The sequence below is a fragment of the Ovis canadensis genome, chromosome 9 (assembly GCF_042477335.2).
Source record: "Ovis canadensis isolate MfBH-ARS-UI-01 breed Bighorn chromosome 9, ARS-UI_OviCan_v2, whole genome shotgun sequence".
In the NCBI taxonomy this organism is placed as follows: domain Eukaryota; kingdom Metazoa; phylum Chordata; class Mammalia; order Artiodactyla; family Bovidae; genus Ovis; species Ovis canadensis.
Window position 1 is genome coordinate 41,157,423 of NC_091253.1, and position 72,089 is coordinate 41,229,511.

Here is a 72,089-nt window from a genome sequence, read left to right on the forward strand (position 1 = left end):
TAGCCTTCTCCATAGGTTTGGGTTTGAAAGCAAGCAGAATGAAAGAAGGCTGCAATTGTTCACATGTGTTTGAGTTTACATACACTTAACAGTTTTTTAAAGGGCTTTTTAAAAAGCGCTTTTCATATGATAATCATTTTCTGTATAAGCTATATTTTAAAAGAAAATGCTTAATGATTTCTAAAAGAAAGTAGAAGAATGCTCTTCTATTACACTTCTAAAAAGTATTTGTACATTAAAAATATCTCAGTGAACACTGAGGTCGGGATTTTAAATTTTTCTTGAAATGCATAGCAACCTCTTCTTGATTTTTGTCTTTAAAACAAACACTTTTATTCATTCTATGCAAAGTAGTATTTTTAAAGTTACATATCAGTTCTCATGAGGTATATTTTGTATTGGGGAAATTATGAAACATTAAAATCATGCAAATTATTGTAAATGAATTCCTTACACTTTGAAAATGCTGCAGGTTTTGAAGGCAGGGGGATTGCTCAAAGTCTGTGCCCCTGTGTCCTCGGGGGACCTGGACATACTATTAATCTCTCTAAGCTTCCAGTTCTCTGATCCAATCTCAGTTATTCTCTCATAGGTCAGATGTGGGGATTAAAACAGAAAATGTACACGTAATTCTGAGTATAGTGCCTGACATCTATAAATCCACAACAAAAATTTATTTTTATTGTTAAATAAACTCTACTCAGTTTCAGCTACTGTATCAGGCCATGATGACATGAAGATAAGAAAAAGGATCCTGTCTTTAGTCCCACTTCTTTGTTTAGAAGAAACCAAAGAAAGAATTAAAATTAGCTTCTCACAACTGAGAACTGGGAAACCTGGGCACTAGAGCCTTCATATTTGTGTTTCTGAACATAAATCTTTACGTTTCTGAAACTCCAGCTGACCAAAACATTCTCTTGATTTTGATACTTAAAGGGCCATTTCTTCTACCAGGGGAATTTCCTGATCCACAGATTAAACCCGCGTCTCCTGTGTCTCCTATATTGCAGGCAGATTCTTTACTTCTGAGCTACCGGGGAAACCCACTTAAAAGGTTAGAGATTCTAATTGGCCAAAGATATTTGTGGTCTTACAGTAGTTACATAACTTCCAGTTGGAGCTCAGATGGCCTGATGTTTACCAACAAGGAAATCTCCTTTCTTTGATTGTGCTTTCTGAATTGGTAACCTGAACAAACATGTTTCTCAGCCTCAGTGAACCTTCTTTGTCTTCAAAGCAACTCCTCCTTATCCTTCAAGAATCAGTTCAAAAGTTGTCTCCTGTTTTTCTCTTTTCTTTTTTTCCGGTTTTATTATTTTCCCGCACAATCCTGAAAGTGTTAACTCTACTGTCCTCAGTTTTGTATGGACTCTGCCATATACCTCTACTATAGTTGTGCAGTCGCTCAGTCAAGCCCAGCTCTTTGCAACCCCAAGGACTGCAGCACGCCAGGCTTCCCTGTCCTTCACCATCTCCCTGAGTTTGCAAAAACTCATGTCCATTGAGTCAACGATCTATTATAGTACCTAATATCAAAGTGATAAATTAATGTGTTTACTATTAGTTTTCAAACTATGAAATGTGGGCTGTCATGTTCAATCCTTTTAGTATGTGTATCCTCATTAGATGTGTTCAACTTTCAATAAGGATTGGCTCAAAGGACCAAGTTCCAGATCTGTCACAATTGTATGACCCTGAATTGCTTAATTTCTAGAACTTAATTTCTTTAGTTACAGCATGTTAATTTGGCCTATGTAACCATTAAAGCCTTTGTTGAATGCCACATTTGATGAGTTTATAACATCAAGTAAATCAAAATGTGCATTTTTATTCTCCGTTCAAAAATTAGAAAGCCCGATCTCAGAGAGTTGATGGGATGTTAATAAAGTTGTGGAGACAGAGCTGGGTGTTTCAGAGAAATGGCCTTTAGAGGCAGAATGCCTAGTTGAATCTTGCCTCCACTGCTTTCTTACTTGCTCTGTGATTTTAGGCAAGTTGTTTAAACTTTCTGTGCCTTTTCAAGTATCTGTAAAATGACAATGAGGGATTTCCCTGGTAGTCCAGTGGTTAAGACTCTGCCTTCCATTGCAAGGGGCAAGGGTTCAATCTCTGGTGGAGGAACTAAGATCCCACATGACATGTGGCACTGCCAAAGAAAAAAAGGGATGATAATAATCTCTATGTGTAAGGTTGATAAAGAGATTCAATAACTTCACATATTTAAAATGCTGAGCAATTCTCAGGTGGCTCAGCGGTAAAGGATATGATTGCCAAGCAGGAGATACAGGATCAATCCCTAGGCTGAGAAGATCCCTAGAGAAAGAAATGGCAGCCCACTCCAGTGTTCTTGCCTGGGAAATCCCATGGACAGAGGAGCCTGGTGGGCTACAGCCCATGGAGTCACAAAGAGTCAGACACAACTTAGTGACTAAACGACAACAACCACAAAATGCTAAGATCACTGCCTGATTCATAAGAAATAATTACTGTCAGAATCCATCATTATCTGTTATCTTATACCAGTTGACAACACAGAAGGTCCTAGAACCAAGTCTCCTGGCCACACAACAGTGCATTACCTGAGCTAAACTAAACAGCAAAGAACAAAAATGAAAATATTTGTCACCAGTTGGGTTCGCTCTCTCTTTTTAAATCAAAGTGGAAAAAAAAGTGAAAGTGATAGTCATTCAGTGTGACCCCATGGACCATAGCCCACCAGGATCCTCTGTCCATGGAATTCTCCAGGCAAGGATACTGAAGTGAGTTGCCGTGCCCTCCAGGGGATCTTCCCAACCCAGGAATCAAACCTGGATCTCCTGCATTGCAGGCAGACTCTTTAGCATCTGAGCCACCAGGGAAGCCCAGTGAAGGACAAAAATGAAAATACTTATCACCAATTGTGCTCTCTCTCTCTCTCTTTTAAAAATCAAGTTCTTTAACAATTATCTCCCAAAGCCCATCTCCTCCTGGTAGGACTGGGTGGTTTACTATGATGTGAGGTCACAGGCCTAGGTGGTGCTAGTGGTAAAGAACCTGCCTGCTATTGCAGGAGACCTGAGACATGGGTTGGATCTCTGGACCGGGAAGATCTGCTGGAGGAGGACATGGCAACTCACTTCAGAATTCTTGCTTGGAGAATCCCATGGACAGAGGAGACTGGCACGCTACAGTCTACAGGGTCGGACACCACTGAAGCAACTTCTGCACACACGAGGCCACAGGATGAACTGTCAGATTTGAAAAGCAATAAATACAGTGCATTTCAATTTCCTGGGAAAGATCAAATGTTTTGAGTTTGACTTCCTTTCTACCCCTAAAAAATATTTCAGAAGGAAAAGACTGATGAATTCTTCAGTGATCTTTCTCCTTTGTATATTTTGTTAGTTTTTTTTTTTAAACCAGGCTGTGAAAAGTTGTTGTTCATTAACGAAACTCAGAAAGTAGTCAAATCCCTTTGAAGTTTAAGATAGCATCTGTTCCACTGTCCAAAGAGAATAGAGAAATTAACATCTCCATCACATGCGTTTCAATGTAATTCAAGTTACTACCACCCAGAAGTTGCAGGTGCAAGGATATAGCTAGCTTTGTTTTATGAAGCATATTCACGTTTGTATGTGTGTGTATGCGCATGCACAGTAAAGGTGAAATTTTACAAAATGCTTATTTTAAAAGATAAGTTATAAAAGTTTGAGATTAAATTAGAACTGCGCTTCAGATATATTTTTCTGTTACTGTCAAAGCTGTTTAGAGTTCAGTCAATAATAATCTAGGTCTTGTACAAAAAAATAAATCAAAGAACAAAATTAAGCCTTCCAAGAAACAACTTAAAATTTCTAGTCCAGCTAATTGGAAAGAGTATATTTAAAAGTAGGAAATAAAGTTCAAGCAGGATGCTTCTCTCTCTTATCCTTCCCAATCAAGATTTCAAAAGTTAGAGTATTAAAAATAATCATAAATTTTATATTTTAGGTTTGCATATAAATGCTCATTAATTTGTCAGTCTTTTGATGCACAGTTATGGCATTTAAGGGGGAGTGAAGTACATATCAACTAATTTGTGCCATTTAACCTTTATAAGCCATGCCAGTAATGGAATTCCTATTATTTCTGTTTCTGGTTTCCTTAGAATGGAGTGAGAACTCAAGAAACATTTGAAACTCAAATCTCAATGCAGAAACCTTCAACATTTCTTCTCATCCATATCTAGTTGGATAACAATTATTTCAAACAATTTTAGTTTTACAGATCAATTAATCCCCCAAACACATTGCTTTCTTGTATAATTTACTAAACTAAGTAATCATAATAATAACTATCAAAAATGGAGTAAGGTTCTACTTTTGAAAAGATGGAATAAGCTTCTATTTTTAAAAAGATGGAATAGATATGTTTTTCCCTATTCCTTCTACTAAGTATATACCAAGATAAAATTTTGGAAATTATATGCAAGGCAGGGAAAAAAAAAAAGACCTTGAAAGGTCTGTTTTTGAAAAACAGAAAGAATATACATAATGGATAAAAAAAGATTAACAGAGCCCTATGAATTAGTGGGACTGTCACAAATCTAATATTTGTGAAGAGAAAATGTTTAGAACAATTATAAAAATAAAATTTAAGGAAACACAAAGGGAAATAAAGTTTCAAAATTTCGTTCAAGCTAATAAACATCTCAACACCAGTTTTCTGTGATAAATTATATACATATTGTAGTACCAGTGTTGTGCTATTCTTAGTCGCTTAGTCGTGTCCAATTCTTTTCAGCTTCATGGATTGCAGCCTGCCAGGCTCCTCTGTCCACGGAGATTCTCCAGGCACGAACACGAGTGGGTTGCCATGCCCTTCTCCAGGGGATCTTCCCAACTCAGGGACTGAACCCAGGTCTCCTGCATTGCAAGCGGATTCTTTACTGATTGAGCCACCAGGGAAACCCAATGTAGTACCTAGAACAACCCTTTAAAAAATCATATAAAAGGATACAGTGAAAAAAACTGTAGATGAAACAAAATGGAATTATTTTTTAATGTTTTAGCAAGCCATGAGAAAGAGTGGGAAAAAGAAATACACAAAAGAGGCAGAAAACAAAGATTTAAATGGCAGGCTTAAGTGCTAACATACCAATAATAACTTTTTTTTTTTAGATTTGCTATATTGATTTTATTCATATTTCTGATTTTCTTTACATGGTGTTTTGTACTTAGTTACAATCTGATGTTTCTTCATTCTAAAACAACTTCCTTGTTATTGACACATATATTTCTATATATCACAGTATAACAATATATTGTATGTCTTGTCTATCTTTTCTTTAACTAAGTTAAAAACAATGAAGAAATGTATATTTATAGTGTTCAATATTTGCATAATGACCTGTATTTTCTTTACTGCTTTCTGTGTATTTAAATTACTATCTTTGGTACTTATTGTCTGCTTAAACTTCCTCACATTAGGCAGATCTGCTATCCATTCTGTTCAATTAGGGAATGTCTTTGTCATAATTCTGAAAGTTACTTCTATGTCTATAAGATTCTTGCTGCTTCTTTCGCTTCAATCGTATCTGACTCTGTGAGATCCCATGGACTATATTCCTCTAGGCTCCTCTGTCCATGGGGATTCTTCAGGCAAAAATACTAGAGTGGGTTGCCATGTCCTTCTCTGCAATAATAACTTTAAATGTAAATATTCTAAATATACCAATCACAAGATGCAAATAAGCAGAGTAGATAAGAAAAACATGCTGCAAGTATATGCAGTCTATGAGATACTCACTTCAAATATATAAAATGATATAAGCAGGTTGCTGTTGCTGCTGCTAAGTAGCTTCAGTCGTGTCTGACTCTGTGCAGCCCCATAGACGGCAGCCCACCAGGCTCCCCTGTCCCTGGAATTCTCCAGGCAAGAGCACTGGAGTGGATTGCCATTTCCTTCTCCAATGCATGAAAGTGAAAAGTGAAAGTGAAGTCGCTCAGTCGTGTCCAACCCTCAGCGATCCCATGGACTGCAGCCCACCAGGCTCCTCCGCCCATGGGATTTTCCAGGCAAGAGTACAGGAGTGGGGTGCCATCACCTTCTCTGATAAGCAGGTTAGAAGTAAATGAATAAAAAAAGATATATCATGTAAATGGAAAACAATGTGAGAGTGGCTGTATTAATATCAGTTATGGTAGCTTTCAAAGCAACAGAAATATCACATACTAAGAGACAGATAAGAAACCATAGTACTCCTAAATGTACATGTATTAAACAATAGAGCTTTAAATTCTGTGAGGGGAAAATTAATAGAATTGAAAGGAGAATAGAATTATTCACACTTTAAGTTAGAAACTTCAACATCTTTTAAGAATTGTTGAAATACGTACCAGTTAGAAAACCATGAAATTAATAGCACTGATGACATCAACCAACAGAATCCAATCAACATTTATGGAACATTCCACCCACAAAAAGCAGAATATATTCTTTTCAAGTACCCACCGAACACATTCCTAAATGGCCCACATTATGGCCATAAAACAAACCTCAAAACAAAAAATGTAAAAGAAGGTCATACAGAGGGTGTTTTCTGACCACAATGAACTTAAAACTAGAAATTGTTAACACAAAGGTAAGAAAATCACCAAATGTGTGAAAACTAGGCAACACACTTCGAAATAATCCATGAGAGGAACTTTCAAGGTAAATCAAAAGTACACTTAACAGAATGAAAATAAAAATATAGTATAAGGAAACTGTAGGATATAGTTAAAACATTGATGAGAGGGAAGTGTATAGTTCTACACTCTTACATTAGAAAAAAAAGACATATCCAAGTAATCATGAAAGAAAGTTTTAAAAGTATAGCTATTAATTTAGATTAATCCATATTTTCTCTTCTGAAGAAAAAAAATGTATTTATTTATTTGCCTGTACCTGGTCTTAGCTGTGGTATGCAAACTCTGGGTTGTGGTATGTGGGATCTAAGTCCTCGTTTGGTAATCAAACCCAGCCTCCCTGCATTGGGAATGCAGAGTCTTATTCACTGAACTACCAAGGAAATCCCAATCCACATATTCTTACAATCCTACCAGTTGTTACTTTATTCTACTACTACTACTAATTTATAAATTTAGGCATCTAAGAGACAAAAAAGCATATTTCTAGTTGCCAAAATGAATAACAAATAAAAAATGTAAGAAATGTGCCTACAATTTAGGAGTAGCAGAATAAAGAAGCAACTTAAATTATCTTTCATTTTCTGTGTATCATTCATCACTTCCAAATTTCTGCTAGTTCCCTCTAAATTTCTTCTTTTGGCTTGGCTTTCTTTTTTGGTGAAAATTTGTCTATTTAGGGGAAAAACAGTAAAATCTTTTTTGTGTGTGTATATGTGTGTGATAGAATGAAAATCTGTCTTTTCCAGGTAAGCTTAATATGTGTATTTATATTTATTACATTCTTTAGTGGTTCAGATGAAAGAATCTGCCCGCAATGCAGGAGACCTAGGTTCAATCTCTGGGTCAGGAAGATCCCCTGAAGAAGGGAATGGCAATCCATTCCAGTGTTCTTGCCTGGGAAATCCCGTGAGGAGAGGAACCTGGTGAGCTACAGTCCATGGGGTTGCAAAGAGGTGGATGCAACTGAGTGGCTAACACTTTCACTTTTCTTTTGTTATAATTGGACTTATTTTTATCTCTGGTTTTATGTGTTCTAGCTATCATACAATATGCCAATAACTTTCACTATTATCTTATAGAACATACTATTTATGTTAGCTGTAGGGATCAACACCACTTTTTTCTCCCAAACTCAAATTTGCATGAATTCTATGATATATATTAAGTGAATAATTGTTTATAATATTTAAAATTGAAACCTTATGTGACAAGCCAGCTCATTGGAAAGGACCCTAATGATGGGAAAGATTGAAGGCAAGAGGAGAAGGAAGAGGCAGAGAATGAAATGGTTAGATACCATCACTAACTCAATGGACATGAGTTTACACAAGCTCCAGGAGATAGCAAAGGACAGGGAAGTCTGGCATGCTGCAGTTGTTGGGTTCACAAAGAGTCGGACATGACTTAGTGACTAAAATACAACAACAATAAATCTTCACCATGTGGTCATTTCACTGAAAAAAATATGTCTGGATGAGAGGATGAATGGATAATTATTTCAGGTTGACTGCATTTTAAGTGATAGAAAATATTTTTAAGCTTGTCTCTATAAAGGAAACAAATATTTGTAAACGTTAGACTAAGCACAATTTATGTCCATTTGTTTAAATAATTTTTAAAATATAATTATTTTCTCCCACTCATCTTAAATGTTTGCATTTCAAGAAGAAAAAACAAACCTCTTAGCCTTTCAGATTGGGTCCCCTATTTCAAAATATAAATAGGAGCATTTGGAGAAAGGAAGAAGAACATTTGAAAGCTGATTTAACCTTATTGGATCAGTCACTTGTAGAGGCTTGATTAAAATTTTATCTATCAAAATAAAAATAAGCCAATAACAGCCATTGCTAAAGATGAATGCTTTGTAGAAGATATTAGACTCTCTCCCTCCTCTTCCTTTCTGCATATATATACGTGTATATATATGGAAATTTATATGTGTGCATGTGTGCTAATTCGCTTTAGTTATGTCCCACTCTTCAGGACTCTATGGACTGTAGCCTGCCAGGCTCCTCAGTTCACAGGATTCTCCAGGCAAGAATCCTGGAGTGGGTTGCCATGCCCTCCTCCAGGGGGTCTTCAGAATCCAGGACTGAACCCTCATTTCCTGGGGCTTCTGCATTGCATGATTCTTTACCGCTGAGCCACTGGGGAAGTATACATATATATATGTATGTATGTCAGTCTATCATGGTCCAGGCAGTATGCTTGGTGCTAAGGATTAATCAAAAAATGGGGTCGTTCTAAAGTGAACTACATGTGTTTAAGTCAGCAGGGCACATTTCTTCCTCATCTAAACAAGGTATAAAATTTTCAACAAACTTGCAATCTTCACCAGCTGGAAAAAAGGCAAAGCAGGTTTTTTTAGTAAAATGCCTAGTCATGCTCAGGTGTAACTGGTCAGTTAGAGGTCACTGAAGAAACAAAGTTGTTAGTCTTCTCCAGTTTGTATTTCCTGGTAAAAGAGGATCCTCCATACAAACAGCTATTCTAAGAAACCAGTTCCTGACTCAGAGTTCTTTATTAAGATGCAATGGTGGAAAACTGTTATTTAGCTAAAAGTCAGAGTGGCATATTTAAGAAAACACGGCAAGGGGGCTGGAGGTGGCAAGAAAAAGTGTGAGGCTCCTCCTTACTGTAAGTCCTGTGGCCTCAGGTCAATAATTTGTCTTAATGGTAAAATGCTTTCTCTGCAAAATGGATGCAATGATATTAGTTTTAGCTTCTCATAGCATTGCTGGGAAGGAAGAACAAATAAAGGCTTGTAATGTTCACTGCAAATATCTCTCACTCTATTTATTTCACACCTTACTATTTCTTCTTTTTTTGTGTGAAATTTTTTTCTGTGTAAAAAGGTAGCATAGCTCTGGATTGGCTCCTTCCAGAACATCTAATCACAATACTGTATTAGATTAGTTATGTAAATAGATATTAATTAACCAATCATGAATTTACTATTGAATGCATTTAGTCAATATTTATGAAATATCTGTTGCTTTTAAGGCTTTGTACCCAGTGCTTCAAGAGATATAAAAGTGATTGAAACAATTCCTTTGATATTATATAGAAACATTAGTTTTAAGAATTTATCATAAGGGGTCCCTTGTACCTGGTGGCTCAGACAGTAAAGTGTCTGCCTGTAATGCAGGAGACCCAGGTTCGATCCCTGGGTTGGGAAGATCCCCTGGAGAAGGAAATGGCAACCCACTCCAGTATTCTTGCCTGGAGAATTCCATGGACTGGGGAGCCTGGTAGGCTACAGTCCACGGGGTCACAAAGAGTCAGACACGACTGAGCGACTTCACTTTTTTACTTTTTGTACATACCTGAAAAGATCTTAAATGAAGGCCATGTCTTCAGTGCTTTCATAACAGATAAGAAAGAACAGAATAAACTATCAAATAAGAAAGATTGGTTAGATATATTCCAAAAATATTACTAGTATAGAATCATATGCAGTCATTAAAAAGGACTATGTAGCTCTCTAAATCATTAACTGAAAACACATAAAATAGTTAAACGAAGAAAATAGTTGCAAAAAGTAAATGCTCCTCTTTGTGTAACTTCTGTACATTGATTCAGTTTTTTCTACATGAAAAAAACTGGCACCATTTCTGAGTTTTTACTCTTTTTGAACTATTTTATGGTGTAGCTTATTTACAATGAATAAACAAGATTTCTACAAAACCAGTAAAACTATCTTCAAAGAATTGAAAGTAAATAAATGGCATGAGACTAGTCTTCAAAGCTTCCACAACCAAAATTAGGAGAGACTGTATATATAAACATAACTATAAAATTGTTGTTTAATTGCTAAATCATTTCTTCTGTCACTCCGTGGACTGCAGCCTTCCAGGCTCCTCTATCCATGGGATTTCCCAGACAAAAATACTGAAGTGGGTTGCCATTTCCTTTTCCAGGGGATCTTTCCTACCCAGGGATTGAACCTGCTTCTCTTAAGTTTTGCATTGACAGGCGGATTCTTTACCACTGAGCCACCAAGGAAGCCTAACTATAAAATTATAAAGGGAAAAGTATGATATGAAAGATAGGCGTGGATAAGACTCAGCACTCCCAATGCAGGGGGCCCACGTTCAATCCCTGGTCAGGGAGCTAGGTCCCACATACCACAAACTAACACCCTGCATGCCACAACAAAGAACCTGCGTGCTGCAATAAGACCTCGTGCAGGCAAATAAATAAATAAAAACAAGAGGGAGAGATAATAAGAATTTTTACACTTGGACCAAGGTGAGAAAAGAGCAGAAAGGACAAACAGACTAAGGTATTGACATGGAAAAGTGCTGCAAGTTGTTTAAACCAGTGTGGTTTACACGGAAAGGTTTGCTGTCAGGTTGCAATGTTCAAGGCAACATCAGACTGAAGCACTGCACCTATGCTGATTTGACAATGGAAAGTGGTGATATTGTACAATAGAAGAAGGATATGCTCAGATTATACTGTGGAGCAGTTTCTTCTCATGGATGTCCTGGTGCGATGCCTGGAAGTATTACCCTGACACCCAGGCATGAAGGACCCTGGTACTAAGCCTATTTTCAGGGCCAGCATAAGCTTCTACCAAAGAATTGGAAGTCAGAGGTCAAAAGAATGGTGCAATGGGTGCCTGATTTGGGGGAACGATGAATGTGCTTGAATGTGTAAACTGGTACAGTCAACGCATGTCTGCACTGCCCATCACATTATAGGATATAGCCAGGAGTGGGGAAAAAAACAAACATAAATGGTGGTCAGACCAGAGGCAGTTCACTGGCACCAGGTAGATGGTGGCTGGTAGTGAGTTTTCAGACTGTGTTTCTGGCACAAAATGCTGAGGCATTGAGAACTCTAAATTTGAAACAGGCCTTGCAAGTTTGTACAAGGGTACATTTTCAAGGTAGGAAGAGGAATTAATTTATTGAATACTTTGCCCACTTAATTCTTCAATACTAAGCATTTAGACATGTGTCATGTGAGCCTCTGTTAGTACTTGTGCTGAGTCCTACGAAGGTTAGTGGTCAGGGTAGATGAGATCGCAGGTGGCCTCAGCTTGCAGCAGTTTGAAGCAGGGTTTCGGTTCCCAGCCAGACTGAGGTCAGGCAGCCAGAAGTACAGCACTGAATTCTAGCCACTAGACCACTAGGGACAGGGGTCAGTGGCAAGGCCCTGGCCCGTCAGCTGCGAAGAAATGAATTCCCACATAGAAACAAAAAGTGGTTATGTGTTTATTAGGAGGAAAAGAGCACAGTGCATGTGGACAGACACAAAGGTGGGTTCAGAGAGGGACAGTCTCACCCTAATGGTAGTTTGAATTATATTTATGGGGCATTTCTTCTGGTTTCCTTTGGCCAGTCATTTTGACTTTTCTGGTTCACAGTCCGTATTTGATGTGTCTCAGGATCCTCCCATGTGTGCTCATGCATCTCTTAGCCAAGATGAATTCTACTGCAAAGGACTGTGGGTGATGAGCCTCTCTTGGCATAACTTCCATTTGACATCCAAGAAGTTTTTCTGCACATGTGTGGTCAGGGAGGTCTCCTGACCTTGAGAATGAGAAATTTGTGGTCTGGGCAGGGCCTAACCTCTTCCCTTAATTGTCCTGTTATTCTTGTCATGGACTGTCAGTCTGTAGGGAGTGAATGTCCAATCACTTTACCCTGGGCAGGGAGGGAGTCAGCTACTGCCTGCCTCAACATCACTTACTATGAGGTGATGCCCTTTTTCTTTTGACCTCCAAGAAGCCTTTCTGCACATCTGTAGTCAGGGAGGTATCCTTGAGTTTGAGAATGAGGAATATATATTCTTTCATCTCTTATCTGGGCAGGGCCCAGCCTCCTGCATCATCCTGATTTTCTGATGTTTCTGCTATTATGGAGTTTCTGACCACAGGTGATAAACTGTTCAGCCTGGGGCCCATCCATCTCCTGCCTCAGATGGCCCATAGTAGATGCTCAATCAACTTTTGATGAACGAATAGTTGGTAAAAATGAACACAATGATTCCAAGTGAGGAAAGATGACAGACAGATGACAAATTGGCCAGAATTTCTTAGACAGAATTGTTATATTTCCAATTCAATATAGTCAGTAAATAGCCTAAATTCAGTTATTTGGAAGAGAGTTGGGAAGTCATGCTCAAGTTGTTATATTTAGAAATGTCTTTTATTTTATTTAGGAATTTAAATTAAAGATGTGAAAAATAACAAATATATTCCTTCTCTTTGCTCTAAAAACAGAGGTATAAAGATTTATTTTCAGTTAACTATTTATTTTTGGACACTCCTACCAAAGAAACTCCTTGATTCAATCTGGCCTGAATCACTGACTCATTGTGTGTGACGTGGGGCAATTCATTTGACCTCTCTTCACCTCAGAGCTTTTCAGCTGGAAATATAGGTGTAAAGCAAGAATGTGCTGAAAACCAGATGCTCCATCTAAGTAAGCTTCCTTGGGTAAATACATTATGCAAAAAAAAAGAACATTCAACTCTTTCAAAGAAGTATTTTAAATTTGGCTTTTAATTCTTCAACCTAGGGCTTTTTATAATTTAGGTAAACTCAGTGAATGGTCATATACCTTCTGAACTATATACTTACGGCTGGTATTCAATGAGTACTTTAAAAGGATTTTCTTTAAGAATTAAAATCCAAGTCTGTTGGATTTTCAAAAAGATCTGACCAGCTTTTAAAATTTTTGAACTCTGAGCATATTTTAGAAGTACAGTAGCAGACAGTCTTAACCTGAATAAGAGAAATTGAACATCTCTATGACAACGGAGGAACAAGTTCTTAAGCACTTTCTTTCCAACAACACCAGTAATTATGGTTAACTTTTATCACACAATTATCAGAATCTGCCTGCAATGTAGGAGACCTGGATTCGATCCCTGGGTCAGGAAGATTCCCCTGCAGAAGGCAATGGCAACCAACTCCAGTATTCTTGCCTGGAGAATCCCATGGACAGGGGATCCTAGTGGGCTACAGTCCATAGGGTTGCAAAGAGTTGGATGCGACTGAGTGATTAACAGGGTATCAGAGTATTATGGGGATAATTTTATTTACTTACAACATGAGCTTCTAAGGTAAGGTTTTAGTAATCTCCCCATTTTACATAAAGAAAGAAACTGAGACCTTAGAGAGATAAGCAATTTGCCCAAGACCACACAGGTAGTAGTTGCGTGGGTGCCAAAAACACATAGTTCTAGTCCAAGAGGCCTCAGGTCTATACGTGATATTTCCTCACTTGGGGCAGAAATCACTAGGTTAATACACCAATGAAAACTTACTGATTATACAAACCTTATCATGTTCAAGACTATCATTATGTCATTAAATAAAGAAATTCTTTGGTATTCACAATTTGCATTTTGCAAAAGAGTTTTTGCTCTTTTGTTTCCCAAGTACAGTTAAGACCCCAAACTGAATTTTAAAGAGCTATGTGTAAAAAGCCCAAGAAACTCGTAAAGCAGAAGTTCCCAAGCTTCAAAGTACATAAGAATTACCCAAGGAAGCTTTCAAAATAGATTCTCAGGGTGTGCGTGCTCAGTCACTTAGTCATGTCCAAATCTTTGTGACCCCTTGGACTGTAGGAGCCTGGCAGGCTCCTCTATCCATGGGAATTTTCCAGGCAAGAATACTGGAGTGATTTGCCATTTCCTACTTCAGGCAACCTTCCCAACCCAGAGATCGAACCCATGTCTCTTGTGTCCCCTACATTGGCAGGTGAGTTCCTTACCACTGTGCCACCTGGGGAGCCCTGATTCTCAAGATTCACCACTATAAACTCTGGTGAACTGGGTCTGGAGTTTGGACACAGACATGTCTGTATTTTTAAAAGCAGCCAGGTTATCGCAATGGAGGCTGACCTCAGTTCATACTTTGAGAAGTCTAAGTTACTTGTCACCTCTGATTCTTGGAACCACCTGGCTTTTCAAAATAAACAATGAGGCAACTTCCCTAATTGCTTCATTAGAAGCCTGGCAAATTCAGTCTTAACAAAATAACAGGTGCTGTCTACAAGAGACAAGTCAAAATACATTCTAGTTTCTTAGCTTAAGCATAGTTAAATAGATGGCACCCCTCCATACTAAGTTTTCAGATCCACATGGATCTGGGTTGAACTTTGAACTATTAAAATACTGGAAAGCAGTCCTATGGGAGAGATCATTCCTACAAGCCAGGAGAATGTAACTCCTTTGACTAGCATGACAGTGGCCTGCTTTCATCTTCAAGTTATATTTAAGCCTAAGGTAGGGAGGATGTGACTAAGGCAATGCACGATGTCCCATTTCTTAATGGCATTTTGTAGGACAGAGAGTGCAGTGCCAGGCTGCAGTTACCTTTGGAATGATAATTCTGCTAACTGGGATTTGGAGCTTATACGTCGCTTGGACAAAGGTAGGAAGTCTCACTTTACTGAATTGTTTCAGCAATTTCCTCCTAATAATTTCAGGCACTTGAGTTAGAAGGCACTCTTCTTAACTCGAAAGCTTGAATTAGAATTTGGGCTTTTGTTATTGTTGCTGTTGTTCTCTTAAAAGTATAAAAGTATAGAATCAGATTTCAATTCCCAAGGAAAGGCAAATGATGTATTCTTTAAAAATCTTCTATTTCCAGTTTCCTATTACCCTTGGATGACTTTCTCTCAAATGCCTGATTTCCTTAATTTGAGATTTTACCTTCCCTAAATTGATGCATGAAAAAAAAATTACTGTGAATCACTAGAGAAAGTAAAAGGCGTGTTTAGTTTTTTACCCCTTTGTCCTTTTAAAAAACTTTTAAATATATGATATAGTTGCTAAATAATTAAAGGTTTAGGGTATGTATTATAGTGTTTACAAAGACCCAACAACACTCCTGTTGGACAAGGACATTTTAAATTTGCTCTTGAACAGATCTGGGGGAAGGCAATCAGTGAACCCCTTGAAATTGTATGGACATTTTTGAGTATATATTCACTTTTCTGAGAACGGAGTTATTTTTTTTCCCCTTAATTATATATAAAAAGAAATTTCCTCTACCTAGAAGACTTTTAACTACCCCCTTTAATAAGAAATACATTAGTTTCCAGAAATTAAGTATATCTTTAAGATTTTTTTTAAAGCTGGAAATCTTATTAAGCGTTTCAGGAAAAAGTTGAAATGCCACCCAATATTCAAAGAAGATAAGTTAAACAATGTAGCTATATTTTCACAATTACAACTATTAGCAATTGCTTGTGAGCACTTCCATTTCAAAATCTCCTTAGTCATTACAATTAAGACTATTAAAATATCAAAGGACAGTTAGATTTAGACTTCCCCTCAACTAGCTCTTTCTGCTTTTATTGTTTTGTCATGTAAAATATAAACCCTTACTGATGGAGCTGTTGGTATTTAAATTGAGAATAAACAGTTCTGTCCTTTTCTGTAATCTGGGTCAGAAAATGCAAGTAATAAAAATGTCATTTAGGTTACATGAAACAACTCTGTCCCTCTCTAATCTGAATCCCATATGAGCCAGGGGATAATTCTTAAAATTTAAATAGTCCCAATAACATGAAAGCAAAGCTCTCATCTATTTGCTGCTTTAAGATAAAGTTTTAAAATATAAGATTTCCTCTTTTTTTTCTTTTTCAATAATTCATTCAGATGGTTGTATTTGGATATTGTGACGCCAAGCAAATCATAGTCATTCGTCTCAGATACTTTTGAATAATCTTTTAGACTAAGCCACACAATAGTTTAAAGCTAGTTTCCTTATCCATGGAAAGGGATATTGAAAGAAGATTATAAAGACAGTATCTGAGGAGGAAAGGGAGTTTTGTTTCTTTTCTTTCTTTTCGGTAATCTTTAATGCACAGCTTTAATAACACTCAAAATTTAATTTAATAACACTCAAAATTTAATTTAAAATTATCAACAATTGAAAAATTATTATTCTGCCAGATACAGTGAGATCTCCAAAAACTACGATGAGATTTAAAGCATCCTCTTCTATATATTAGTGAATTAATCTGTTCATTCTGATTTCCTGGGTGTCTGATAGATGCTTCAATATCTCCCTGTACCCACAAGTGAAAAACCTGGTCTTACCTTCAAAATTTCATCTGAATTAATCCTGGAGCCTCAAGAGTTCAGCCTTGGAATTAACATTAAAAATATGCAGTCCAATTTCAATGAACTACTGGAAACCTCTTCACATTATCTAAACTGGGAACTATTAATAGAAACGAAATTCCTGATGGGCTTCCCAGGTGGCTCAGATGGTAAAGTTCTATCCCTGGGTTGGAAAGATGCCCTGGAGAAGGGAATGGCTACCCACTCCAGTATTTTTGCCTGGAGAACTCCATGGACAGAGGAGCTCATTGGGCTATAGTACATGGGGTCATAGGATACACTGAGTGACTAACACTTTCACTAAATTCCTGAACAATCTTCTTCTATCTTTGCACAATACAGAATCTTACAAAATACTACCTTTTATGAGGCTGAGACATATTGTTTTAATTCCCTTTGGCTCATAGAGAATATGCTAAGTCTCACATGTATATGCCAGCATTGTGAAAGCTTTCCATGTCTGTTAGGTTCTCTGAATCCTTCCTGTTCTCTGAAATATCATTCTGGGCATTGCTGTTTCCTATAGGCATGCTTCATATGACAGAATCACTATTAATATTTCTCTTCCTGTTGCAGGAAAGAGGACCCTTTCCAGGGCCTGAAAGTGGGCTCTTGTCTAACACTCAGAAATGAATTGTCCAAGGAGACACATGTGCTGACAAACAAGAGATTTTATTGGAAATGGCGCCTGGGTGGTGAGCAGTAGAGTGAGGAAACCCAGGAGAACTGCTCTCCCAGTCTTGGGTTTTATGGTGATAGGACTAGTTTCTAGCCATTCATTCTGACTCAGAGTCCTTCCTGGTGGTGCCAAGATGGATGCCAGTGAGGATTCTGGGAGGCGGTCAGACATGTGGTGTCTCCTTTTGATCTTTTCCCAACTCTTCCCGTTGGTGGTGGTTTATCAGTTCCGTGTTCCTTACCAGGACCTCCTGTCATAAAACAATGTACACAAATGGTTTCTATGGTGCCTGGCCAGGGTGGGCCGGTTCCAGTCAATGTGCTTCCCCTAATATTCCCACTGGTAGATCTCTTCTCAATGTGAAAATTTATTTATATTCTTAAAGTGAAACACACAGATTTATATACTGCTATATTTGCTATGCTTAATGTAAGCTGGCATTTTCCAAAGTGTAATCTGAAGATGCTTGGGTACCCCAAGACCCTTTCAGAGGACCAGCAAGATCAACACTATTTTTAAAATAAGACTAAGAAATTATCTGCATCTTTCACTACATTGACACTTACTCTGATGGTGCAAAAATAATGGTGAATAAAGCTGCTTATACCTTAGCATGAATCAAGGCAGTGGCATTAAACTGCACTCTCAGTCCTACCAGTTTTTGCATTCTTTTCCCCCATACAGGAAAAAAAGAAAAAAAAAATTTTAAGAAAGTTCTTGAGGGACTTTCCTGGTGGTCTAGTGGTTGGTACTTCACATTTCCATACAGGGCATGCTCCCTGGTTGGGGAGCTAAGATCTCTCATGCCTTATAGCCAAAAACCCAAAACATAAAACAGAAGCAAAATTGCAGCAAATTCAATAAAGACTTTAAAAATGGTCCACATCCAAAAAAAAAAAATTTTAAGTAAGAAAGTTCGTGAGAAAACAGTGAAAAAAATTATTCATTTTATTAAATGTCAATCTTTGAGTGTATGTCTTTTTAACATTATTGGTGAAGAAACACCAAGCTACCATGTTTGTCTGGTGAAAAAGCTGTGATTGAGCTGTGAGCTGAGGGGGTCACGTTTATCCTGGCATACCATTTTCACGTGAAAGAATAATTCGCAGGCAAACTATTATTCAGACTTGGGTGTTTTGGAAGATATTTTATTTTTTTGAAAATAAATATCTGTGATGATAATGATTGACATTATTTGATGCTAGCGAAAATATATGAGCTTTCAAAAGAATATTAGAATTTCAGTAAACTTTATTTGCCACCATGACCGTGACAGCTTCCCAATAGTGGAAGACTTTTTGGAGAAGTTTGGTGGTGATTCAATGGTTATGATTTTTAAAATATGGAATAATGAAATATATCAACAGTTGGGAAATTTATATAATTTAGTGAGCTGATATTTTAGAAATGACTGATACATGATATCACAAATTCATTAACAGTTGTAAAAGATGCATTTACAGTGTAAGATAAACCAGCAGATTTTAATTTGACAGGGTACACAAAGTTCATTCCTGTTGTTTCAGATTCAACATTGCCATTTACCTTTATTTAAAACTTTTTTTTTTTTTTGGTTCCTCTAGGTCTTTGCTGAGGCTCAGGCTTTCTAGTTGCAGCCTGGGGGCTTCTTTTGTTATGGAGCATGAGCTCTAAGGCTTGAAGGCTAAACAGTTGCCACTTGCAGGCTCTCAAGTTGAGACATAATTGCCCTGAGGCATGTGGGATCCAGTGTGTCCCTTGCATTGGAAAGTGGTCCAGCTTCCCTGCTGGCTCAGTGGGTAAAGAATCTGCCTGCAATATAGAAGACCTGGGTTTGATCCCTGGGTTCAGAAGATCCCCTGGAGAAGGGAATGGCTACCCACTCCATATTCTTGCCTGGGAAATCCCATGGACAGAGGAGCCTGATGGGCTACAGTCCATAGGGTCGCAAAGAGTCAGACATGACTGAGTGACGGGTACAATTTCTTAACCACAGGACCGCCAGCGCAGTCCTTGCAATTTACCTTTAAAAAATTACTCTTTGAAGTTTTGACTTAGCATCAAAGAACAACAACAACAAAAAAGCTACACACAAAAAAAAGCTTCTGAAAAAAGCTATTAAAATACTCCATTTCCCAATTACACGTCTGTTTGAAGCCAGAGTTTTAAAATGTCAATCGTTAATTCAAGTAACAATTGAATGATGAAAATCCTTTTTTTTTTTTCATTAAACCAGATAGTAGAGAACTGAAAAGATGGACTACAACATCACATTTCATAAAAATATGTTCTTAAGTTGACTAGTCATTGTGTGCAGTACTTTAAATGAGTTAATATTTTTTAAACTCTTTCAGTCAGCTTTTCTTTTTTAAAATTTATTTTATTCAAGTATAGTTGATCTACAATGTTGTGTCAGGTTTTATTCCTAACATGCTAAATATTGATGCCTATAACCCACATAGACACGTTTGTTGAAGGCCTCAATAATTTTAAGAGTATACAGAGATCCTTTACCCCAAAATGTTTGAGGCTCTCTTATGCAGAGAATTATGAAGGTAGTCAATCCTTTTTCTGGGGAATTCCCTGGTGGTCCCCTGGTTAGGACTCTGTGCTTTCACTGCCAAGGGCGTGGGTCCAATCCCTGGTCGAGGAACTAAGATCCTGCAAGCACCTCATGGTCAGTCAGGTCAGTCGCTCAGTCGTGTCCAGGTCTTTGTGACCCCATTTACTGCAGCACACCAGGCTTCCCTGTGGATCACCAACTCCCAGAGCTTACTCAAATTTCATCCTCTGTCATCCCCTGCTCTTCTGGCCTTCAATCTTTCCCAGCAGCAGGGTCTTTTCCAATGAGTCAGTTCTTCACATCAAGTGGCCAAAGTATTGGAGTTTCAGCTTCAGCATCAGTTCTTCCAGTGGATATACAGGAGTGATTTCCTTTAGGTTTCACTGGCTAGATCTCCTTGCAGTCCAAGGGACTCTCAAGAGCCTTCTCCAACACCACAGTTCAAAAGCAGCAATTCTTCGGCGTTCAGCTTTCTTCACAGTCCAACTCTCACATCTATACATGACTACTGGAAAAATCAGAGCCTTGACTAGACGGACCTTTGTTGGCAAAGTAATGTCTCTGCTTTTTAATATGCTGTCTAGGTTGGTCATAGCTTTTCTTCCAAGCAACAAGTGTCTTTTAATTTCATGGCTGCAGTCACCATCTGCAGTGATTTTGGAGCCCAAGAATATAAAGTCTCTCATTGTTTCCACTGTTTCCCCATCTATTTGCCATGAAGTGATGGGACTGGATGCTATGATCTTAGTTTTCTGAATGTCGAGTTTTAAGCCAACTTTTTCACTCTCCTCTTTCACTTTCATCAAAAGGCTCTTTAGTTCTTCTTTGCTTTCTGCCATAAGGGTGGTATCATCTGCATCTGAGGTTATTGATATTTCTCCCAGCAATCTTGATTCCAGCTTGTGCTTCATCCAGCCTGGCATTTCACATGATGTATTCTGCATATTAGTTAAATAAGCAGGGTGACAATATACAGCCTTGACCTACTCCTCTCCTGATTCGGAACCAGTTCTGTTGTTTCATGTCCAGTTCTAACTGTTGCTTCTTGACCTGCACACAGATTTCTCTCCATGGTAGAATTTCACCTCACTTCATGGAAGAATTTAAAAACAAACAAACAAACCCTTGTTATGGAAACTTTGTCTCTCAGACATATAAACACTTACTTTGTGTTGTGAGAGGGAGGAGATCAGTAACAACTCACCGACTCCAGTAAATCTGCTTCTGAAGTTTTTTGCTACATTATCTTGCATAGTTGAAAATGAAATAGATAAAGGTTGTATGAAGTTGGCCTTAGAATATCAAAACCTGAAAACATCTGTCACTTTCTGGTCCAAACAGCTAATGTTTAAAACAGAAAGCTAAACTTTAAATTAACTATCAAATGTTATTCAGTTGGCCAGGATGAGACGGATGGATGGATGGTTTCACCCACTCAGTGGACATAGGCTTGCGCAAACACCGGGAAATACTGAAGGACAGGGAAGCCTGGCGTACTGCAGTCTTTGGGGTGGCAAACAGTTGGATACGTCTGAGTGACTTGACAACAACAACAGCTTGTTTGTGAACTGGACTTCATGTCTTTTAATTTGTTGCTTATGAATCAGTATTAGTTGGCTAGTAGCTGTAATTCAGGCCTAGGACTCAGAGAGGAATTTCAGTTAAATGTGAAGGTTTGGGGTATATCTAGGGGCACCCAGAGGAATTAATCTATGAGTCAGTGATGGGACAGAAGAAAGCTGAAGTAGGTCCAATAAGTGAGCATAGGATAAAGCTTTAGTTAATGCTTATCAAGAATAGAAAGCAAGAAGAAGGGTACTAAAGTTTTTTTTTTTTTTTTGATATCCAGATTGGTTATATTAAGAATCATTGGGTTACATTCGGAAGCTCTATCTAAAGGAGAGGTAACACATTAATCTTCTAACATTGGATTGGCCAAAAAGTTCAAGTTTTTCCCTAACATCGTGCAGAAAAATCTGAACAAACCTTTTGGCCAAGCCAATATAACTTAATACATTCTATCTTCATAACTCTGTAATGTAGGTATTTTCTCCACTGACCAGCTAGGTAATAAAGGTCTAAAGAGGTGAAATATGATTCCAGGATTATACAAATGGATCCTATATCATGCAATCATGCATCAAAAGTGGGATTTGTGAGGTCTTTCTTATTCTGAATTCCCTAAGAAAATCTGTCAGTTAACAATATTCTGCCTTCAAGGAGCTTTCTCCTCTGACTTTAAATTGTGCTATCCTTTTCCCTCTCTTTTTTGGGGGAGTGTTGTTAGGCTCGGGGGAGACTGATAGAAATGCATGGATGTATAATTAGCTTTTATATTCATCTAGTGTTAGGAGACATTTTACTTTTGCTTTATGAATCATGAATTACAAGTAGAAGGGGACAAATAACAAGTGTATTTTTGTTTAAGAAACTCAGTTTTACTAAATGCTCTTATTACTCGAACTCTGAGCACAGAAAAAACTAAATGCTACCAAGGAATAATCAACAACACTGTGTTACATATAATATTCATGGAAATTTAGAGCTGAGGTTGTGTTCCTGTGTGTGGGGTTCCACAGCTAGATACTTGACATCCCACAATTTCCACCCTACCCCTAAGTCCATTTAATTCACGTTATGTGTAAGAATACTTAGGTTAGATAATATATTTTCAATCATAACTCAGCATTTAAAAACAACCATACAACTACAAATCACTAATTCTTATTCAGTGAGATGAAACTGGGCTCTGAAATTTAAGCCAGTTTCTCAAGAGTTGACCACCTAAGACAGAAGGCTGCAAAGTTTGCAGGAGAAAATTAGAAAGTGGGTTTCCCCGGCGCGTTGTAGAGTCATCAGGCCAAGGTAATACTTGCCAGAGGTGTGACCGCTGTGTGTGGGGAGTGGGGGTGAAGGGATAGGCGGAAATGCGTAGTACTTTGCAAGTCGGCCCCTGGGGACTGGGTTGGCTGACACCAGGTACGGCAGTAAAATTCTTGACCTCTATTCACAGCATTCTCCCCCTACCCCCCACCCCACCACCACCACCACCACATCCTGCGGGACGTGTTGAAAAAGCATCGCTCCCAGGTTACTGACTTTTCCGATTTGACTTGTTCGTTATTATACAAGATACGTGATAAGGAGCAAGAACCTAGCTTTCAAGGCCTAGTCGGGTTCGAAGTAAGTCCACATCTCAAATGAACGTTGGAAGAAAAAAGAAATCTCTTTTATCCTATAATAATCGGCGAAATCTCCCCAAACCGAAATAGTTAATTTGTAAGCTCACTTTCATTTTTTCCTAAACAGTGCCACCTACTGTCCATTTGAAGTCATCGGGAGGCTTTTGACGAGGACCAAAGAGAACTAAAGAAAGGGGTAAAAGGAAAGGACAAAATTAAGCCCCCGCCTTGGGCCCTTGGAAGAAAGATGCGAATAGACCATCACGAAGCAAAAATAAGTATTCTGACTTGTTATCTTCTTAAAACTCTCTCAAGAAGCAAAAGCCACTTACGCAGCTTCCTTAGACACGGCCTTTTTTTTTTTTTTTAAAGCGCGCTGTTCTGGAGTTCTCTAGAGGACGATTTTTATTTTGTTATATTTTATTTATAATGCTCGTTGCTGGCGTATTTTAATGTTAGGGGATCAGGTTAAGGAAAAAACAATTATTTTTCTACTCTTTCGCCTACCCAAGGCGAAACTTCTATGTAAAGGAGAGTTTTGACACTTGACATCAGCTCAGAAACTTTTGAGTTGGAGGGAAGAAAGGGTTAACCAGTGGGAGACCAGTCACTGATTTTTTAAAGAGTTTCAGCCGGCTTTCGGAGGCTCCAGGTGTACACATACACACACACACACAACCCAGCTCTCCCTTCCCAGGGCCGTTACTTAGCCTAAGGGCACCATTTGGTCTTAAAGCAAATTACTTAAACAGAACTGGCAATGCATCGAGAAGTGGGAATCCCTGTAAGTCAGAAGAGTCAGGGATGTCTACGCAGCCTGGCCTCCCTGCTCCTCCGCTGGAGGAAAGGAGGGACTCAGGTGGTGGGTCGCCTGTGTGCACAGCATTGCTCTGCACACGTTTGCAATCAAGTTAATTGAATTCATTGGCGTTTAGAACCGGCCTCTAGCTCAGAGAGAGCTTTGAATGGCCAATTTCTCTCGCCCTCTCCCCCTCCCCGCCTCCCGCCCGCCCGCCCGCGCTCCCAGTTCCCTCCCCTCCGGTTTCCCAGTCCGCACCTCCCTTCTCCACTCCCCTCACCCCTATTCCCTCCTCCGCCCTATTAAAACACCCACCAGCTCACTTGTTAAGACCCCCTTAAGTTGGAGGAGGCAGAAAGGCAACAACCGCGAGGAAGGAGAAGTCAAGACGTCTGGAAAGAATTACCCAGTCCTGGCTTCCAGCAGCCCATTGAACCAGGGACTTGAACCAGCCCCAGCCAAAGACATTCTCCTGATTCTACGCTTCCTGGGTTCTGCTGACTTTTCACCAGGCTTTTTTTTTTTTTCCTTTAATACAAAAAGAGAGCAGAGACTTTCTGATATTAGGGGGAAGGAACTAGAGCATAAAATAAAATAAAGTTAATTTATTTTCAAAGCACAGATAACATTTTCTTTTAAGAGTTAGAAGATTGAAGTGCAACGGAAATATTTAAAAATACTAGTGATTTTATTTTAAGTAGGGGATACCTAAACATTTGAGACTCCCCTATCCTTTTTAAATGTTGTTTTTAAATTTTTTATTTTTCTTGGCCGGTCGTCTCAAATTCATCTGATCTCCTATTACCTCAATTTTGGAAACTGCCCGCCACCGACCCTTCAGGACCACACAGACAGGCTGAGGACAACTTTATGACCAAGAGCTGAACAAGGTACGTTACACTGGCGCGATTCGGTGAACGGTGAGGGTCCTCGAATAGGCCAGGGAGGGGGGTCATTACCCCACGTTAAGAGTTAAACGCAATTTTAAGTCCGTGTTCGACAGAAAAGTTTGAGGTCTGAACATTTCCAACAGGCTGCAAATCAGGGGATATTTCGGATCCCTTGCAAGCTTAGTAACCTATCCCGGGGCTTGTCCCATCTCTGCGGCGCTCGCCAGAAATCTGTTGCCTTTATGGGAACACAGGTAACCTCTTTGCCTGGGAAAGGCTGCACTTCCCGGGATGTACTTTTCCATTCCACATCTTCCGGAGCTGCCGAGGGGCTCCCGAGCTAGGAAACAAGCATCTCCACTGTGTAAGGAAAATACATTCCCCACTGCTGCCCCCTTCCCCCTTCCATTCTCATCACCTCTCCCTTTTTTTCCCACACTCTGTGTGGGGAGAAAAGCCCTGAACAGCCTAGCGCGTTTTCCTCCTAAGTGGGAAGGAAGCCTGTTTCTTGGAATGCAAAGGGTTAAAGCGATCGCTGGTCCCAGTTCTGGCCCCAGGGAGGGAGGGTCCTTCGCCACCTCCGCGCGGCTACCGGCCTCGCTCGGCCACTCCCCCTTTATTCCCCTACCCACCCCCCCCACCTCTTTGCACTCTCTACACCCCGTTTAAGTGTCAGAGTGGGTCTATCTGGGCTCAGCCCTGCTCCGGAAGCATCACTACGGCCAGGGGTCCCAGACCCAGGCAGTGGCACTGGGAGACCCGAGCGGGAGGAGCGCGCGCATCCCTGCAGTCGGCCGCCGAGCCCCCGGGGGCAGGGCGTGCATGGGGACCGTGTGTGGCGCGCAGGCAGCTGCATCGTCCCGGGAGCCAATTCCGACGTGGCATCGGGCACGCTGGCGCCTCTCTCCGCAGCTGCAGCGGGGGGCACAGTCGGGTGGGGGCTTTGGGGTGCCGTGCCCAGCGCCCAGCCCCGGGCTGGGGCTTGGGGGTCCACTGGGAGCCGGGGGTGAAGATGGGAGGCGAGCCAGAGGCTAGGTTGGGATGGATAATCAACACCTTGGGCGGAATTCGTCAAGCTGGTTCCCGCCCAGCGTGAGCGAGGGCTACAAAATGGGTCCCTGTGAACAGGAGGGCGGGTCTGAAAGGAGGGTCTGTGTGAGGGCGAGGACTGGGAGGCGAGAGGCTGTTCTTCTGGCCCTGGATACGCAGCCGAGGGGAAATGGCTCTGAAGGGATAATTAAGTCTGGAAAGAGGGGCTGGGAGCTGAGAGGCGGTGCCTGGAGAGGAGGGTTTACAAGACCCGGGTCCTATTACACAGGCTTAGGTGCCAGCTTCCCGCGGCCACTCCCTCCATCCCCCAAACGGGCCGCGCGAAGTACTTGGAAGTCACCAAGCCCGCGCGCCTCCGCCTCCAGCGAGCTGCAGCAGCCCTGCTCCCAGGAGGTGGGTGTAGGAGCTCTGCCGGCTCCTCCCAGCCTCCTCACCCTTGGGGACCACTGCTGCCTGGTGTCTCCCGAACAGCTGCCCAGAAAGCCTGCACTTCTACAACCCACGTGGCTGGCCTGGGATTGCCTTTGACGTCACACCCAGGGGGGAGGTGTGACGCAATAGAGCGGGAAGCTCTGATTGGCTACCGAGGGCTTTCCCAACTGGCGGCCTGAGTATATATAGACTTTCAACTCGGCCTGAGAGCAAAGCCAAGCAAGTTGGTTGTTGAGCTTTGCTGGGAAAGGGAGGCGACAGATAAGAACAACTTCAATGGCCCTTGTAGATTTCAAGGTTCTTTCCGGCAGATTTCTCTTTTCAGTTGAAGACATATGATAATGTACCTTTGAAAGTTTAAGAAGGATTATGATTTTTTAAAGGTCATTTTAACAAAATATTTTGAGGGTCAGCACACATTCAAACATGCCAATGATGAAAGGCTAAAAGTTAAAATGTATATTTGTGTAGAGTTGGGTAGAATAAATAGTTATGCCCATCAAACTGTTCGTAGATACAATTGAAAATGTTATAGAGTAGGTTTGAAAAGAACTCCTAAATTCTAAACTTTTTCCTTTCATTCCAATATGCACAAGTTGAATCATTCGTTAAACTGGTTTTCACTGCATTTTTCCAAAGGCTAAATTAAATAAGATTGTTCTGACAACCGAAATACTGTTTTTAAAATGCTTACTATATTCCAGCGGAGGTTTTTTTAAATTTTCAATAGTTTGACTCTTTAAAAGTATGAATTTTAGTATATATAGTATGTTGTGAATGAAGCAATATTGGGACTATTGATTCAAAATTCTAAGACATTTCTGGATTATAGCACTATAATGAAGATATAATTTCTCCTCTTTTCTTTTTAGCTATATAATAGCTGAGCTGGGTGAATAGAAAAACTTCTTGTAGAAGTGTGTCAAATGTACATTACGGAGTTACTTGTACTGTACCTAGAACTGGATCCTTTGTTTTCAGAGAAAGCTATGGCAACTGTAAGAATTCAAGGTCTTAAATCAATGACTAGTACCAAATCTGAATGCCACTCTCCTCCAAACAAAGATGGTGTTTAGTCACCTACCTTCTTGGAAAACAAGAATTGTGCAACGAATGGGTAACAGACTTACTAGAAAGTAAGTCATATCGAAACTAATCATTGTTGTAAAGTCTGTGGAATAGTCCCAAAATATTGAATTTCAAATTTCTTTTTTCACACATGGATTCCTTACCAACTGAGATTGTTTTAAGAAATATTTCTTGAATTGTTAAATTCATACCTTCCACTGATTCATTTATTTTCTATGAGGAAAGGACTTATTTATGGATCACTGGGAGAGACCGTTTAGCAAAGTTTTATTACACAGTTGTATTTTTAATCTAAGAACAAGTAGCATATTATTAACTTCTTGGCTTTTATATAATGTGGGAGCTATAAGTTAATGTAATTGGAGAATAGAGCATAAGCCCCACAGTCCTTTTACAAGGTTCTGTTTTTACCCATGCTCATCCAGGCTGTGCTCCACTAACAGGCTGTAAGGTCAGAACCTGTGGCAGCTTGTATGACACTGAATGGGGGGACAGCTCCCTGCAGAAAAATCAGTTTCATCGCCCCCAACTTGGTTTTAATCCTTTCCTCTGTAGCAGTAGTCTGCATAGACTTAGTATTATCCCACTGCATATATCTTAAATTCAATAATATTTTGAATGTTATCTATGTGGAGTTCATAATATACTGCTGTGTTCACAACCTAGAAAAATGTCATTGAGTCAAAGTAAATATAACTTCACACTCTTAAATTTTTCTTCAATTTAAATGTAAAATATTTAAATATGAATGTCTCTTAGAAGCATACAACTGTACTGCAATTTATTTTAAAAATGAACAAGATGTAGTACACATCTAAATGGAATGCCTCATAGGAAAAGCATAGTCAAAGAAGTTTTTAAATAACCACAGTGTAAGGTAAAATGCAGTCTGGCCCATAAAAAAGTAAAATAATAGCTACTATTTATCACCTGTTTAATATGTATCAGGCATCGAGATAGATATTTGATATGAATTGTATCTAGTGCCCTGCCATGCCCCCTAACAAGAAAACTTTATGGAAAAAAAACTTTGCCTCAGAAAAGTAAAGTAACCCACTCAAAGTCACAGGGTTACTAAAGAGAGTGAATGGAATTTAATCCAAGATTTCTTGAATGTAACACCCTTGAGCTGGACTATACTACAGTTGGACTAGTAAAGTTTTATGAGGGTTCAAACTGAGGAGAAATCACATCTGATCGAGAGAAATCAGGAAAGATTTCACGTAAGGATTTGACACTGGTATATGTGGCCACATAGGAGTGAGGATTTCATGTCAGGTCTTTGTGTAATTTCCCCCCTTTGCCACAGTGAATTTTAGGATGAAGCTTGCTGCTGCTGCTGCTGCTGCTGCTCAGTCACTTCAGTCGTGTCCCACTCTGTGTGACCCCATAGACGGCAGATGACCAGGCTCCCCCGTCCCTGGGATTCTCCAGGCAAGAACACTGGAGTGGGTTGCCATTTCCTTCTCCAATGCATGAAAGTGAAAAGTGAAAGTGAAGTCGCTCAGTTGTGTCTGACTCTTAGTGACCCCATAGACTGTAGCCCACCAGGCTCCTCCATCCATGGGGTTTTCCAGACAAGAGTACTGGAGTGGGGTGCCATTGCCTATTCGGGAACAAATAGACAATTGGGAGAATGGGCATCTTAGGAAGCCATTGATCAACTTGGTACAAAAGAAGAGAAATCTGAAACCTAAAGTTCTGGATCCAGAGACAGCTCAGATGACAAGGTCTTTGAAAGGTGTTTTGCTAAACCCCTGCAGAATTAGCTCCAGGGTCTCTGCTAGAAGAAGTGCAGTGGTACTGGTAAAGACAAAGGTCAACTTCAAAACCAGAGAGGAAGAGCAGGTCAGAAGGGGAGAAGGAAGGGGTGGGTCAGGTGCTCTAATGTGAAGACTCCTGGGAGGCGTCATCTGGGTACTTCTCTTAGGGTTTCTAGCTGAGGACAGTAGCAGAGGCAATGCACCTGAGGGATGTGTATCTGTCCAAATGAGGTCGTGAGAGTTTTCTTAGACTTTAACCTAATGATTACCAAACTTTGTTGCAATTAGTGTTACTTAAGGAGATTTAGAAACTCCTGACACCCTTGTAGCTCCCCATGCCAATTAACTCAGAATGTTGCGGGAGCCACACTTCTGTAATTTTTACAGATTCCCTGGGAATTGGATATACATCCATATTTGGGAACCACTGCTTTTTAGCCTTTTGTTGACCATTCTTTCTAATCCACCATTTGCAGGCAAACGGCCAAAGGCAGAATATGTCTTGTTACAAAGAAATACATTTCCAGATGTCTTGCTAGTGTCACCTACCTAAGTTAGTATTTCTAACTCTAATCATTCTGCATATGACTTGATCTATTTCTTCCTCCTCCCACACATTAAAGAGTAAGGAAAACCTATGTTCTAAAACCTTTTCTGCTATTAGATATGACCTTGAGTCATGCATTCACTAACCATATTAAAAAATATATCTCCTCTTGTCCTTTGTGCTTCTGTGTGTTTAAATATCAGCTGTAAGTGAAGGGACATTGACCTGGTCTGTTTTTATTATATTTTGAACTATAATGATGCATCCCTTGTGTCAGTCCCTGAGGTCAGTCTATTTCCCTCAGTAAAGCTGGTTCTAAATGTGCCTTATAACCCTTTGTATTGAGATCCTAAGCAAAACTCAATACCTTGTAGAAATAGAAAGTGCAAGTCACTTTACAACTTGAATTATGTTCCTATGTGTTAAGATACTAATGCCATTAATATTCCATTGACTCTATAATAAATATACATATTCCTTACCAGTAATCCTGCAAAAAGTTATCATTCCCATCTTGCAGATGAGGAAATGAGGCTCAGAAAGTAGAGACCAAAAGGAATTTACACTTAATATTCATCCTTGTTCAGGTGACTATGTTGAGGAGACTACCTACAGTGCAATCTATATCCATCCTTCTAGACACTCAGCTGTGGGTTAAAATCATTAAAATGAATAAAGTTATCTATAACACTAAACATTTTTAAGTTCAGAGGTATCAATTGTCCAAGGACACATGGCTCATTCATAGAACCCTCAAGTGGTTTGTTGAATAGCTAATATGAGGCAGAGGGAGCTTGGACTTGAATCCATTTCTTCCCTGTCCTGCTATCCTTTCCACTATGTCAAAATTATCCCTTGTTAACTAACAAACAACAACTTAAAGAGACGGAGAGTCAGGCTGAGTAGGTGATTACTAGTAGGGTAGTAACCCACAGAGAGCTAACAGCACTGAGCTCTAACTTGATAGTTTCCTTTCAGGTATTGAAATGAGATCCATCTTTTAATCTCATAATTAGGTGAAGTCACTATGATTAGCTCCATTTTAGAGATGAAGTGTTTCCCAGCTGGTGCTGGTGGTAAAGAACTCACCTGCCAATTACAGGAGATGTAAGACATGGATTTGATCCCTGTGTTGGGAAGATGCCCTGGACAAGCTAATGGCAACCCACTCCAATTTCCACTGGAAATTCCTATGCACAGAGGAACCTGGCAGGTTATAGTCCATAGGCTGCAAAGAGTGAGACACAACTGAAGCGACTTAGTATAGATGAAGAAAGTGAAGATGGCAAGTATTATGTAACTTGTTCAAGGCTACCCAACCTTTAAAAGAAACCACTGAAAGAAAGTTGGGAGTCTATTCCAACTCAGTGTGATTCCAGAGGCCAATGTATATGGGTGTGCCCAGACACACACACACATATATTCATTCACAATCATTAGCATCAAGACACAAAGCAGTGTGTAGATTAATGGACAATAAATATTGTAAGACTACTTGCAATAGAGGTTAAGTGGAAAACTACTTAAGAGTTCAAATGGAAAAAAGATGACCTCATTATCCCTAATACCCCAAACTTGACCCCCAAATTCATCAGCTTGCTCAGACTGCAATTTACAACTTCAGGATCATTTGCCTTTTCGAACTTTTTTATCCAGAGGTCTTCTAGAGCTGGCTGGATACTCCCCACCCTTGCCTCCCAACCTTTAAATAGCTGGGCAAGAAATTACAGAACTGGTTTTAAAAGAGCAAAAAATCTGCTGGATGAAGGATACCCTGAGGGCTCAGCATATTCACTGCCTCTGCAGCAAAGACAGAGTAAGGCCCTGTGCTCTGTCAGGCTATACTGACTACTTGAGACTAAATGAATATTCACTTATTTAAAATGTATTTATTGAGTGCATACCCTGTTTTGTAGGCTTCTAAGAGTTTCCCTGGTAGTTCAGACAGTAAAGAATCAGCCTGTAATTCAGGAGACCTGCGTTCAATCCCTGGGTTGGAAAGATCCCCCGGAGAAGGGAATGGCAACCCACTCCAGTATTCTTGCCTAGAGAATTCTATGGACAGAGGAGCCTGGCAGGCTACAGTTCATGGGGTCGCAAAGACACAACTGAGCAACTAACACTCAACACAGGTGGTACAGTGGTTAAAGACTCTCCTTACCAATGCGGGAGCCCCGAGACTTGGGTTCCATCCCTGGATCGGGAAGATCCCCTGGACAAGGAAATGGCAACCCACTGCAGTATTCTTGCTTGGGAAGTCCCATGGATGGGGGAGCTTGGTGGGCTACAGCCCATGGGATTTCAAAGAATCAGCCATGACTTAGAAACTAAACCATAACCACCCTGTTGTATAGCACAGGCATATACAGTTGATTGAGATAAACAAGTCCCTATAGTCAGGAGTGTTCTTAGTGTAACATAGAAAATTAAGCAGAGTCGGGAGCAGGGGTTAGGTGAGATGAATTGGGATTGGGATTTATATATGTGCACTATTGATACTATATATAAAATAGATAACTAATGAGAGCCTACAGTATAGCACAGTGAATTTCACTCAGTGCTCTGTGGTGACCTAAACAGGAAGGAAATCCCCCAAAGACAGGATATATGGATATGCGTAGCTGACTCACTTTGCTGTACAGTAGAAGCCAATACAGCATTGTAAAACAATAATACTCCAATAAACACTAATTAAAAAAATAGAAAATCATGCAGGGTCAAAGGAGATGGTGACAGGCAGTGACGAGATGTCAGGGAGGAGGAGCTACTTTATTTTCATTTATTTTTAATATTCCCTTTTATATTTTCCTTTAAAATTTTTTTTTTGCTGGAGTAGAGTTGATTTACTGCAGGAGTTACTTTAGAAGGAGCAGTAAGCTAGGACCTCTCAGAAGAGGTGTCACTTGGCCTAATGTCCACAGCCTTTCCCTGATGCTGACGACTCATTAGAGTTCACTTTAGCTTCTCCCTGATCCAAAATGGAAGCCCCCATAATGAAAGCTGTGGGAACTTAGTTCTCACCACTGCACTAGGGCAATGAGAGCAGTTGTTATTCTCTCTCATCCACAGTTTGCTCTCTGGTTAATAGAGGAAAGTGAAAGGGAAGGAATGGTGCCCAGTGCAGCCCAGTGACCTACGGAGTCCCACTTGGGGTCTATGAGCAAACGGCAAGGTTTATATCTGCTCTACAGATGGGACCTATGGCCCTGTCTCCCCTTGAGTTTCTAAGTAGCACTAAGTACACACTGTGGCTATAGATGGACTTTCCTCGTGGCTTAGTGGTAAAGAATCTACCTGCAACGCAGGAGCCGCAGGAGACTCAGATTCTATCCCTGGGATGGGAAGATCCCTTGGAGGAGGAAATGGCAATCTACCCTAATATTCTTGCCTGGAGATTTCCCATGGACAGAGGAGCCTGGTGGGCTACAGTCCATGAGGTTGCAAATAGTCAGATATGACTAAAGTGACTTAGCACGCACCCATAGCTGTATACACTTGTGCGTCGCAATCAGCTGTGTATTCCTGTATCCAAAAAACAGGTTTAGCACAAAGTAGGTATTCAATAAATACATTTTAAACAAGTGAAAAATCCATTTAGACTCAAGTAATCAGTGCAGACTGGCAGAGCGTAGGGCCTTCTTCTGTCTTTGCCTTTGTTAGAGTAAAACAGGAGTTTGACTGTTAGCATTAAGAACAGCACTGCTGTTGCCTAAATGGAACCACCAGCCAATTCCCTTTGGCACCACATCTTTCCAGGTTCCTTTGGTTGTAGCCATGTAGGAAAATATATGAGCCTAGAAATCTCTGGGAATTGGCTGTTGTATCTGTTCCTGAGTGCATATCAATACTCATTTTTCTATTACAGCTGGAAAACGGTTTTCAAGTTCTTTTTTAATCTTTCCTTAACACAACACGCATATTAACCAGAAACAAAAGAACACCACCTAATTTTTCATGAAAGTTCAAATCTATTCAGCCAATATTCACTGAAATTATGCCACTGTGTGAATTGGGCAAGTTTTATGATTTGGGGCAAGTTACTTAAACATTCAGTCTTGGCTGCCTCATCATATGTATGTGTGATTTGTAACATGAGATTAACAGTATTTTATATTTACTGTTAAAATTAAGTAGGATTGTTCCCTATTCAAGAAAACAAAACTTGACTCTATGCCTGGAGCTTAGAAATGATGAATTAAAAATCATTGACGTTACAATGATGCTAATGATATTTATGAATAAAGTTACGTCTATCATTCAAATATTTTCTGAATACCAACTGTAAGTCCAACAATATTTTGTGTCCTTGGGGGACATTAGTGAAGATAATTATTTATGTATATAAATATGTATTATTTATGTATGTATGTATGTATGTATATATATATATATATACATATGTGACTCAGATGGTAAAGAATCCATCTGCAATGTAGGAGACCTGGGTTTGATCCTTGGGTCAGGAAGATCGCCTGGAGATAGAAATGCAACCCACTCCAGTATTCTTGTCTGGAGAATTCTATGGATAGAGAAACCTGGTGGGCTACAGTCCAGGGGGTCACAAAAGAGTCAGACACGACTGAGTGACAGATAACTAACACATACAGATACACATTGTATATATATATACACACACATAATAATCTGTTGACTTGGAGTGTACATTATGGTGCACCAAACTGTTTTTTAACATTTGGTTTGGCCCAGAATTCTATGCAGCAACTTAAAAATCAATAAAGTCTAATAATGGGCAAAACCAAGTTTTATATTTTCAATAACTTGGGGAGGCATGTTTCTAAGTAAATGATCGAGGATAAAACTAACCGTATTTTCCAGTTTAGCAATAAACTATGTGCCTGACAAGGAGGGTTTGCTTATGAAACGGAGTGTTTGAATTGGGGATTGTCTCAGAAAGTCTCACACATATGGTGCCCATATCTCTGAAATTATAAAGAAACACATCCTGTGTGTCAGTTCCTGAGATCAATCTATTCCCTCAGTGCAGCTGGCTCTAAGTATGCCTTTTAACCCTTTGGGCTGCACCGAGATGCTGCCTGTGTCAAACTAGGCAGCAACCCAGACTTCCCAGAAATAGATTCTACTGCTGCAGTTTACTAGCAACTTTTCCCAGGCTGCAGAAGGACATTCTGTGGACTCCTATGATGTAAGAGGGTGTTCCCACTACAGCAGCTGCCAGCAGATGCTATGTGAACACGCTCTGTGTCTACATGTGCTGATAAAAGCAAGGAAAATGTGAATAATGGAAAAGAATGGCAGGCAGTTCTTTTGCTGGCTGTGGTGATTTGAAACACAAGCAGAACACACTTCTGAGCTTCTCCCAGGCAGAGTGTTTTCGTCCCCTTGAAATTTTTCACTCTCGTGAGAATGACTCATGTCTTGGAAAAGCCAAGTTCCTGGTCTGGCGCTCCCAGCACCTTCGCCATTGGTTAATGTACACTTTGGGGAGTTTTCCGCATCCGGCCAGTGGTTTCAATTAACAAGGGATGCTGTGCTCTGAAAACTCATTTCACCATTGTCCAGCAGCTTGCACTTTCCATCTGTGCCATGATTACCTTTACCAGGCCCACATGTTACATATTATGGTGTCCTATGTAAGTGTCAAAAGTAGAATGCACGTTTGGTTTTTTATTTCTAGCTTCCATGTTAGCGGATATTTTAAATTGTAACACTTTGATTTTGTTCCTGATTGTTGTCCTGTGAAGGGTCCTTGACAAGTATCATCTCCAGTTTAGCAAAGGAAAATAATGTCTACAAGCTCAAACCCTGGTCTCCAGTCTGCTGTGCATTGCTTGAATTGTAATGAGCTAGAGACACTAAAGCCAATATTTGTAACAGGCACACAAACACAAACTCAGAAATTATTTCTTGTTAACGTGAATCCAAGGCAGTTAATCCTGATTGATGGCATCAGTGACTGATTTCCTTCCATGTGGCAGTTCAAGGACCAAGCTCCTTCTATCCTTGGCTTTGCACTCTCCAAGGACCTGTTAATATGTACATCAAGATTGTGGAGGGAAAAAGAGATATTGCAGCACGCCCACTCTATCCCTTAAAAGCCCTGCTGGAAATGGCACATTTCAGAATTCCAAAGACTGGAATGCCATGGGCACATCAAGCAGTCTGCTCAGGTGTGGAAATACAGTTGGCGAGTAGTCACAGTAAGTTACCCTAAAGCATAATGCACTCAGGACCACCTCAGTGATGACCACAGGGCCTAGAATGTAAATGATATCACTTAGAGTTGAGTGATGTGATGGCCAAACAACTAGTAACAACCAAGATGTTAACAGATTTTATGTCAACACTCAATTTTAAGTCTTAATGTGGAATAGGAAAATATAAATAATATATCCAGGAAGAGATTTTTCAGAGGTAATTACTTAACCCAAGGTACTTTTGAAATAAATTTACTTAACTTTTTCAAAAACCAGCTGAACTAAAGGGAAAGGTTAAATGTTAATTATATGCAAATATGACAAAACCCCTGAAGTTGGTGTAAATGATTGAAGGTCACACAAATTCTATCGCTCATTAGAGTTCATTATTGGAAGGGGAGGAAAAAAGAAAGACTTCAGGGGGAAACCTATGATATTGTGATTAATTCTAATAAATATAGACTTGGTCTTTGGCCTGAGGCTCTTAAGATGCTTGGCACTTCTTCCTACAGATTTAGAGATGTCTTTTGTTAGGTTCATGAGATGACTTTTGGAATAACTTCCATTTTTCTTGCCCAGATAAGTGGGGAGGGGAAACAAGCTAGAGATGGAGTTTAATTGCCAGTGGTCAATGACATAATTAATCATTCTATGTAATGAATTCTCCATAAAACCCCAAAGAAGAGGGTTCAGCAAGCTTATGGGTTAACAGACATGTGGCAATTTGGGGAGAGTGATGCATGGAACTTTCCCCATACCTTGCCCTGTGCATCTCTTCCATCTGCCTATTTCTAAATTATATCTTTTTATATTAAACCAGTAATCTGATGTATAAACATGTTTCCTGATTCTGTGAGTCCTTCTAGCGAATTAATTGAACTCAGGAGAAGAGCTCATAATCCTATGAGTTTTAACCAGTTTGTCATAATTGCAGGTGACAACTTGGGCTTGCAACCGACATCTGAGTGTGGGTCTGTGAGGGGCCAGTCTCGTAGGATGGAACCTGTGGAATCTGATACTGCAGGCATATGATGCCAACGTTGATTTATTTGTTGGACACCCGGCAGGTGTCCAGAGAATTGTTTGTGACATGTATAGGAATAGGATCCAGGAAACAAGACCAAGCACCTCGTCTGTGGTCATAATTGGAGATGCTTTGAGGAATACAAAATGTATGATCCTCTTATACTCACATTCAAAATATTTCAGGAGATTTGTAAACAGGGGAGGAGTACAAAACTGGATATTATTAAGAACTGAAATGTGTTTTTAAAGTCTACGTTGTTAAAGTTCTTCAGACAACAGAAAATTTACCTGTTGAATTAAGCATGATGCTATTTCTTCTTTAATAACTCATTTCTGCAAACATTTATTGTGTCCTTGCTGTGTTTCAGTAAAGTTCCTGATTACCAGGTTCTAACTGGCTGGTGTGGATGATGGTTGAAGGAGACAGTGATATAAACAAAGGACTGAAATTTGGAATTTCAGGAGCTTTGATAAATGTCTGTGTAGGATATCTATGCATAAGGAAGTTTTAATGGCAACAGAGACTTGGGAGATAATCTAGTCTAAATGCCTATATTTTACAGATTTAAATTTTTTAAAATTTTATTCTTTATATTTATTTATTTGGCTATAGTTGTGGAGTGTGGGATCTTTGATCTTAGTTGCAGCATTTAGTACCCCCACCAGGGATCAAACTTTGCCCCCTTGCATTGGGAGTGCAGAGTCTCAGCCAGTGGACCAGCAGGGAAATCCCTAACAGATTTTTCAAGACTGAAGCCGAGAGAGGAAAAATGACTGGCTCAAAGTCATGCAAACTGATGGAAGAGCTAGAACGGTAGAATCCATGTATTTTTATGTTCAACCTCAGCTAGCTGCATGGGAAAGATGTGAGTTGAGGGATTTGCATCAGAGCTGAGATAAAATGATACATAAGAAATTGAGCAAGGCCTATGAATTTTGAACTTTCACTGGTCAGTATTATGAGTGAAGGAATATGATGGTGCAAGAGTGCCTTGCTCACTAAAAATATTAGGTGTTATGCTTAGCTATGACTACACACACAGAGTACATCCTTAGGTAAATGATCTAATGTACTAAAAATGATGCATCCATATATGTGTTTCATACATTATAGTTTTCAATGGTACAGTGCACTACCATCTCATATGATGTTTGAAAGAATCCTCTGAGTTTTGACAAAAGGACATTCTTTTTTTTTTTTCTTCAACACTTATTTTTCCAGATCATTTATTTGGCTGTATCGAGTTTTAGTTGAGGCATGTGGGATCAGTTCCCCAACCAGGGATCGAACCTGGGTGCCTTGCATTGGGAATGCAGAGCCTTAGCCGCTGGACCACGAGGGAAGTCCCCAAAAGGACATTCTTATCTCTTTTGCTGATGAGATGCCAAACTGAGATGCAGAAAGTCACTGAACTAGTTAGGTGAGAAACTCAGGGTCAGAGCACTTGGAACCAGTGAGCTCCCTGTGGTACCCTATATGTAAAGAAGTGTGGGACAAGAGTGGTTAACCAAGTGTATCATGTTATTTTTACAGATGCATTGTGAGAGATTTCTATGTATCCTGAGAATAATTGGAACCACACTTTTTGGAGTCTCTCTCCTCCTTGGAATCACAGCTGCTTATATCGTTGGCTACCAATTTATCCAAACAGATAATTACTATTTCTCTTTTGGACTGTATGGTGCCTTTTTAGCATCACACCTCATCATCCAAAGCCTGTTTGCCTTTTTGGAGCACCGGAAAATGAAAAAATCTCTAGAAACCCCCATTAAGTTGAACAAAACTGTTGCTCTTTGCATTGCTGCATATCAAGAAGATCCAGACTATTTGCGGAAATGTTTGCAATCTGTGAAAAGGCTAACCTACCCCGGAATTAAAGTTGTCATGGTCATAGATGGAAACTCGGAAGATGACCTTTACATGATGGACATCTTCAGTGAAGTCATGGGCAGGGACAAGTCAGCCACTTATATCTGGAAGAACAACTACCATGTGAAGGGTCCTGGAGAGACGGATGAGTCACACAAAGAAAGCTCACAGCATGTCACCCAGTTGGTCTTGTCCAACAAGAGTATTTGCATCATGCAAAAATGGGGTGGAAAAAGAGAAGTCATGTACACGGCCTTCAGAGCACTGGGGCGAAGTGTGGATTATGTACAGGTAGGTCTCCATGTCTGCCAGGACAAACATACATTTAAATAAAGCATCTTTTGTATCTCTCCAGTCATATGCTATGGCCCATCTTTGTCCCTTCTGGACACAGTACTTCTTTCAGTTCATCTGAAAACAGCATGACTGTTGAAAGACCATTCTGAAAGAGAGAAAAAAAATATTGTAAAACGGTTAAAACTATCTATGAAAATGCTTACTTCATGCAATGTGATTCGTTGCAAGTAAAGATTATTTTGAACAGGAGACCCTTCCCTCCCTTCCCCTCCCTTACCTTCTCTCCCGCCTTGGTTCTGCCAAATCAATTCCAACATCATTTTCCACACTCTTAAACTCTCCAGCAATGTAAGAAAATAGTGTGTGCCCCAGCAGAAGGAGCTGGAGAAAATCTGCAGGACCAAAAGAAGGCTATAAAATATTTTTCACAGAAGCTAGGCAAAGTCGGGGCAATACTTTACAAATTTTAATTGGAAAGTATAGAAATTCAAAAGTAAGACACCAAGAAAAAGAAAAGAAAGGGGGAAAAGGAAAACAAAAACAAGACCAAAAAAAAAAAAACACCCCAACCTTCTCAGAACAAAATCTAAGTCATGTTTATTTCACTCCCCAAACAGCATTACCTCACTCCTTGCAACTTGACCTTTGAAAGTGTTTGTGATGGTGTTTGCTTGCATGAAAATTAGACAGGCTCTGTCTCTTTATTAATTTCCTGACTGCTAACTCTAGGGTTTTCTCTCTTCTAGTTCTCACCGAAGCTTGTTTCTTTAGAGCGTTAGCAGGGCTCCTGTGAGTTTTCTAATTGTGATTTTCTGCAGATATTTAAGTTAGACTTTGTTCACAATGATACTGAGAAGGGAGAAATTCTCTGACTTCAGATATATATTTGACACTCTTCCTCTTCTCTTAAACATGAAACCCTTGCTTTTGGAAGATCCATCATATGTTTTAGGGTAATTTATCAACACAGAGTAATGCCCACTGGGTCTCTGAGTAATGGGTCGGGAATGAGCACTGGATTCAATTCGGTCAACTGAGATTCTAGTCCCATCTATTAGTAGCTGGTTGACCTTGAGCAGGACCACCTCCCAAATCTCAGTTACCTGGTTAGAAGATAGCAATCTCTCAAAGGATTTCAGATAATTATTTCAAATTATGAATCCAAAGGGGCTTAGCCAAAGTTGCTGATAATGGCATTGTTCATACTATTAAAGCATTTGCTGTTAATCATATAAAAAAGAATACTCTATTAACAGCAAATGCTTTAATAATATTATGTAGTCCTTATGCAGATTGTAGTAATTTCAATTGCTAATTAACATGTCAGTTGTTAATTTCACTAATAGTTGAATACTTTGAAACATTTCTTCAGTTTATACCATCTGTGTAAATCTCTCTTCTAGGGAGTTGATTTCAACCCCCAAGTGTCTCCTATTTTCTAAAACTTTTGCAAATAAGGCTGATTTAGATAACTCGACATTTTACATACGTGACCAGATGAGAGGATAAGATAAAACTTTTATAGTAAAGGATGGCTAGGGACTTTACAGAAGATATGAAGAATGAAGCTCTGGCCCAAAAATGAGAAAACATCTGTTTTGATGTTTTGCCTTTAATTCTAGTTAAAACAATTTACGTTTGTCCTTTCTAATCAACACGTCATTGTGTAGTTTTTCTTCTTCTTTTTTTAACCGGCTTCTCCCAAAGCCCCTTCTCCCATCATTTTGTTTGGAATTTTGTTTGTATCCTTGGCAACTTGACTTGGGCCTGTCCAAGAAAAAATAATACAAAATTTAAAATGTTAGAATAGACTTTTTGCTGGTGCCCTAATCAGGCTTGAGAACTTTCCTTCCATTAGCATGATGTGTCCAGGTAGACTGACCCTAGCAATAGCTGTTAACTGGACCCTGAATCCTCCTGAGCCTTATGGTCCATTCAGAACACTCAAAGGAAGGTAAAAAATCTTTTGGAATTCTGAAACCAGTAAACTCTCTTGCCATGCTTCATCAGATCCCTTGCTATTTTAACCATTTGTGCCCTATAAAAACAGAAATTGTGTGAAAGTCACTCTAATATAGTATTCTTATCCTTTCTTATGACTGACCCAGGGTCCAAGAATTGCAGAGCAGAAGCCGCAGGAAGACCAAGGGGGAGGGAGTTGAGGTTTTTGGCTCCTGAGCATTCCAAGTACTTGGATGTGGAGTTCAAGTTGGTTAGGAAGGGAAGGAAGCAACGTTCAGGTGCTAATACACGAGAGAGAATGGGGACTAGGGGAAGAAACTGACCATCTGCTCATACTTGCTAACCTGGCTGGAGAACACTGCTTAAGTGTGCAGAGAGATGGCCAAAATGACTGGCTTCCAGTTGCAGCTGGATCCTCGGCACTCATCAGCACTCTTTTCACTTGATCTTGAATAGATGTCTTGCTTATTCCTCTCGTGTCTGTTATTTCATATCTCCGTCACTCTCCCAGGGCCTTACCCAAACTCCTCCCTGCTTAACTACAAACAGATGATTTTGCCTCCTACAAAAGAGAATGGCAAAGGCATGGGCTCTGAAGCCTGTCAAGACCTGACTCTCTTCTGCTTACAATTTCAAGGGTCCCCAGCCTCACTCCCTATCTCAAGGTTAACCTTTCTACCTGTAGTTCTGAGCTTTCTGGGTTAGCTCCCTCTGATGTCTTTCAGAACAAGGCTTTATTAGTTATCACCTCTTTATATCTCAAATAATAAGTGCCAACGTGGAATTTTTAGGGAAGCTGTAGTCTAAGACAAGCGTGGTAGGAAATTCATCTGTGATGCTAGTGGCTGCTTCCAGAGATGAGAAGATAGAAAAGCAGCAGAAGAAAAATAACAGAGAAAATAAGGTATAGGGAATGAGAAAAAAGGAGAATAAGGAAGATTTTCTTAATTTTTAATCAATGTATTTTCTGGAAAAACTTTCAAAGATGTAGAAAAGTGCAAAAAGCAAAACTAAAATCATCTGCAACAGAGATGGGAGAGAGAAATTAGGAATTTAGGATGAACAGATAACCTACTATATATAAAAGATAATAAAGACCTACTGTATAGCATAGGGAACTATATTCAACATGTTATAATAATCTATAATAGAAAAGAACCTGGAAAGAATACATAGGGATATATTTATAACTGAATCACTTTGTGGTATACCTGAAACATTGTAAATAAGTTATACTTCAATGAAAAAGAAAAATAATCTGAAGCAAATACCTGACCCATGTATAGATTATCAAATTTAATATCTTTCAGCATACACTTTTCTATTTTTCCTTATTTTAAAAACAATTTTGAGATTATATCACACTTGCCTTTTGTATTTATTGAAAAAATCAGGACACTTTTAAAGTATCTTTTGACATCTAGGTTTGATAATCATCTCTCTTTTCACTGAACATGGATATAACCACATAAGTAGTTACCAGTCTATGTGACAAAGGAAAGAAAAAAAAAGTATCATCTGATGTCTCTATTAAAAATTTCCCAGTTTAAAAAAATACAATAAGTATGAGCATTTTCCCAAAGGGAAGATTATAGGAAGCAATTTTATTATTAATTTAATTTGGCAATACCCTTGCTATCCAACATTCCTTTGAGAAGGAGAATAGGAAAATTAAATCATTCCTGATAGTAGAGTTGACCCTAATTGTTCATGGATTTGGTGTTTGCAAATTAGCCTAATGAATACAAATGTATTTATTACCCCAAGATCAATAGTTGCAGTGCTTTTGTGATTGTTTACAGACATGCTCAAAGTGGCAAAAAAAAAGTCACCTGATGTAAATATTTCCAACTGAGGTCAAACAAGATTATGCTTAGCCTTTTTGTTTCAACTTTTATACTGTAAACAAGCAACTTCTTTAGTCTCTTTAATAACATGCTTTTCATATTTCTGTGCTTTTTGTTGGCGATGTAGCTATTTAAATGGTCCTGAAGTGAAGTGCTGTCTAGTGTTCTGAACAAAGGCTGTTAACCGGAATGCCCTGGCAGGCCAGTGGATAGGACTCCTCATTTTCACCATCAAATGTGCAAGCTCAGTCTCTGGCCGGGAAACTAAGACCGTGAACTGAGTTACGGTGCTGTTGGACATGAGTTCAATGTGAACGAACCAACAATATATATTAAATAAGGTGACCCAAATAAACACAAATAAAACAAGTTTAGGTATTGATCACTAGGCAAAACTGTTGTGACCAGAGGCTTTGAGGAACCTAACTAACTCTTCTGTACTTCTGCTGGAAGCAATTTCCTGATGTATGCTAATTCATTGTTCATGGAAACTTTGTAGTGCATAACTACCATGGATAATGAAAATTGACAGAATATAACATTTGATTGGTTCCTATTTTCTGAAAATTTCTGTTGGGCCTTGTTGAGAATGTTAATGCGACTTTATGTTCTTCATTTTACAGGATGAAATTAAGAGCACATTGACATAAGAATGGGGAAATCTGAATTCTTGATTTAACTGATTACTTGCTATGGGCCTCAACTGGTACAACAGATGATTTCTGAGATCACTTCCAGCTCAAGACACCAGTTAGGGCTGTCTTAATTTACTAGCAACCTACCTATGCTTTGCAAGAGTATATCATTAGACTTTTCTTTTCATTTTTAATCTACGCTTTTCCCCAAAGTCAGGTTCTTGAATGTAGACTCTTATTTAAGGCCACCATTATGCAATTTCCTGATTCCCTTCTTGAGAATGGGAATTCCAACCACTTGTAATAAAGGGTGTTTCCTGGCTTAAGTCTTAGAGGTGACAACATTAGGTTTCTCATTTTCCAGCTAGCTTGTCACCTTTGCTTTTGCACCGTCTGTAACTTTCACTCATGTATAAACTTTCCTGAAAAAGACAAGAGAATAACCTAATGACTCCTTTTTCACCTTAAATAAATATTCTAGGGTGCCTGAAGGCAAATATTTTATAACACTTTGGGTAACATTCTACCAAAGAGCAACAAATAACAACCAAATTGTTTAGGTGTCTGATTTAGAGGCTTCCTCTTGGTTATATTGAGATCTTTTACTGTAAACCAGATTACCGTAAGAAAGAATAATCCTACCTATCCCCAGTCCCTCTCCCCAAAGAAAGTTTATTTTGTGAGGGCATTTATTTTTTCCTCGATTGGTTTCATAGATTAATTTCAAAAGGTCTTTTTAGTCCTAAAATTATTAGATTTTATGATTTTGTTTTTGCCACTCACAGTCTGCCATAAACTGCTCTCTAATCTTTTTCCCTAGCAGACAGCCCAAACTAAGGACTTTCATGGCGCCTGCTCAATAATCCAATTTGCTTAACTTAAATTTGTTGAACGTTGGATTAGGCATTAGTTTCTGCTCTCTGAGTGAGTTTTGGCTTATTTACAGTAATGAAAAGAAGGACTCTTTCCTTCACTGGACTAGTGTTCTTCCTTTTTGCCTCTGGTTTTAATATTTCTTTATTTGGCTGCATTAGGTCTTAGCTACAGCATGCAGGATTTTTGTTGGTGGCTTTGGGACCTCAGTTCCCCGACCAGAGATAGAACCCATGTCCCCAGCATTTCAAGGAAGATTCTTCACCACTAGAACCACAGGGAAGTCCCAATTTATCACTTCTTTTTATTGAGCATTTACTATGAGCCAGCCCTTATAAGTGCTACACATACAGTATCTAGCTTATTCTCCATTACAACACATTGCTAGGTGGATTGACTTATCCTTATTTTTCAACTGAGAAGTGGAGACTTATAAAGGTAAGGTAACGAGTTTAGGCTACAAAGCTAGTACAAGTAAATATAACTGGTCAGTGGAGGATTGAGACTCCAATTTGATTCTAAGGTTTTGTGTGACACTTTCTTTGCAGTAGTATGTTTACTCTGGCGTTGTATTGTTATGAGTTCAGGGGCCTAACACTGTCTTATGTTTGCTAGTGAATAACTACTGGGGAATTTCAGAATTCTGGCTGACTTCTTTCAGGCAATGGCCTGAGGGAAACAGGGTAGGAGGGTCTTTCCATTTACTATGTGGTTAAGTTGTCGAAGGGAAAGTAGTAGTGGGATCCTGACCAAAGGTAAATTTCAAACCTAATAGCAATAAATAGTATCGCTGCATCCAGGTTAAGATGAAGGGTCAAGGTTAAGAAAGGGTTGAGCCTTAATAGCAGACAGAGGATGAAGGCAGCAGCAACAGTAGGGGTCTGGATTTATTTTCATCCTTGTTTCCTCATTGAAGGCAGGCTAAAAAGTCAAGACTTCCTCTTGCTGCGTAACTCTCAGGGCCCTTTGAAGTGGTTTAGAGCAAGCAGATATGGAGAATCCACCAGTCAGTCTGAAAGGAAATATGTTTTTTTAAAAAGGTGAAACATGGGGAACTTGACCTTTTAGACCTGAGTCAGAATTTGAAAGACATTTGATAGAAGATGTAACAGGAGAGTTTTATTTAAACTGTGGTGAGGTAGATTAATGTTACGTGAGGTAAGCTAGAGTGAATTTATAGTCTGATAAGTTATGAATAGACAGTGATAGTCTATACCTATTATAGATAATTCCAGACATTTAAATTTGTTCACTGTGATAAGAGATTCTTAATATATAATCAATTTTCATGTTCCTTTTAGAGATTCTCTCTATCGAGTTATCTATTTGTGGTAAAGATTGCCATGCTCTTTTACTTACAATATAAAAACGTAAAGGTTATTATCCTGTACAAATGAGTTTAAGCAAATTCCGGGAGATAGTGAAGGACAGGGAAGCCTGGCGTGCTGCACAATGAATGGTATACTTCCCTATGATCCTTTGTAATCACAAGGTACTTTTCTATTTGGTGTCTGACTCCACTATGACTTACTGAAAATCGTAGAAGTGAGATATAGGACTCACTATTTAATTGAGGCTTCTTGACTCTGAGGATATTTTGCTCTTATAATAGGCAAATATTGGCTAAAGAAGATCCAGTTTATTAATATTTTATACTTTTTATGCAGTTACTCTTACTAATTATAACATGTGGAGATGGAGGAAATCATTTTAAAAAATCTACTGGAATTAAAATTGGGGCTTAGGACATATTTTATCTCAACTTTTAAAAAAATTTTTATGACAGAACTCTCCTGCAACCAATTATTTGAGGCCCAGGGTTGGTAAAGTTTGCTTGTAAAACACCTGATAGTAAATTTAGGCTTTGCACACCATATGGTCTGGGTTGTAACTGTTCAGCTTAGCTGTTTTAGTGTGAAAGCATTCATAGATAATATGAAAGTAAATGTGCGTGACTGAGTTCCAATAAATCTTTATCTATGGACACTGAAATTTGAATTATATATCATTTCCCTGTGTCACAAATTTTTTTTTTCAACTGTTTAAAAAGATAAAAATCATTTATCTCATAGACCGTCCCCAAACAGGTGGCAAGGCTGGCTTGATTCTTAGATCTTAGTTTGCCAACTCCTGTTGTAGCCATGCAGAAAGGGGCAGCCCTAACTCTTGGTTTGAGCACGGATGGAGGGGGAGCCATGGCCCTACACACTTTAACTGATGATTCTGTGGTTATGACTGAGGTAACTGGTTCTGCCCCATAACATCTTCCATTCATTTTCCATTCATTTTAATCAAAATTTGGTGACTGCCTTGTTTCCATATCTCCCAGTGATTATGACTGGTGATCATGTAATTTAAATCAGGATGATACATTCAGGGTGGACAGAAAGACAGTTTGATTTGTGCTCAGTTTCCTGTGTGCACATCATGCCTTGTGGTTTTTCCCAGTGTGAAGTTAAGCTCTTCATGAACTGGTGTAGTTTCCCCCACAGCTTCTAGCCCAGAGCTAAACAGCCAACCTTCGTGAAGTTATACACTTGTTATTAATGGGTGAAGAGACAGCTAGAAATCCTGTTTCTACTAGACTGGTTTCAAGAAGGGCTAGAGTTATAGCCTTTCAGTTCAGTTCAGTTCCTTTCAGTTGCTCACTTGTGTCCGACTCTTTGCGACCCCATGAATCGCAGCATGCCAGGCCTCCCTGTCCAACACCAACTCCTGGAATTCACTCAGACTCACGTCCATCGAATCAGTGATGCCATCCAGCCATCTCATCCTCTGTCATCCCCTTCTCCTCATGCCCCCAATCTCTCCGAGCATCAAAGTCTTTTCCAATGAGTCAACTCTTCTCATGAGTTGACACACAAACAAATCAATAGTATTATGTCCATGAACATACTTGCTTTCACAGGCTGTCGTAGATGGTGGTTTTCTAGTTGGCATTCTATCACCAAATAACATCCAGAAATTGAACTTCTATAAAGAACTCTTTAATCCTACTATAACAAACCCCTCCCAAGGGATTTCTGAGAGCTTTCCCTTCTGACAGTTAAATTCACCATGTGAACAATCTCTCTCAGAGAACTTCTGGCACTTTGCTGTTGGAAATTGGGGGTGGGGGGGGACCAATTTAAATATGCAGAACCTCAGAAGTTTGGTTCCAGTTTGGTCATTTCAGAGAGGCAGTTCCCTTGGCTTGTTTCTGCTCACAAGCAGGAGGAGTTACCCAAACATTAATTCTAGATTGCCGCCTTCCTGTTGTTTTTCGTCTTATTTTAGCTTTCTGGTTTTACCTTTCCCGGCTTGAGTCAATAGAGGGGGTGTGGCCATAAGCTCTGGATGCTGAGAGGTTGAAAGTTGGGTTGAGCTTCTGCCTTCACTTTTTACTACTCTAGTGATTGGCCTGCCAGGCTTATAACCACCGTATATTTACAAAACAGTGATAAACAAGGCAAGAGAGTGGAAAAGCATTGCTATTGGAAGAAATTGTTTAGGTTTCTGAGGCTTTGGATGCTTGGCTACAAATCCAAGTATTAGCAAAAGTCTGTTTTTTTAATGGGATACTAATGCCTAGCTGCTGTCTATTTTTTCCTCCTCTAAAATAAGTCAGACCATGCTGGACTAAAATAGAATGCACCCCCACTCACCCAAAAGGGGCAAGAAGTTATTTAGAAAATACATGTTTCTAAATAGGGACAGTAATATAAAATTTCAAAAATTAACTTTCATGTAGCTAATTGAGTTTAGAGAGGTGATTTCATTTCTGTGATTTTGGATACCCTATATACTCCTTAAATTATAAGTTTCAATAATACATTTAAGTTGTTTTTACCAACATTATTTGTTATTAATATATATTAATTTTTCAGAAAAATCTATTAGTAAAATTAAGCAACATACATTTTAAAAAATTTTGAGAGTTTCTAGTTATGTATGTGAGGGTCTCCTACAATATACACATAGAAAATCCCTTTGAACTCAGAAGTGTGTGTATGCTCAGTTGCTCAGTTGTGTCTGACCCTTTCGACCCCATGAACTGTAGCCTGACAGGCTCCTCTGTCCATGGGATTTCCCAGGCAAGAATACTGGAGTGAGTTACCGTTTCCTTCTCAAGTTAACTCAAGAGTTCATGCTTCTTTTTTTTTAATATAAATTTATTTATTTTAATTGGAGGCTAATTACTTTTCAATATTATATTGGTTTTGCCGTACATCAACATGAATCCGCCACGGGTGTACACGTGTTCCCCATCCTGAACCCCCCTCCTACCTCCCTCCGCATACCATCCCTCTGGGTCATCCCAGTGCACCAGCCCCAAGAGTTCATGCTTCTAAAAATTGTTTTCCTATTTTTTCATTCACAACTGGTACATCAAATTCCTACTATTTTTATAAACCAGTTCAGAGAACTGTAAAAATACTGGCTTTTGATATAAATAAAGAGACTAAGTCTTGATTAAATTAATAAATGTAGCCAGATGACATAGAAAAACAATGGAACTGCAGCTAACACTCTGGTCTCTGCCAATCATGTCGTTTATTGCTTGGGTGGGGATATGAAACTGGTTCATGGTGTGTCAAGTTTGATCACTTTATATCTTCTTGGGCCTGGCTGAGTCCTCCAGAAAAAGATATGATGTTATTAATATAATTAGAGAAGTGACAGCTCTTTCTCTACTTCTGATTTTCTTTGATCATGTGGAAGAATCTCCATCCACAGGTATAACATACCTAATTCCTCCCTAAGAGAAGTGACTTAATCTGGTTGGGAACTATGGAAGGTATAAGGGGTAGCCTAGCTCCTTCTTTCTTCTGGGAGTGGGCTACTCCGAAGGAGCCATACCTTTCAAAGAGCCACTAACTGTCTTCAGGAGGAGACTGGTCCCACTTAGATGCTGTTCAGAATTGATACATCAGTCTAATTCTGGGGAACATAATTATAAAACTGGCTACTGCATTGATATTAGCCCTGTTTTCCATATCAGCTTTATGAGTATTCAGGTAATATTTTGGCTTCATATCTCCTTTATTCTTCTGTTTCATTATTCAATAAGTTCATAAATCAGCTTGGAAAGAAAAGTACTATTTGTAACCCTGCACCTTTGGCCTCATAGAATCTTCTGTGAGCCATTCTTGGGTATAGGTAAATTCTAAAAAATTTCTTGAAGTTGTAATTGGTTTGCTTGCAAAATTGCTTTTGTTTTTTTGGCCTGTATAAAGTTTGTTTTTCAGAATAACAATTAGCACTTACAGAAAAGCTTAAGATAATTTACATCTCAGTCAGTTCAGTCATGTCTGACTCTTTGCGATCCCATGAACCACAGCACACCAGGCCTCCCTGTCCATCACCAAATCCTGGAGTCCACCCAAACCCATGTCTATCTAGTCAGTGATGCCATCCAACCATCTCATCCTCTGTCGTCCCCTTTTCCTGCCCTCAATCTTTCCCAGCATCGGGGTCTTTTCAAATGAGTCAGTCTACACATCAGGTGGCCAAGTACTGGAGTTTCAGCTTCAACATCAGTCCTTCCAGTGAACACCCAGGACTGATCTCCTTTAGGATGGACTGGTTGGATCTCCTTGCAGTCCAAGGGACTGTCAAGAGTCTTCTCCAGCACCACAGTTCAAAAGCATCAGTTCTTCAGCACTCAGCTTTCTTTATAGTCCAATTCTCACATCCATACATGACAACTGAAAAAACCATAGTCTTGACTAGATGGACCTTTGTTGGCAAAGTGATGTCTCTGCTTTTTAATATGCTGTCTAGGTTGTTCATAACTTTTCTTCCAAGGAGTAAGCGTCTTTTAGTTTCACGGCTGCAATCACCATCTGCAGTGATTTTGGAGCCCAGAAAAATAAAGTCTGACACTGTTTCCACCGTTTCTGCATCTGTTTCCCATGAAGTGATGGGATCAGTTGCCATGATCTTAGTTTTCTGAATGTTGAGCTTTAAGCCAACTTTTTCACTCTCCTCTTTCAGTTTCATCAAGAGACCCTTTAGTCCTTCACTTTCTGCCATAAGGGTGATGGCATCTGCATATCTGAGGTTGTTGATATTTCTCCCAGCAATCTTGATTCCAGCCTGTGCTTCCTCCAGCCCAGCGTTTCTCATGATGTACTCTGGATATAAATTAAATAAACAGGGTGACAATATACAGCCTTGATGTACTCCTTTTCCTATTTGGAACCAGTCTGTTGTTCCATGTCGAGTTCTAACTGTTGCTTCCTGATCTGCATACAGGTTTCTCAAGAGGTAGGTCAGGTGGTCTGGTATTCTCATTCAGAATTTTCCACAGTTTATTGTGATCCACACAGTCAAAGGCTTTGGCATAGTCAATAAAGCAGAAATAGATGTTTTTCAGGAACTCTGTTATTTTTTCAATGATCGGATGTTGGCAATTTGATCTCTAGTTCCTCTGCCTTTTCTAAAACCAGCTTGAACATCTGGAAGTTCACGGTTCATTTACTTTTGTATGTAAAGAGCTAGATCAATACTTAATACCTTTAAAAACTTTATTTTCCTTTCTGATGGAATATGATCTGTTAAGTCCAGGTCAAATGGATATCTTGTTTCAGAGTTATACAACCCACCTTAGAAGAACTGCTTTCCTGTCTTAATTACTATATTAAAATAGAGAAGAATAATTACTGTTAAACATGCCTGTTATCAATACTGCCATAGGAGTTTTCCATCATCATTCAGACTGAGAAATAAGATATCTAAAAGCTTGATTTAAGGCAATTAAAAAGAAAGGGAGAGACATTTATGGTGATCAACCCAAGGTGTTTTCCAAGACTTGGAAACCTAGAGTGTTACCAGGGATATGAGACTTTTATTGCCAAAATTGAGTACATCCTTGGAGAACCAGGAAAAGCTGACCACCTTTCATGACATGCCTAGATCATCAGTTCATTTGTTCTTTTTAGCAATGTCATTAGCTTAAATACTGAGTTTGCAAGTTCTTTGTATTGGCCATTATATAACAAACTCACATCCACATGATACTCCCTTATTTAGGCCTTGTGGCAATAGGCTGAAGGCATAATATATATATGTCCAATTTTGACTACATGGAGCATGCTCATTGTCTTATGTAACTCATTTCTTACTTTCTTTGCAGGTTTGTGATTCAGACACCATGCTTGACCCAGCATCATCTGTGGAGATGGTAAAAGTTTTAGAAGAAGATCCCATGGTTGGAGGTGTCGGGGGAGATGTCCAGGTGTGTATAGCTTTATGTTTTCCGTGAGTCAATTTCCGTAGCATCGTTAGTCATTGATCCTTCGAATATATATTTATTATATACCAGACTATGTGCCAGGTGTTGTTTCTGGAGACTAAGACACATTAGAATGTGTCTTTTACCCACTGTACTACCTCTTCTACTATCTAAATTGAAGTAATTTATGATTTCTTTGCTTAGCTATGGATTGTAACACATGTATGTAGTAGCTGATAAGTTACATAAAATATAATGTAAGTGTGTAATTTCTGCTGTATCTTCTTAAGCCATAACTTAATGTTCTGGTAAAATGATGTTGGAATTTAGTGCAAGGATTAAGAAATGGAGGTATGGCAGTGGGTAGTTTTTATTACTATACCATATACCCATATACCTCTATATTTAAAAGCTGAGCAATATATGACTGGTCAAAAGTCCAAATCAGGAAAACTAAGGAAAAAAGAGAAACTGCAATTCAAATTTACACTAGAGAGAAAGTCAAAGAAGTGGATTTTCCAGTATTATTTATTTCCCATTATTTTCCAGCAATGGAGAAACAATAAGTGAAAGAAATATTAATGAAGGTGATTAACATTTGTGGAATAAGAAAACAATATGTGAAAATATATGAAGATTAAAGTGAATCCTTTGCAAAAGTACAATTAGATTTTAGGAAAAAGTGAGAAGCACATGAAATTTTGACTTTAAATGTAGGTATTATGTTGCTGTATAAGCCATACTGATAATGCTTGGTACCAGTGAAGGCAAAGCAAATGAACTGGTAGGACAAAGAAATACCCTGGTGATAAAAAGGAAGCATACAAAATCCAGATTAAAATGGAACAAAATTGAGACAGAGGAGAATTAAGAAATATTGCCCCCCTGCAAAGCTAATAATTTTAGTAGCCTTTATGTAGAGCCTTATTTCAGGATTCCGGTTTTGAGCCGAAGTCAGAGAAAACCCTTTCATCACTAGCATTGCTAAAACTGGGGAGGAAGGAGAATAATAGGGTTGGATGAGTAGGAAAAAGAAGACGGGACTTAAAAACCTTCAAATATTGGATGGTAAGAAAGTGACAGAATAATTTAAGGGGTGAGAACTGAAGCCTGAAAAAATCCCAGTGTTACAAGAGAAAGAAAACATAACAAAAGAGTACAGGGAGTGATGAAGCAGAAAAAAGTTATTTTCAACAAGTCAATACACACACACACACACCACTTATCAAGTTAATCTAGTAATACGTGAAGAAAATAAAGAAAAATCATGTTAAAAAAGAAAGAAGTCAAAACAGAAGAATAAAAAATCAAACATGACTCTAGGTAGTAACCTCACAATAGCGCAGATTTTGTTGGTAGTTTTAGATGGGGATTCAGTTTAGTCGCTCAGTTGTGTCTGACTCTTTGAGACCCCATGGGCTGCAGCATGCCCCGTTTCCCTGCCCATCACCAACTCCCAGAGCTTGCTCAAACTTACGTCCATCGAGTCAGTGATGCCATCCAACCATCTCATCCTCAGTCATTCCTTTATCCTCCCAACTTCAATCTTTCCTAGCATCAGGCTTTTCCAATGAGTCAGATCTTTGCATTAAGGGGCTTACCTTTATTTAATTACTTTTATTTTTCTTGCAGATTTTAAACAAGTATGATTCCTGGATCTCCTTCCTCAGCAGTGTGAGATACTGGATGGCTTTTAACATAGAAAGGGCCTGTCAGTCTTATTTCGGATGTGTCCAGTGCATTAGTGGACCTCTGGGAATGTACAGAAACTCTTTACTGCATGAATTTGTGGAAGACTGGTACAATCAAGAATTTATGGGCAGCCAATGTAGTTTTGGAGATGACAGGCATCTAACGAACCGAGTGCTGAGTCTGGGCTATGCAACGAAATACACAGCTCGATCCAAGTGCCTTACTGAAACACCTATAGAATATCTCAGATGGTTAAACCAGCAGACCCGCTGGAGCAAGTCCTACTTCCGAGAGTGGCTGTACAACGCGATGTGGTTTCATAAACATCACTTGTGGATGACCTATGAAGCCGTCATCACTGGGTTCTTCCCTTTCTTTCTCATTGCCACAGTAATCCAGCTCTTCTACAGGGGTAAAATTTGGAACATCCTCCTCTTCTTGTTAACTGTCCAGTTAGTGGGTCTCATAAAGTCATCTTTTGCCAGCTGCCTTAGAGGAAACATTGTCATGGTCTTCATGTCCCTCTACTCAGTGTTATACATGTCAAGTTTACTTCCCGCCAAGATGTTCGCAATTGCAACAATAAACAAAGCTGGGTGGGGCACATCTGGAAGGAAAACCATTGTTGTTAATTTCATAGGACTCATTCCCGTATCCGTTTGGTTTACAATACTCCTGGGTGGTGTGATTTTCACCATTTATAAGGAATCTAAAAAGCCATTCTCAGAATCCAAACAGACAGTTTTAATTGTTGGAACATTGCTCTATGCATGCTATTGGGTCATGCTTTTGACACTGTACGTGGTTCTCATCAATAAATGTGGCAGGCGGAAGAAAGGACAACAGTACGACATGGTGCTTGATGTATGATCTTACGTTTGATGTTTGCAGTTGCAGACACAGAAAACCTTAGCTCCTCTAGGGACTGTACGGCATTGTGGCGTCAGATAACGCCACCAAAGGAGACATATCGCTGCTGCTGGGACTTGAACAGACATTTGTATGGGTTTATTTTAATTCTGCCAAAGGAAAATGATACATCAAGAAGAACAACTCAGATTTAACCTGATATTTCTATGAAAATGGGAAGATTCTTTGTGTATGCACTTTTTCCTTACTGTACATCCGCCTAACAGTGTTTTGCCCTATATACCTCACTAGCCATGCTTTATGTGGGTTATCATGGAAGAAAAGGATTTTGGAAACTCAAGGAAAAGTTCTTTCAACATATACAACCTAACTTATGGACTGTGTTGATAGCTAATTTTTTTTTTTAGAATGATTTTTTCTGTTTAATTCTACCAAATGAAATGCCAAAGGAAATTTTACAGGCCGTTGGCTGTGCTGTATTTTTATATAATTGTACTGTGTTTTAAAATTTTTGTATGCCAATTTTAAAACAAATTTTGCATATTTTATACTTTACTTCTCTGCCAAAATACACCTGTTTTTCCGTTTTTTTTTAATAAAATAGGTTCTTAAAAAATTCCTACTTAAAAAGATTTCTACCCAAAATGTGAAGCTTGGTTGACATTGTTCATGATAGAAAGAATAAAATGTTTCTCTCTCTACCTTTAAAATTGAATAGTTTATTTCTGTGAAAAAGTGAACTTTCAATGTTTTAACTTTTCAAAAAATGTCTTTTAGAAAAGGCCAATATACACGTCGTACTTCGAGAGTAGAAATTCATACTTATCTGTACAAAGAAGTCATTGAAAATCAAGGCCAAAGGGTAGGAAAGTGCAATTTTTTCAAAAGATTGAAAAAGGGAATGTTAATTCTTGAAAGAAAATACTAGGCATCCAGCAGTGGACAAAATCTGGTTATCAAAGATAGTCTTTGGACATTCTCACAGTATTTTCCCAGGCTAAGTAAAGAGGAATGTGGGAAAAATTATCTGTATAATTTGAACAAATACAATTCAGTTCATCTTTTGTTCTGTGACCTGTATTCACTGGATTCTGTCTGTATGTGGAACATACTTTACCTTCCTTTTTTTCCCCCTAGGCTGTTAGTTTACTTTGCATGTCAGTATGAGGTTTATATGGGTGAATGGGATAAAGTATAAAGATAAAGCATATAAATTCAAAACCAGCAGAATCAAGCTCTAGGTGTCCTCTAGCTTTCTAGGGAAGATATTTTCTGAATTATACAGATAATTGCTTCATCTCTTCTGTTCTTGGCCTATATAAATGTGTCTACAGAGTAGACATGATATCAAGGTTTAATAGTTGTATCAAGAATAATTGACACATAAAAAATTGAGGGATCAGGTACCTTCAGCCTGGTTAATTTAGCTACTCTGAGGCCCCAGTTATCCAGTTTGACTTTTGGCATGACCCATCTTACCTTGTAGCTGGTGCTGTGTAGACCCATGTTGAAAAAAAACAAAAACAAAAACATATGTAGAGTCGCATGAAAAGCATTGTGATGAAGCAGAATTGTGGAGAAGTATTCGACCACGTTCTTCCTAACTTCCTGCTTCCTTTTAATACAGACATCTATAGTCCATCCATCCTGCCTAAGAAAAAACTGCACATTCTACCTTCAGAGTACAAAAAGGTACATAACTTCTACAACGTAGACTCTCACTGATTAGAGAGCTTGTGGGAAACAAACAGACCATGCCATTAAATGAGACTAAAACTTGAGTTTGCCTTTTTAATTATTTATGTTCTAAGTTAAGCTTGATAACATTCAGATTCTCTCATTCTTATAAAAGATTGAATTAATTGCCTGTATTTATTTTAGCAATTATTCAATGTATTTCCAGTATAGGATGTATAGTATAATTGAATTTTTTTGTAAATAAAATATTTTTGATAAGATTATTGCCTTTTTTTCTAAGGGAAGGGGGAATTCAAATAAAACAATGTTTTATTTTGATTGTAAGGGTATGGTTTTAAGAATGGGGTATATAGAAAAATAAACATTGTTAGTCAACAATAAGGGTCATTTAATGTTATTAATCAGAAGGCAGAAATCTCTAGAATTGATATGGTTGGGAATCTAGAAAAATGAGAGACAGTCCCAATTAACATGACTTTGTCTTTCTTGAATCTTTTTCTGCCTTGTCCCTGAAAAGAGCCCCAATTTAGACAGTTGTTTTACTATAGTAATCTATCATAGTGGGGAAAAAAAAGTTTCAGAGACATCATAGGCAAGTTTGTTACAGCATTATTTACAAATAATAAAATCTTAACGTAATTTAAGATTTAATAATGTGGGTAATAATTAAATGAATTATGGCATTTCCAAACAATGGACTATAATTACCCATTAAACATAATGTTCCTAGAGAATATGAGGCTGTTGAAGAAATGTTACATTTAAAAATACAACCATTTTGTACAATAATACCCTGATTTTGTAAAAACAAAAATGTTAAAACATGGTTATCTCTACTCATGGGAATATGACCGATTTATATTCTGTATACGTTTTTTTGTATTTTCCAAGTACCTTAATTATGTATTGCTTTTATGATCAGAAAAGGACAATAAATATTGCTTTTTTTCAAAAAGTGGGTTGGGGCATCTAATAACATTTCCTGGTTTGAGGAGCTTTAATAGTAATTCATCTTACCACTTATCCCTCAAATTCATCTTATTTCCCAATTCTTTTTATTTGCTTCCTAAGAATCCTTCATTACCTTCATACAGTTACATGAAAGAACAAAACACTATAGCCATTGAACATTCCTGCCACTCTGAACACCAACATAGTGATGGTTTTGTCCCAGTAATTTGCTGATAAATGTCACTGGTGCTATACTAGAGGTTGGCAATCTTTTAGTGTAAAGAGCTAGATAGTATACAAGGCAGACTTTCCTGGCTATATGGTCTGTCGTGTGACTACTTACCCCTGCTTAAATGAAAGTGAAGTCGCTCAGTCGTGTCTGACTCTTTACACATCATGGACTGGAGCCTGTGGGGCTTCTCTGTCCATGGGATTCTCCAAGCAAGAATACTGGAGTGGGTTACCATTTCCTTCTCCAGGGAATCTTCCTGACCCAGGAATCAAACCCAGGTCTCCCACATTGCAGGCAGACACTTTAACCTCTGAGCCACCAGGGAAGCCCCTTACCCCTGCTATTGTAGCACAAAAGTATTCATAGGCCATATGTAAACAAACTGGTGTGTTCCAATAGTATGTTTTATGGGCTTCCCAGGTGGCGCTAGTGCTAAAGAACCTGCCTGCCAATGCAGGAGACATTCAATCCCTGGGTCAGAAGATCCCCTGGAGGAGGAAATGGCAACCACTCCAATATTCTTGCTTGGAAAAATCCCATGGACAGAGGAGTCTGGTGGGCTATAGTCCATGCGGTTGCACAGAGCTGGGCATGACTGAGCAACTAAGCACTTACCCAGAACTTTATCTATTTACAGTTCCATCCACTTCCTCAGCATAAATTCTTTGAAATCAATGTTTTTATTTCCCAGATGGGTACTGAGTCTTTTTGCCTTTTCATACTGTTCATGGGGCTCTCAAGGCAAAAATACTGAAGTGGTTTGCCATTGCCTTCTCCAGTGGACCACGTTTTGTATTGAGTCTGCTTTTTGAGAAAAAAATAAAAAAACAAAAACAGAAGATAGTGTGAGAAACAGGAGTGTACAGAGAAAAAGTTGTTTAAGATGCAGTTGCAACCAAGGCTCCAGCCTAACCATCAAAGTTTCTAGAAATGGAACGGCCCTCCAGAGTTGTCCTAAACTTAGACAAGGGGACCGTGCTTTTGTTAATACCCTTCTCCCTTCATATCAATCAGTAATTGGGTGAAAGGTGTTCTGGGGTGGGAGACAGGAGAAAAGACTCAGCCATGGGCAAGGAAGCTCACTTTAGCAATTGGAAATTCCAGGAGGGTAACTCAACTCATTTAACGACAGTCAGTACTAATTGGTCTGTGTCCAGTCATGTCCGACTGTGCAACTCTTCGCACGCCAGGCTCCTCTGTCCATGGGATTTTTCCAGGCAAGAATACTAGAGTGGGTTGCCATTTCCTCCTCCAGGGGATCTTCCCAACCCAGAGCTCAAACTGGCATCTCCTATGTCTCCTGCAGATTCTTTGCTACTGAACCACCTGGGAAGCCCCCAGTACTGTTGGTGGCTGGGAGCACAAGTACCTCTGTCCTAAAGCAGAGAAATAGGAATTGCCTTTCCTAGAGTGTACCCATTAAGAATCAGATTCCTGGGTAGTTAGTGCTTCTTAGCTAATTGACCCTAGGTGGACTTTAAGAATCTGTGAAAGTGAAAACACGTTAGTTGTGTCCAGCTCTATGCGATCCCATGAACTGTAGCCTGCCAGGCTCCTCTGTCCATGGGATTCTCCAGGTAAGAATACTGGAGTGGGTTGCCATGCCCTTCTCCAGGGGATCTTCCCAATCCAGGGATCAAACCTGGGTCTCCTGCATTGTAGGCAGATTCTTTACCATCTGAGTCACCTGGGAAACCCTAGGAATCTATACATCTAGCCACAGTGATTCTCATGTACTTTGTGCTTCTGTCTGTTTTGGTAAAAATGATTCTGATAAAGGTTGAAGTCAATGTCTCAACTGGAAGAACACTTTTCTTAATATTCTTCTTCTCCCCATTCTCCATCAGAATTTTCCTGTTTATCAGAAGACCTTCTCTTCTGCTTGCCAGATTACCCACAATGGATCACTTAAGAAAAAAAAATATGCATACATACATATATATGTATGTATGTATAAATATTTGGCTGTGCTGGGTCTTAGCTGTGGTGTGAAGGCTCTAGCTCCCCAACCAGGGATTGAACTTGGGCCCTTCCGCACTGGGAGCATAGGGTCTCAGCCACTGGACCACCAGGGACGTCCTTACAATGGATCTTTAGATTTAGGACTTCTCTAACACTTGAGAGTTTCTAAGTAAAAGGTCCTTTCATTTTTCCTTACATTGCTTCTCACTCATAATTTTTTTCTACTTTTTTTTCCCCTGAAGTGTTTGTAGAATAATGCCGATCACTCCAAAAGGCAGTAAGCCTAGCTCTAACCAACCTGTGATAAAATACTGCAATTTATTACTAAAACTTGGGATGAAATTCCAGGGTCTCCTGGAGGTCTGTCACTTAAACTCTTGGCTTTTCTTGAATGAAAATTGAGTAAGTAGTTGTCCCAAGACTTGCTCTATAAGAACATGCTTTATGACACAAGAGTAAGCATGGTGCCTCCAGCTTGTTTTCTTCGAAGCCCAAATGTGGAGGGTTATTTGTGCCTATAAAGAACATTGGTACTAAGATTGGAAGTCCAGAGTCACAACCTTTTAGATGAAGTTGAAGTTAGAGAGATTGTCTAGTCCTTGTCATTCTTTATGTTCACATGTTCTTGTATTTCAGAAGAGTAAACTAAGGATGCTGTGGACTCCGGATCTGAAAGGAGAAGCAAAGTAAAGTTGGTGCTATGGCCTAGACCTACATTTAGGTTTTCTGAAAATACAAATTCAAGAATCCTCTCTACCAAGCTAACTAGGCCTAGGCAAAGGTAACTCACAAGTGCAACAAAGGAAATCTGTGCATCCTCTATGGAGCAAGACAGCTTAAACAATTCCAATCCCTCTTACTTAAGAAAAGAGTCAAGATAATCCTTTCTCAGATAAGATAGAGTTGTTGATACTAGAGTCAATAAGGCTTCCCACGTGGCACTAGTGGTAAAGAATCCACCTGCCAATGCAGGAGACACAGGAGACACAAGTTCAATTCCTGGATTGTGAAGATCCCCTGGAGAAGGAAATGGCAGCCCACTCCAGTATTCTTGCCCAGAGCATTCCGTAGACAGAGGAGCCTGGTGGGCTACATACTGTCCATGGGGTCACAAAGAGTTGGACATGCCGAATGACTAACACAGAGACCCAAATTCAGAGGAATCTGGCAGGCTACAGTCCATGGGGTCACAAAGATGCTAGAGTCAATAGGTCTGAGCACAGCACAGCTGGCTGGAGTCAACAAGAACTGGACTAGCATAATGCTCCATGTGTCAACCGCAGAACACTTCCTTTTGGAGTCAACTTTTTTTTTTAAATTAAACTTTTCATGTTAAGATAGTTGTAAATTCAACAACATTGTTAGAAATAATACAGAGAGGAGTGGCCAAGAAGGCAGAGTAAGAAGACCCTGAGCCCACTTTCTCCTGAGACACACCAAAATCACAACAATTTACAGAGCACCTATCATTGAGAATGATCTGAAGACTAGATGAAAATGTTTCCCCAAACTGAAGATATACAGAAGGAGCCATAATGATACAGGCAAGAAGGGTGGAGACACAGTATAGTTCATATCCACATCCCTGGGTTAGTGACCTTCAGGTGGGAGGATAATAACAATTGCAGAGGTTATCCCCATGGAGAGAGAGGCCCAAGCCCACGGTGGGCTCCATAGCCCTAAGGTCCTGCACTGGAGTGTGAGCCTCCAGAACTTCTGGTTTTGCAAGCAGATGGGATTTGAGTATAAGAGAATCAGAAGGTTGTAGGAATCAGAGACCGATAAAAGCTGCCAAGTTCTGAGACCTAGCACAGAAGCAGTCATTTGCGTGGAGCCTGGGTCAAGCTCATCTGCTGGACTTAGAGAACCTCCCAAAGAGGCAGGAGGCAACTGGGACTTTCTCAGGATGTGGCAGCCATTTGGGGAGTTTATTCTGCCCTCAGTCCACTGCTGCAGGCTGGTGCCGTTTTGGAGTCCTCTATCTAGCCAGTTAGCACTGTGGACTTAACTTAGCCACAGTGCACTAGTACCAGCTCGAGATACCCTAGACCCTACAGCTAGATATCATGGGACCATACTGACTAGCCAGTGAGCCTGCATCAACCCTGTGACCCCTGGACACTGAAGCCAGCCATGCTGGTATCCAGCCTCACCCATCAGTGAACCCCACCAGCCCCAGAACTCCCAAAGTCCTAATGAGTTTCAAATACTGTACCAGCAAGTATGTGTGTTTTCTTAGTCACTCAGTCTTGTCCAACTCTTTGCAATCCCATGGAGTGTAGCCCACCAGACTCCTTTGTCCATGGGATTTCCCAAGCAAGAATAATGGAGTGGGCTGCCATTTCATATTCCAGGGGATTGTTCAGACTCAGGGATCAAATTCTCATCTCTTGTATCTCTTGCATTGGCAGGCAGATTCTTTACCACTGGCACAACCTGGGAAGACCAGGCTCAGTTCAGTTCAATTCAGTTGCTCAGTCATTTCTGACTCTTTGTGACCTCATGAACCGCAGCACGCCAGGCCTCCCTGTCCATCACCAACTGCCAGAGTCTACCAAAACCCATGTCCATTGAGTCGGTGATGTCATCCAACCATCTCATCCTCTGTCGTCCCCTTGTCCTCCTGCCCTCAATCTTTCCCAGCATCTAGTGGCCAAAGTATTGGAGATTCAGCTTCAACATCAGTCCTTCCCGTGGACACCCAGGACTGATCTCCTTTAGGATGGACTGGTTGGATCTCCTTGCAGTCGAAGGACTCTCAAGAGTCTTCTCCAACACCACAGTTCAAAAGCATCAATTCTTCATGCTCAGCTTTCTTTATAGTCCAACTCTCACATCCATACATGACAACTGAAAAAACCATAGTCTTGACTAGACAGACCTTTGTTGGCAAAGTCATATCTCTGCTTTTGAATATGCTGTCTAGGTTGATTATAACTTTCCTTCCAAGGAGTAAGCATCTTTTAATTTCATGGCTGCAATCAACATCTGCAGTGATTTTGGAGCCCAGAAAAATAAAGCCAACCACTGTTTCCACTGTTTCCCCATCTATCTGCCATGAAGTGATGGGACTGGATGCCATGATCTTAATTTTCTGAATGCTGAACTTTAAGCCAACTTTTCACTCTCCTCTTTCAGTTTCATCAAGAGGCCCTTTAGTCCTTCTTCACTTTCTGCCATGAGGGTGGTGTCATCTGCATATCTGAGGTTATTGATATTTCTCCCGGCAATCTTGATTCCAGCTTGTGCTTCTTCCAGCCCAGCGTTTCTCATGATGTACTCTGCATATAAATTAAATAAACAGGGTGACAATATACAGCACTGACATACTCCTTTTCCTATTTGGAACCAGTCTGTTGTTCCATGTCCAGTTCTAACTGTTGCTTCCTGACCTGCATATAGGTTTCTCAAGAGGCAGGTCAGGTGGTCTGGTATTCCCATCTCTTTCAGAATTTTCCACAGTTTCTTTTGATCCACACAGTCAAAGGAAGACCAGGTACATGCATATACATTCCATGGTAACCACAACACAAAAGTCTAGAATAATACAATACATATACACAAAAGAAATCCAAATAATACACTAAAGGTAATCATCAGTCATAAGGGAAGAGTGCAAAACAAGAAGAAAGGAACAACAAAGAATACAGAAACAACCACCCAATGATTAAGAAAAGGGCAATAAGCAGATTCCTATCAATTACTTTACATGCAAAGGGACTAAATGCTTCCATCAAGAGATCTACTTCAGATGTGAAGAGACACACAAACTGAAACTGGGGGGATTCAATATTGTTAAAATGACCATACTGCCTAAGGAAATCTGCAAATTCAATACAACCCCTATCAAAACACAAATGATACTTTTCACAGAACTAGAATAAATAATTCTAAAGTTCGTATGGAAACACAAAAGACCCCAAAAATAGCTGAAACAATTTTGAGAAAGAACAAAGCTGTAGGTATCACACTCCCTGATTTCAAACTGTACTATAAGGCTAAGTCAAAGCTGGTGTAAGAAAGACACATAGCAATAGAACATAATAGAGAGCCCAGAAATGAGCCCACACTTACGTGATCAGTCAATCTGAGACAAAGGAGGCAAGAATAAACAATGGAGGAAAGATAATACCACCAATAAATGGTTTTGGAGAAACGATACAGCTACATGCAAAAGAATCACAGTGGGTTACTTTCTCACACTATATACACTTTCTCACTCTAAAAACTCAAAATGGATTAAAAACTTCAAGGTAAGACCTCAAACAATACAACTACCAGAAAAAACACAGGCAGTATTATTTTTGACATCAGTCATTTATTTTGGCTATTCTGGCTAGGGAATCAAAAATAAAAATAAATAAAAGGAACTGCATTCAAACTAAAAAGCTTTGTATAGTGAAGTAAACTATTAGCAAAATTAAGAGGCTGCCTACTCAATGGAAGTATATATTTGCAAACAAAATATCTGATTTAGGGGTCAATTCCAAAATATACAAAAAATACAGAAATCAATGTCAAAAAAATTAAAAATGGGCAGAAGACCTGAATAGACATTTTTCCAAAGAAGATATACAAATGGTCAATAGATCCTGAAAAGATTCCCAACATCACTAATCACCAGGGAAATAGAAATCAAAACCACAATAAGATATCACCTCACACCTGTCAGAAAGGTGATTATCAAAAGGACAACAACAAAAAAAGTGTTTATGAGGATGTGAAGAAAAAGGAACCCTTGCTCACTATTGATGGGAATGTAAATTGGGGCAGCCAAGATGGAAAACCATATGAAGGTTCCTCAAAAAATTAACATTAGAACTGCCAAACAATCCAGCAATTCCACTTCTGGGGATTTTCCGAAGGAAAACAAAAACAATAATTCATAAAGATATAGTCACTCCTAAGTTTAACATAGCATTATTTACAGCAGTCAAAAAGTGGAAGAAACCTAAGTCCTCATTGATAGATGAATGGATAAAGAGTAGGTGGTATTCCATAACCACTAATCTTTATTTCATTCTTTATTATGGCTGAGTAATATTCCATTACTCAGCCATAATAAAGAATGAAATCATGCCATTTGAGACAACGTGGGGTGACCTGGAGAGTATTATGCTAAGCTAAATAAACAGAGCCAGACAAATACCATGATTTCACTTACAGCATGGAATCTAAAACAAACAAACATAACAAAACAGAAGCAGAGTCATAGTTACAAGCAACAAACAGGTGGTTGCCAAAGCATAGGAGTTGAGGGGCGAGTTAAATAGGTGAGGGAGATTAAAAGGTCCAGAGAGACAGTTATAAAATACATGAGTCATGGGGATGAAATGTATAGCATGGGAAACACAGTAGATAATAAAATAACACCTTTGTATGATGACAGATTCTAATTAGACTACTAACCATGGTGATCAGTTTGTAATGTATAGAAATATCAGATCACCATTTTGTGAACCAAGAATTAACATAGTGTTGTAGGTCAATTACACTTCAAAAAAAAAAAAAAAGAACTCATAGAAAAAGAGACTGTATTTGTGGTTACCAGAAGTGGGGACTAGGCAGAGAAAGAATTGGATGGAGGTGGTCAAAATACATAAACTTCCAGTTATAAAATAGATAAGTACAAGGGAATGTTGTGCAAAATATGGTTAATGTCATTAACACTGCTGTTTGTCATAGATGAACATTGCTAAGAATGAATCTTTAGAGTTCCCTTCACAAGGTAAATTTTTTTTTCATTTCCTTTTATATCTGTATGAAATGATGGATGTTCACTAAAGTGTTAATTATTGCATGATGTATATTATTTGTTATGCTGTATACTTTAAGCTTATGTAATGCTGCATGTCTAGTAAATCTCAATAAACTATAAAGAAAAAAACTTCATTAGCTAGTTTTTTTTTACTCAATTAAAAAAGGAAAAAGAAGAAAGAATAAAAAGAGATCTTACTCATTTTACCCAGTAATCCTCACGCCCTGATGGTAGCAACTTACAAAATCATAGTACACTATCCCGATAAGGAAATTGACATTGCTATAACCCATTTATCTTAGATTTCCAAAGTTGTTTTTTGTGTGTGTTTGTGTGTTGTATTTAGCTCTTTGATGGGGAAAGGAGCTTGCAAAAGTTATTTTACAATTTTATGGACAGCTTGGGACTAAAAAGGTCAAATGAATGAAGTGACAGGCTGAAATCCTTTATTCAGACATGAGATTCATCAAGTGAAGGTATACTGGGGTCTTTTGGATCCCAAGTCACGGCTTAGACACCCTGAAGATGAGACGTATATCAGGGGTCAGAACTCGTGAAGCAGTGTACAAAACTCAACACAAGACTATGCTCTAAGCAAAGAGCCATAGCCAGTCTGGCTCCCTATGAGCTGTGGAAAGGAGTCAATGAAACACTGAGAGGTGGTCTGAGGGAGGGAGTGATGCTACTTTATTTAATTCCTGCAGACAGGACTTTCATGTATTCCAAGGTTTCCACTCAGCTGAAGGGGTTTCTTAAAGATGCCCAAGTCTCTGTTTTCATTTCTGGAGAAAAAAAAGGTCCCAAATTAAAAAAATAAGTCAAGGAGCCATATGCTGTGTACACAGATTTCTAGAGGCTCAGCCGGGAACATTCTGGAACACCTAATTGAGTATCCTAAGATCTTTGTAGCCAAGAGGAAAGTCCCTGGCATCTTGCCTCCATTACAAAGCATGTGTTCCAACTTTAGGCTCCCCCAACCAGTACTTGCCATGATGGTTTTCATTTAGGGTTGGCTGGGCCCCCCAAGTAGACTACTTGGAGAATGCTTCTGAATCAACTTCCCCATGCTATACTTGGGTGCTAAATTTGAGCAAAGAAAAAGGGAAAAAAAAAAAAAAGTAATACTCTTGAAGTCCAGAAAAATTTGGCTCAAGGACATAATAAAAAGTAACAAAGGGAAAAAGTGTGCTTGTTCTTTTAAAATATGGAATCAGTAACTTAATTCATAGTCACACTTCTCTGTTAAACTTCAATCACATTTTTAAATGCATTTGAGAAAAAGTTGCGAGGTGAGTGTCTAGGTTGGGATTATATGAATCACTGCTTGACAACGCTGTTGATTCCAAGATTCAGACTAATTACTCAGGCAGGGCAGCCAGGTCATCAACTATCGCCAATAGAGAGAATGGACTCCACATTCAGTTGAGTAATTTAAGCCTCTCTGGATGTCCAACCCATGCTCTCTACCCACACTCAGAACAGGCTGTCCTGAGGCTTCATCTCTGAACCAAAGTGAACAGGGAAGGCATGGAAGGATTTCTGTCTGCCCCTTCACTCTCTGAGCTCAAGCTTCAAAAGGCAAATGAGAGATTCCTTTATCCCTACTCTTGACCTTTTCTGCAATTCAATCTCCAGGATTTGAAGGGTTTTAAATTAGTGAGTATACACAAAAAAGAATTCTACTTTTTGAAATTTGGTAATGTTAATCTTTTTGCCAGTTTTTCTAAATGTCCTATGGACATCTAACAACAATGTTTGAGATACAAAATTTTAAATATATTTGTGTAGGATAAGATTTGGAGAAGGCAATGGCACCCCACTCCAGTACTCTTGCCTGGAAAATCCCATGGACAGAGGAGCCTGGTAGGCTGCAGTCCATGGGGTCTCGAAGAGTTGGACACGACTGAGTGACTTCACTTTCACTTTTCTCTTTCATGCATTGGAGAAGGAAATGGCAACCTACTCCAGTATTCTTGCCTAGAGAATCCCAGGGATGGAGGGGAACCTGGTGGGCTGCCGTCTATGCGGTCGCACAGAGTCAGACATGACTGAAGTGACTTCGCAGCAGGATAAGATTAATATAAATTAATTAAATATAAATCTATTATATTAAAATTATTAATGACATCATTCTAGACTCTCTCTCATCATTCTTATTTTTTCTGTACTTGATAAAATATTCTCAGAGAATTGTTATTATGTCTCACTATGATTATATATATATTTTTCCTTATATTCTTCTGATTTTTGCTTTATGTATCTTTGTTTCTTTATTGTTAAGGTATCTAATGGTTTATGATGTCTATCTTCTTTGTGAATTGTGCCTTTTATCATTAAACATATTCATCTTTGTTTCATTTTTTAAAAAAGAAAAGAAAGTGCACAATAAATGAAGAAAAAGTTATTAAAAAAAAAATCAGTGTGTCTCTGGGTCTTCCCAGATGGCCCTGTGGTGAAAGAATCTGCCTGCAATGCAAGAGACATGGGTTCGATCCCTGGGTTGAGAAGATCTGAAGTAGGAAATGGCAACCCATTCCAGTATTCTTGCCTGGGAAATCCCAGGGACAGAGGGGCCTGGTGGGCTACAGTCCACAGGGTCTCAAAGAGGTGGACACAATTTAGTGACTGAGCACATACACAGGCATGCAAATCAGTGCGTCTCTACTCTGTTTAGAAAGAATCATGGAAATCTCCAAGTCAAGTTGTATTTCAATCCCACTCTAGCCTGTGGGGATATGTGACGCCCTGTCACCTGTGCCGGTTCCAGGCCCTTAGGTTTAGATGTCATGGCGCTGGTTCTCCGGTGGCTGACAGGTTTAGTGATTAAACTCTATTTAGATGTAGAGTATAAAGGTTTTAAACAGAAGCTACAGAGTCAGATTGCCTATGGCAAAATCTCAGCGCATTATGTTTAAAAACTGCGTAACCTTATTCTAGTCAGTTAAACCCAAGTCTATTTCTCTATCTAAAATATAGAGATAAAAAAAATAGTGAACACTGGTGTAATTCTTACTCTCTGAAATATGCTTTCCACTCATGTAATCTTTTAAATATTCTTACGAGTCAGGTACTCATACCAATCACTGTTTTATTGAGCATAATAATTCTATTAAGAATAATAGAGCACAAAGAGATTAATTACGTGTCCTGGGTTAGCACTCAGTGGACAAGGATTATACACAGCACATTTCGCTCTAGTGACTTAAGTGCCCAATTACTATGCTGTATTGCTTTTCCAACTTTGATAGAAATGAATAGTGCCTAACTGAAAGGGGTATAGTGATGTGTGAATGAGCTCTATGTAAAAAAGTAAGGATAGGGCCTGGACCATACTGGGGTGGGTAGCCATTCCTTTCCCCAGGGCATCTTCCTGACCCAGGGATCAAACCCCAGTCTCCTGTACTGCAGGCAGATTCTTTACCATCTGAGCCACCAGGGAAGCCCTCCTAAGTGCTAGCTATAATTATTGATGAAGATGATGACAATATGGTGGTTATAAGAATGTGATGATGGTGATAATGATGCAGTTTGAGAAAATATACATCTGTCTTTCCCAAGCACAGGTCAGCTTCTTGAGCACAGGTATCTAGGACCATGGAGTTCCTCACCATCTTGATCTGATGGAAATGGAAAAAAGCTCCCACTTCTTGAAAAATAAACCCGAGCTAGGACCTCACAGTCATTGGGTTGATGGTGAAAGAAAAGGGACAGAGGAAAAAGGAATCAAACAATGGCTTCTCTACCCTCTTTCTTCAAATTTAATTCATACTCACACCCTGTATTAGGTGACTTCCCCAACAAATTTGCTGGATGCGGGTCATTTTACAATTTTAGCAGTGAAGACACCAAAGCATTAAAGAGGCTAGGAAACCTTTTGAGTATGGCAAGCAGAGAATCTCTGAGCCAGGGTTTAATTCAAGCCCATGTGCAATGCAGGTGTGGCGGTAATCAGTAATTGTATGTGAAAAATAATTGGATAAACTGCAGAGAGTCCCCAGGGCTAGATGCATCCCTGTCTCTGTGCCACCTCTCACTGACAAACATATAAAGAGCATCTTTTATAATTGGTAAAAGGCCTGGGATGCCTGACGGCTTCCACACACCGTGCACAGCAGGCTTCAGAAAGTGTCTGGTCAGTTGAAAGCAGGGCTCCAGAGTGGTTAGGCATAGCCAGCTGTCCAGGAAGATATTACACAAGGACACAGGCTCATAATTCCTAACAGTTGGGAATTTGTTGTTTTAAATACCCTCCAGCTCTGCTTTAGTTCTCTGTAGGTAAAAATAGTTCAGTTGCCAAGAAACCTGCAAGTGGTGATAAGGTCTCACCAAACAGATGGACAAATTTGCTGTTAAATGAAGCTCTAAAAGACACTCCTTAAAGCTTCAACTTCTGTTGCCCAATATAAGATGGGTCCATCACAAGACGCTGCAATGTGTTATTATATTTAAGTAATACAGATTAATAGAAGACTACACTGACCACAGAAAGTTAGAGTGTAGCTATAGTTCCTCTTCATCTCATCCCAGAGTCACAGATTTCCTTCCCTTCCCTCCTATAGTAGATGAGCCAGAGTCAGGTTGCAATGAACTGAATCAACATCCTGAGTGGAGTTTTTCTGCCGGTTCCTGCCCAGCATGAGCAAGGGCTCAGAAATAGGTTGGTGTACACAAGAGGGCAGGTCCAAAAGTGGGATCTATGTGAAGGACAATGATGGGGAGGCCAGAGAAACTTTTCCTCTGGCCATCAAAGCACCATGAAGAGAATATGGTTCTGATCATATGATTAAGGCTGGAAAGAGGGCCTAGGGAGCTGGACGCAGTGCCTGGGGAGGAGGCCTGGGTCCTATTGCACAGCTTTCAGTATACTTGGACTCACCCATTGTGAGCTGCTATACCCCTGCTCCCAGAAGGTGCACGGAGGAGCCCTTTGACCTCTCCTTGCCCAATAAATTGCCTACCCTTGAAGACCTTTGCTGCTGGCTGTCTCCCAAACAGCTGCCCCAAAAGGCTTCACTCCTCTAATCCACTTGGCTGGACCAGGATGGCCTTTGACATCGCACCCAGAGAGGAGGCGTGATGCAATCAGTCTGGAAGTCTTGATCGGCCAAGGAGGGCTTCCCGGAATTGGAGGCGTCACTCCATGTTGACTTTCAGTTCAGCCTTAGAGTGAAGCCAAGAGGTTGATAGAAGAAAGGAGGCAACTGAAAAGAGGCCGAGCTACTTCAATGCCCTTTGTAGATTTCAAAGTTGTTGCTGTTGTTTGTTTGTTTCCCCTACAGATTTCTCTTTGCTCTAAGGCATATGATAATGTACCTTTGGGGATTTTAGATAGGATGATGATTTATTTAAAAGGTCATTTTAACAAAATTTTTAGGGTCAGCCCACATTCAAACATGCCAGTGATGAAGGACTTAAAATGTGGATTTATATAGAATTGGCTAGAACATATAGTTATGCCCATCAAACAATTTATAGATACAATCTAAAATGTTACGGAACAGAGTTGAAAAGAACTCTTAAATTCTAAACTTTTTCCTTTCATCCCAATGTGTGCAAATTCATTCATTCCTTACATTAGTTTTTACTATATTTTTCTAGAGGCTAAATAAGACTTTTCAAACAGTTGATATACTGTTTTTTTTAAATAGCCGTCACACTCCATCAAAAGTTTTCCTAGTATTTTGCCCATTCTTTTATATTTTCAATAAAAATTTCTCTCTTTAAAGTACCTATTTTAGTGTGTATATTATGTTGTGTATGCATTAGAATTTTGGGATAAATTCAGAACTCTAGGTAGACATTTCTGGATTATAGCATGGTAATTATGGTATAATTTCTCCCGTTCTCTTTTTGCCAATATAATATAATATGCTGTCTAGATTTTTCATAGCTGTCCTTCCAAGGAGTGGTATCTTCTAATTTCACTATCTACAATCAGTATCTGCAGTATAAGGAGAAATATGATTTGGCCCATAAAAAAGTAAAATAATAGCTATTATTTCAACCTAGTTCAGTTCAGTTACTCAGTCATGTCCGACTCTTTGTGACCCCGTGAACCACAGTATGCCAGGCCTCCCTGTCCATCACCAACTCCCAGAGTCCACCCAAACCCATGTCCATTGAGTTTGGTGATGCCATCCAACCATCTCATCCTCTGTCATCCCCTTCTCCTCCTGCCATCAACCTTTCCTAGCATCAGGGTCTTTTCAAATGAGTCAGCTCTTCGCATCAGGTGTCCAAAGTATTGGAGTTTCAGCTTCAAAATCAGTCCTACCAATGAACACCCAGGACTGATCTCCTTTAGGATGGACTGGTTGGATCTCCTTGCAGTCCAAGGGACTCTCAAGAGTCTTCTCCAACACCACAGTTCAAAAGGATCAATTCTTCGGTGCTCAGCTTTCTTTAGAGTCCAACTCTCACATCCATGCATGACCACTGGGAAAACCATAGCCTTGACTAGACGGACCTTTGTTGACAAAGTGATGTCTCTGCTTTTTAATATACTGTCTGCTGCTGCTGCTAAGTCACTGTCTAGATTGGTCATAACTTTCATTTCAAGGAGTAAGTGTCTTTTAATTTCATGGCTTCAGTCACTATCTGCAGTGATTTTGGAGCCCAGAAAAATAAAGTCAACCACTGTTTCCACTGTTTCCCCATCTATCTGCCATGAAGTGATGGGACTGGATGCCATGATCTTAGTTTTCTGAATGTTGAACTTTAAGCCAACTTTTTCACTCTCCTCTTTCACTTTCATCAAGAGGCTCTTTAGTTCTTCTTCACTTTCTGCCATAAAAGTGGTGTCATCTGCATATTTGAGGTTATTGATATTTCTCCCAGCAATCTTGATTCTAGCTTATGCTTCTTCCAGCCCAGTGTTTCTCATGATGTACTCTGCACAGAAGTTAAATAACAAGGTGACAATATACAGCCTTGAAGTACTCCTTTTCTTATTTGGAACCAGTCTGTTGTTCCATGTCCAGTTCTAACTGTTGTTTCTTGACTTGCATACAGGTTTCTCAAGAGGCAGGACAGGTGGTCTGGTATTCCCATCTCTTGAAGAATTTTCCACAGTTTATTGTGATCCACACAGTCAAAGGCTTTGGCATAGTCAATAAAGCAGAAATAGATGTTTTTCTGGAACTTTCTTGCTTTTTTTGATGATCCAGTGGATGTTGGCAATTTGATCTCTGGTTCCTCTGCTGTTTCTAAAACCAGCTTGAACATCTGGAAGTTCACAGTTCACATATTGCTGAAGCCTGGCTTGGAGAATTTTGAGCATTAATTTACCAGTGTGTGAGATGAGTGCAAT

At 39.4% G+C, this 72,089-nt stretch overlaps 1 protein-coding gene across 1 annotated transcript; it reads left to right on the forward strand.

The window, feature by feature from the left end:
• Nucleotides 1–24,174: 24,174 nt before the first annotated feature.
• On the forward strand, nucleotides 24,175–56,832 carry HAS2 (hyaluronan synthase 2). The gene is made up of 4 exons (XM_069601009.1): nucleotides 24,175–24,834; nucleotides 38,452–39,078; nucleotides 51,519–51,620; nucleotides 53,250–56,832. The coding sequence occupies exons 2-4, from the start codon at nucleotides 38,452–38,454 to the stop codon at nucleotides 54,177–54,179; spliced, it is 1,659 nt and encodes a 552-aa protein (XP_069457110.1). The 5' UTR covers nucleotides 24,175–24,834; the 3' UTR covers nucleotides 54,180–56,832.
• Nucleotides 56,833–72,089: the final 15,257 nt, after the last annotated feature.

Bases quoted from the DNA above. Each gene is read 5' to 3' on its own strand.
- HAS2 (XM_069601009.1), top strand. From the start codon at position 38,452: ATGCATTGTGAGAGATTTCTATGTATCCTGAGAATAATTGGAACCACA. The intron at 39,079-51,518 runs GTAGGTCTCCAT...CTTTCTTTGCAG, and splicing joins GAAGTGTGGATTATGTACAG to GTTTGTGATTCAGACACCAT. The intron at 51,621-53,249 runs GTGTGTATAGCT...TTTTTCTTGCAG, and splicing joins GTGTCGGGGGAGATGTCCAG to ATTTTAAACAAGTATGATTC.